This window comes from Euwallacea fornicatus, unplaced genomic scaffold (genome assembly GCF_040115645.1).
Source record: "Euwallacea fornicatus isolate EFF26 unplaced genomic scaffold, ASM4011564v1 scaffold_109, whole genome shotgun sequence".
NCBI classification, from domain to species: Eukaryota; Metazoa; Arthropoda; class Insecta; order Coleoptera; family Curculionidae; genus Euwallacea; species Euwallacea fornicatus.
The window spans coordinates 5,925-78,013 of record NW_027096077.1 but is presented as its reverse complement, the minus strand read 5'-3'; the positions used below and the strand labels follow the sequence as shown (position 1 = coordinate 78,013).

General features: G+C 35.2%; 1 protein-coding gene and 2 long non-coding RNA genes across 4 annotated transcripts; 2 read left to right on the top strand and 1 right to left on the bottom strand.

The window, feature by feature from the left end:
* The first annotated feature begins 17,821 nt into the window (after positions 1-17,821).
* On the top strand, positions 17,822-22,967 carry LOC136350086 (eukaryotic translation initiation factor 5B-like). Its single transcript, XM_066301606.1, has 8 exons — positions 17,822-17,879; positions 18,131-18,251; positions 18,299-18,632; positions 19,878-19,896; positions 20,167-20,626; positions 20,714-20,942; positions 21,462-21,589; positions 21,971-22,967. Exons 1-8 carry the CDS (start codon positions 17,822-17,824, stop codon positions 22,965-22,967), a joined length of 2,346 nt encoding a protein of 781 aa, XP_066157703.1.
* Positions 22,968-24,461: 1,494 nt separating this feature from the next.
* Positions 24,462-62,127, bottom strand: LOC136350084 (uncharacterized). 2 transcript variants are annotated; one of them, XR_010734063.1, is made up of 6 exons: positions 61,870-62,127; positions 61,477-61,647; positions 60,321-60,433; positions 59,909-60,077; positions 45,564-45,619; positions 24,462-36,396 (listed from the first exon to the last, which is right to left on the bottom strand). It is a non-coding gene; the product is annotated as an uncharacterized lncRNA (long non-coding RNA). The 2 variants fall into 2 exon arrangements; XR_010734062.1 differs by lacking the exon at positions 60,321-60,433.
* A 3,716-nt stretch (positions 62,128-65,843) lies between these two features.
* Positions 65,844-69,811, top strand: LOC136350087 (uncharacterized). Its single transcript, XR_010734069.1, has 4 exons — positions 65,844-66,101; positions 66,324-66,494; positions 67,894-68,932; positions 68,997-69,811. It is a non-coding gene; the product is annotated as an uncharacterized lncRNA (long non-coding RNA).
* The last annotated feature ends 2,278 nt before the right edge of the window (positions 69,812-72,089 follow it).

Here is a 72,089-nt window from a genome sequence, read left to right as displayed (position 1 = left end):
CGGTTTCTTGGCTCTAACACTCCTCCGCTTTTCAGTAAACGATAAAGTCCAGACGTCCAATGCTTTAAATCTGAATTTTACTAATTTTCTACCAATCGACGGCACGATTTTGAATACTTTTACCTTTCAAATGGTTATCAAACTCTGTCGTCGCAAATCCCAGCCACATTCTATCTTAACGTTGGACCTCAGGAAAGCATTCGACTCTGCGTCAACGCACAGCGTCCGAAGGGCTTTAGAGAGGTTTTCTATTCACCATCGACTGGTCATTTTGATAATGGATGGATACAACTCAGTGTATACAACAGTCTCCTGTCCTTCAGGTTCGACTCATCCCATAGAAATCAGAAGAGGAGTAAAACAAGGCGATCCTTTGTCACCTCTGCTCTTTAATTTGGTGTTAGACGATCTCCTGGAAGACCTTTATTCGCGACCCCCCGGCATATCTGTGAAGGGGATTAATATTACTGCACTGGCATATGCTAATCATTTGGTGTTGTTTGCAGAGTCCTCACGGGTAGCTCAACACTAGTTCGTCAGGTGGAGAAACTCCTCACTGTTAGATAAATGGAATGAAACTCACATAAATGTACTGTTTTTACATCTAACCTCCTTCCAAATAAAAAAAAGTTATACATAGCTCTCAACTCCAAAATACACACGAATGGCGGTTTTTTAAACAACTAGATGCCGGTGCTCAATTCAAATGTCTCGGCTTTAAATACTCCTTTTGGGTACAGAAATTACCACGAGTGACCGACCTTCAAACCCAACTCACCCGTATTCTGAAATACCCTCTTAAACCAGCGCAAAAAATTACATTAATTAATACCTACCTGCTTCCCCGATACACATACATTCTTCAAGCTCCTAACATCTCCGCAAAGATTTTATACAACTACGACAGATCTATTCGATCTGCTATACGTTCCGCTCTTCATCTACCAGGCTATTGCACTAACGCCTTCAACCACGCCCCCACTAGACACGGGAGTCTTGGGATTACTTCCTTCCAGACAAAAATCCCCAAGATCATTAGCCAGAGATTACCAGCTTTCAATATACAGGGTGTTCGGATACTCCGTGTACAACGCTCTATCCGATATAGTATAACTCATAATAAGTCGATTTAACTAAATTTGCCTTAGTACAAAAGTTGATAATAACGGAGCTACAGGGTGTCAAAGTTGAAAAAGGAAATCAGATTTTCTTTAATATCTTTTAACTTCAAACTAATTTAACGAAATTTTGTATTCAGGGTTTTTTTGGGATGAGAAATTCAAATTTATAAACGATTTTGATGTATCTTCTAGAGGGCACTACAAGCGACCATTAGGACACTTTTAAACCGTCAACACTTTTTTCTGCCACAGTGTATGTCAATTTCGAATAGAAAAATCTTTTACCCTATCTTTTCTGCTTAAAAAAGGTATACTTGTTAAATGTCGCTAAAGCCAAATGTTTAAAAGATATTTGCAATTTTATTAATAGATGCAATTTTTATTTCAAAGCATTTTATTACAAAAATTTCATAGCAAATGCTCAAAATGCGTACCATTTTCTTCAACAGAACATTGTTAAAGATTATTTTTGTTTTGAAAGACGTAAAAACACTGATTGTTTTTATGTGTCAGACATATTCTTCTATACCTAAACAATTAATACGAGATAATGCGAACCCACTTATTATATTTCAACAAGATATAAATTTGAAACATATTTATCAAGTCCATATTAATGTCGATATGACATTAAAACAATTTAAGGACTTGTGTTCGCTCTGTTGGAAAGAACTGTATGGATTTTTGATAGTCGATGAAGATTAAAATTTAAAGTGCGGTAGATATCGAAAGGGATTTGTTATATTCATTTACTTATAAAGGGAACTGTTTTTAAAGTAATTTCACTTCACTAACACCTCCTCCTCCAACATGGATGATGCACATTTAAAGAGAGAGCTTGTTAAATCGAGAAAAGCAGTGAAAGAAAAATATCAAAGTCTAAAAAATGCAGAATTTGAAACGGAAGCTAGACTAGAGCAAACCAACAAACCAATAACGCAACCTTTAGAAAAATGAATTTCTGCCGTTCATGATAAAAGTGAGCCACTAAATATTAAAACTGAAGGAGAAAAAAGAGAAGAAGAAAGGTATTTTTTTAATATCGAAAAGGCGACATCTGCAACTTCAACCCCAAGAAAACAAAAAAAAAGTGAGAACTGAGAAAACTCCAGTTTTACCTTTAGAGGTACCCTCCTTCTTTGATGACAGCTTAACAGCTAAAAGCCAGTTTCCATCTTTTCTACATTCAATGGTGATTGGTGAAACTACATCACGTCAAAAAAAGTCTAGGGAGAAGGCATTAAATTTACCAGATATTTTAGAACAATCAAAGCTATCAATACAACAAATAGTTAGTACTCCTGCTTATATCGAGTGGCTAGAAACCTTCCACGAACTACCAAGAAATTATATTGATACTAATATAAAAGACAACAAACATAGTTTCGATCATCAATTTGGCGTAGTTCACGATATCGAATCAGATAAGTTCTTTTTAGATTTAACTCAAGGACCTGTCGAATTTATTGGTAAAAATGTAAAGGTTGCAGGAATAACATCCTAGTACAGTTAGATTATATAGAACTATTATTTAAAATAAATCCGCTCGGCTACAAAAAGAAGGATTTGGATAATTACATGGATATATAGAAAAGGATTAATGCTTATAGAAGAAATCATGATCCCAATGAACAAGTTTAAGGTGATAAATCATCCAAATATATTACAATAATAGCACCATATTTGCAAGAAAAAGGAATAACGAAAACTAAAAATGTACACTCAACGAGTTTTAGTAAACCTACCCTCCCGCTTAGTAAACTTAAAATGAGAAAGGAATCAGGATTAATTTTAAAGAATTACATACGGATTATGTATATTGGAATGATTTGAATGAGCTCGTCGACAGACTTTGTTTACTTATCGCTTCTACGACAGCAGGACATACAGGCCATAATAATGTAATAATTTCTATTATAGAAAAACTTAGGGAAACAGATGTTATTGTATAAAACAAGTATCTTTTTTATTTGTATTATATTTTCAAAATGACTGTTGATAAGTTTGGTTGACACATTAAAAACAAAAAAAATTGCCGAACATTTGGAAAAATACTTTGTTAAAAGTAACAATTCTAGTTTTAACAAGGATTCTTCTACAATAAAAAAGTTGCAGAAAGAATGTCAACAGCTAGAAGAAAAAGTAACATTGTCCGCAGAACGACATGCAAAAGTAAAAGAGGCGTTGGAAAAATTGTTCACAGAGCGATTTACATAAGAAAAACAGGTGTTGGAACTCAAACAATGGTTTGTAACTGAAATGTTACATTGGACTAAAAGAACTATGGACTTTGAGAATAAAATTACAGATGAAAAATAAAAGGAAAGTTATTAAAAGGAAAACGATAAGTTAATATAACTTAATTATGCCACTCACGTCAAAGGAAACTGTGGCTTATGAGTTACATAGATCTACTAGAAAAAATTATAAAAAGCGAAGAGTAATCATCAAAGAGTTGCACGACTTATGACAAGCAGATCTAGTAGAAATGCAACCGTATGCCAAATTAAATAAGGGATTTCTCTATGTCCTGGTAGTTATGAACGCGTTTTCAAAATACGTTTGGGTAATGCCTTTAAAAATCAAAAAAGTAAAGATGTTACTTTAGCATTTGAAGCAATTTTAAGAAGATCTAAGCATTCCCCGGAAAATTTGCATGCAGATCTTGGTACCGAATTCTACAACAGGGATTTCAGTAAACTTATGGAAAAATATGAAATTAATCATTACAGTACATTTTCTAACTTAAAAGCAAGCATCGTTGAAAGAGTAAATCGTACGTTGAAGAATATTATGTGGCGACAATTCACGATTCTAGGAAATTATAAATGGCTTGACATTTTAGACAAAATTGTAAAAAAATATAATAACACCGTTCATCGAACTACCGGTTACCAGCCTAACAGTGTCGAAGAAATTTTATCAAATTTCTACTCCCATCTAAAAACGGTGGATCCTAAAGAGCGAAAACTGAAAGTGAACGATTTTGTGAGGATTTCCAAACACAGAGAAACTTTCGATAAAGGTTACATTCCGAATTGTTCGAGCAAAATATTCCAAAAACAAAAGATTCAGTTGACTAATCCCACGATGTACTTATTGAAAGATTACAATAATGAAGACGTTCAGGAAGGATTCTATGAAGAGGAATTGCAGAAAGTTAAATATCCTAACGTTTATTTGGTCGAAAAAATTTTAAAACGAAAAGGAGATCAAGTTTATATTAAATGGCTTCGTTTCAGTAACTCACACGAGTTACATGCTACAACGACGGGTAGTATAGGGACATTTAAGCTAGCTCTGCTTTATATTTATATAAATAGTGAGCAGTGCCTTTAGCAGTAGATCAGTTGAAGTTAAGTTGAAAGATATTAATATTCATAAGCTAAGTTGAATGTTTAAGAAGTTCAGTTAAAATATTGTTAATTGATTTATTAACTTGTGAAGTTATATTGAAGTGCACGTAAAAGTAAAGTTAATTGTATCGTGGTAAATAAAATTGCTTAAAAAAAATAAATCTCTAAGCATTGAGATATAACTGGCGCAGTCGTGCGGATTGTTTTCGGGCTTTTGTCGAATCGTCGATAACGAACTAACCAAAACGATTTCGAAATCTACGTGAGTGCTCTCAGAAGAAGAAGGTTTTAAGAAGAAGAGGAATTGGACAAAATAGCCAATCTCTTAAGGAGCAGCATCTTTGGGAAGACAATCGCTGACCGAAGTACCTGTCCTTATAGGATTAAAGCAACAATAATAATTGTACTAAGGAAGTGCAATTGAAGAATTTGCTATCCGAAGTTGACGAATTATCGTGCCAATTAGTAACCCTTAATTTAACTAAACCTTCAACTGACTCCGCTTCGAAATATTCTGAAGTGTTAAATAACGTAAACTTTAATTCTTTTAATAACAATCAAATCACAATGACAGAATTCAGACCTGAATATCTTAAATGAATTCCTGTATTCGATGGTAACCCCAATGATCTAAGTAGGTACTTGAGTGTTTGCCAATCTGTAATTGACTCTTTTTACAAGTGCCAACAGCCAAATCATTTCCAAAACATATATTTGCTGAACTGTATTATCGGTGAATTAGAGGGAAACGCAAAACTAGTTTTAGGAACGCAAAATGTTACGACTTGGGATGAATTAAAAAGAATTCTAAGCCGTCACTTCGCAGATCAACGAGACGAAGCTTGTTTAAATCGCGATCTTGTTATGCTTAGACAAGAGAATAATGAAAATCCTAATCAATTTTACGACAGAATCTTACACCTATTGAATTTGCTATACTCGTACATTAACGTACATGAAGACCCAGATCAGGCAAGAAATCTCAAACGCAATCTTTACAATGAACTAGCACTAAAAACATTTCTATGTGGATTAAAAGAACCACTTGGTACCACCATTAGATGTATGTGTTCAAGAGATCTTCCACAGGCGTTACAATTCGTTACTGAAGAAAGTAATGTCCACTATTTTCAATCCAATACTAGATTAAAACTCCCGATAAAACCATTCACGCAACCATTGCGACAACCCACACATTCATATGCAAACAATCGATTTCAACATTCGAACCCCAATCCATTCTATAATAATTCACCCTTCAACAGATTTGAACAAATTCAAATAACACCTTTTTATAATCAACCACAAAGATTTCCAACAAATACCCAAACTTTTAGGAATAAATTAACGACAAGTGTTTTCAAACCAAATCCAAATAGACCCTTTCCAAAGCCCATCACAATGAGCTTGTCAACAAGGCAAACGACAAGACCATTCAGACCTAATTTCAATAACAATAATTCCCAAATGACAAATCATTATACCGAAATTATAATCAATCACCAAATTTCATTGTTTAAGAATTGTACAATACGAATGTTACTGAACAACAGAGTAATGACCCCAATTACACAGAAAACTATATACCGTATCAGATAAACCTCGATAAGGAAAGCGTTCCCGAATGTCTACCACAGCCGACAGAATACTGGAAACACTACGAGACTGATGAATCAGCAAACACGCAATCCTTTATTGACGATGGAAATTTTATCAGAACGTGCCTACCAGACAATCAGTCGTAACCCCTGAAACAATACTACTTAATAATATTAACACGAGCGAATTGTCCTACATTATTCTTCCTGAATATAAATTAAAATTTTTGATTGATAACGGATCGACCAAATCGTTTATCAACCCAGAATCAGCAAAAGAACTTTTTCCAAATTTAATCAAAAATTACCCATTCATTGTGTCAACTGTATTTCAACAGTCCTCACATCAATACAGCGCAGAAATTCCTGTTTCAAAAGTATTCAAGTTACCTGAACCGCGTTACATGAAAGTATATCTGTTCAAATTCCACAAGTTCGATGCCCTAATAGGTATCGACACTCTGAAACTTTTACAAGCCGAACTGGATTACGATAAAGGATATCTGATTACACCACATGCTGAGATACGCCTACAATTTATCAGAACCTAGACACAAGTAAACAATATTACCATTGAACCACGAAGTGAGCAAGTCATAAAAATCAAGGCGAACATACAACAAGGAGATGTTATGATTCCTTACCAGAAGCTGAATACTTGTGAAATTCCTAACTGTATCGCAAAGGCAAAAAATGGTAATGGAGTAATAACGACATTAAATAATACATGTGAACCAGTACTTCTAGATAAATCCAAACCTTTTAAAGTAGAAATTTACAACGACAACTATGATAACACCTCTCAATTCGAAGTAAACCATTTTAGAACTAACCCAGAATCGTTACGAAAATTTTACCCTTCAAAAATCAGAACCGACCACCTAAAAATGGAAAAAAAATAAAAAATTCTAAATTTGTGCAAGAAGTTCTCAGATATATTCTATCATGAAGGTAAGCCCCTGACCTTCACCAATAATATAAAACATGAGATAAGAATAACCGATGAATCTCCGATCTATGCAAAATCTTACCGATACCCCTTCGTGCATAAGCAAGAGGTAGAAACCCAAATCAAACGCATAATGAATCAAAATATCATTAGACCAAGCAACTCTGCATGGTCAGCCCCTATATGGGTAGTGCCAAAAAAGAAAGACGCCTCCGGAAAGCAAAAGTGGCGAGTTTACGTGGATTTCAGACGGCTAAACGAGAAGACCATTGGAGACAAATACCCGCTTCCGAACATTACCAACCTCCTAGATAAACTAGGGAAGTGTCAGTATTTTCACACAGTAAATCGGTAGCCAACCGCCTCCTGTCTAGATTGATCTGAAGACACTTGAACACATTGACCGTCGGAGCCATTTTCCCGTTTATCCACCACAATCTTACACACACTCACTCACTCACGCTCCTTTGCGAGTCAACCTCCGCTACGCGGAGCTTGCGCGGGATCGCGGTCTCTTTCGCTTGTCATGTTTTGACAAAGTCTCACTCTTTAGCGGCTCGTCGGTGGGGCGCCCCGAGACTATGCTTTCCTCGTGACTCTCCCTCTCTGCCTCTCTTTCAGCTCCCACCCCTTCACCGACCGAACTGGTCGGGGAAGAGGGGCTGTTAAGAATTATACATATATCCCTGAAATTAATAAACAGAGTGATAATCGATCTATTCAAAACATAATTTAGTTAAGGATAATTTAAGAACTCTTGAATGTATTTTAGTTAGCCAGTCGTAGTACAATCAATTTTGTTTAGGTTTAATCTAGGTGATACCCTGAGGTTCTAATTTATTACTCTGGGAATATTTTGAACTTTTTGTTAGTTTTCATTAAGGAACGACTCGGACGGACTTTGAAAGAAGAGCTGTTAGGTTTGAGATGTGAACACGAAGATCACGCATCGCAGCTCAGATGCTAACTCACAATTTATTAATACCTGTCATTATATTGTAATCAATAAAGTTAAGTGCAATAGTGAAGGATACTATCACAAACAGTTTCTCTGAAACTGCAAAATTCAGGGTGGACCGCCCGTATTAATCCAGTCAAATATCAACAAAAGCGGTCAAGAATTTCTACAACTTGTAGGACCAAAACATTTGGTCCTTCGAGCCGGATTTGGACTGTTATTCCTTTGAAATATCCCGATTTACATCTCCTACTTAAAAATAATTATTCATTGTATGAGATTGGCACGATTTAGTTAATTCGTTGGTCTCGATCACTCAAAGTAGAGGTGAAACTGGTTGATATAGCTTTGAAAGTATATAACAGTACCTTTCGTATACTCAAAAATTTGAATTTATTTGTTTAAAGCCACGTTATCGATATTCGCAAGATGCCCTTAAAAAGTAATAAAGGAAAAGCCTAAAAAAAATCCGAGAAGGAGCTTGACTCGATAGAAAGTCCAACAGAAAGTAGTAAATTTCGAGAGCTTTTACATATTCGCAGAGTTTTAATTGCACGGTTGTCTCGTTTTGAGCAGTACCTATTGGAAAATAAAAACAAAAAAGAAACATTTCAAATAGAAATCCGCCTCTAGAGTGTGGAGGAGGATTTTAGCGAATTCGATAAAGTTCAAACACGTTTAGAATTTATAGAATTAAGCGAAGAAGAAAATAGGCTTGAGACCGAATCAGTCTATTATAACCTAACTTCGGAGGCTAAAGAAGTTATTAATTCGATAAATAAAATTCAGAATTGTACCAAAACGCAATTAGAAAAACCAAGTTCCGTAGGAATTTTAGGGAAGTTGCCAGACTTAGGATTGCCTTCGTTTTTTGGCAATTATGAAACATGGTTCAGTTTCAAAAATATCTTTGATTCATAAGTGCACAACAGAACTGAATTGAATGAAACTGAAAAGCTATTATATTTAAAATGATGCTGCAAGGGAGATGCACTAAAACTCATAAGCGCGCTTGATATAACACCCGATAACTATTCAATTGCTCTAAATCTGCTACAAAAACAATATGAAAATAAAGAGGCAGTAGTTAATTTTCACGTAAAAAATTTATTGTTCAATTTACCAAACGCGCCAAAAGAATCAGCTACCAACATTAGAAAACTCATAGACGCAATTAAACAGCACAAAGCAGCTTTAGAGAAATTGAAATTGTTGGTAGATCAATGGGATGTTTTGCTAAACCCTATAATATTAAGTAAACTTGACGATAGCACTAATCGTGAATGGGAACGAAAACAATGTAACACAAAGATACCAACAGTTGAAGAATTGATTGAGTTTTTAACCTACAGATGTTTAGCGTTGAAAGCTGTTTGCAATTTTCCAGCTTCACATTCACGAAAACATTCTACAGTTAGGACAGAAAACAAAGATCACGAGAAAAGAAACGAATTCCATCAGTTTAGAAATTATTACTATTCATTAACCGAAAGGGTTAACAAATGTTATATCTGCGGCGAGAACCATTTCATAAATCAATGCCATCAGTTTATTCAAATGCCCGTATCCGAAGAATATACCGAAATTCGTAATCACAAACTGTGTAGCAATTGTTTGCGTATAGGACATTTCAAGCAAAAGTACAAATCTAATTCTTGCAAAAAATGTAGTCAAAGGCATAATACCATGTTACATATCGAAAGACGTCAATGGGATGAAGGAACCCAAAATTCTAATAACAAGGGTAGCAACATACCTCCCTTATCACAAACCAAACACGAATCGCAAAGTGGTACTTCGTCAATCCCTTTGGTTCATCGCATACCTAATGAAAAGAACGTTGACTCCAAACGGTCTATGACGTTAACACCGAACCCGAGTCATGAAGAGGGTGACGAAAAGTTAAATAGTCCATTGACATTATCCTCGTTTAGTTTGAAAGGAAAACAGGTATTATTGTCTATCGCCACTGTCTTAATTGCAGATACCAAAAGAAATTAGCTTAAATGCAATGCATTGCTTGATAGTGGAAGCCAATCAAATTTGATAACTGAAAACCTCTGTCAAAGGTTAAAATTAGGTCTCCAAAATATTAATCTTCCCCTATCGGGTATCAGTCAAGTCGTAACAAAAATTAAACAACGAACTCACACAAAGATAAGATCGAGATTTAACGAATTTGAGTCAAGTTTATCCGTTTTTAGTTTTACCAAGTCCCACAGAAAATTTACCTTTGTTCAAATTTTCCAAAACGATACTTCCCATTCCAAAGAACATAAATTTAGCTGATGAACGCTTCAACGAACCATAACCAATTGATATTATATTAGGAGTAGACGTATTTTACAATTTAATAGGTACGGATAAAGTGAAATTAGGTAAAGAATTGCCTATATTACAGGAAACCTGTTTGGGTTGGGTAATATCAGGTAACTATACATGCCCTGAGTTAAAGAATCGAAAAACAGTATGTAACTCGTCCACTCACATGTCAAACAAAAATTTAAATGATTCATTGGAAAAATTTTGGAGCATTGAAGAATTTGAAACCTCCAAGTTACTCTCAAAAAAAGAGCAATATTGTGGTGAATATTTCACTCAAACCACAACCCTTGACATCGATAACAGTTTTATTGTGAAATATCCATTTTATAATAAGAAAGGGATCAACCTTGGAAATTCAAAATTTAATGCATTAAAACGTTTCAATTATCTAGAAAAGAAATTAGAAAGGGACGAAGAACTCAAAAAGCATCAATCCAAACAGTTCTTATTTTTTACCTCACAGTGCTATATTAAGAAACTCCATTACTACTAAATGTCGCGTAGTTTTTGATGCAAGTTGAAAAACCAGGACAGAAATTTCCCTAAATGACACGCTTCTAGTAAATCCGGTGGTACAAGACAGCTTGTACTCAATTCTAATACGTTTAAGGCTTCGAAAGGTCGTTTTAAATGCAAACATCAAAATGATGTATCGATGCATAAAGATTAATGAAAGCGAACAAAATTTCCAAAAAATATTGTGGCGATCTAATAAAAAGGAACCCATAAAGGTTTACAAGCTCAACACAGTAACTTATGGTACATCCAGTGCGCCATTTCAAGCCACACGTTGTTTAATTGAATTGGCAGAATTAAACAAAACTAGATACCTTTACACATCACAAATAATTAAACATTCATTTTATATGGATGACTTACTAGTCAGCGTCGATTCTGAAACAGAGGCATTGCGCATTTATGAAGAACTTAATGACATTATAAATCAAGGAAACTTTAAGTTGACGAAGTGGTCATTAAATAGTACCACTGTATTAAATAAAATTCTAGAACAAAATCAAAACGAAAATCATGATAATTTAATTCTCTCTCATAAAGAAAAACAAATAAAAACGCTTGGGATTGCCTGGGATCCTAAGCAGGATACTTTGAGGTACTCGATTAGCTCCAACTGCTATTCAACGCGTATTACTAAAAGAGCAATTCTTTCAACCATATCACAGATTTATGATCCGCTAGGGCTAATCGACCCAGCATTGATTAAGGCCAAATTAATTTTGCAAGCGCTATGGAAATTACAAATTGATTGGGACCAAGAAGTTTCCGGCGATCTTAAAAATCATTGGATAGAATTTTCGAGTCAATTGGATTGGTTCAGCAAATGTGAGGTGAAGAGACTAGTAATTCCTGCGATTACGAATACTGTATGTCTGTATGGGTTTTGTGATAGTTCCGAAAAGGTTTACGGAGCCTGTATTTATGGTATATACTTTTTAAAAACTTATAAAATCACATCGGTGGTCCAACGATCTATTCGTTCCTGTAATCATGAAGTTTATAATGTTGAACAAAATAAAATTGTTTTAAATCCTTGATGATAAACGACAACTTTTATCAAGCAGCTTTGATACATTACCTTACGGGCATTTTAACGTGGATGTCCCCCTTGTCGTCGAGGAATTCCATTAGCCGCCTGCTGTTGTCGTTGGTTCTTCTACAGTGCCATTCTGGGGATTTTGCATTGAAGTCTCCCATCGCAATGTGCTGTTCTCTTTGTTTCTTGAACAGCGCTTTGTCCAGATCATTCTTTAGGGAGTCCGAATTTGAGGGATTGTAGCAGGATATTATTCTCAATCTGCCTTGGATCGGCAGATGTCGACTGCAATCGCATTCATGTTTTCTGTCTGGATTGGTGGCAACTGCATGTGCTGGATGTTTTTCTTAACCAGTATGGCGGATCTTCTCGTTCTGGGATTTTCATTGTCCTTCCTGTGAGTTCGGTATCCTGGAATACCGAAGTGGTCTGTAGCTTGCAATCTGATTTCCTGTATCGCAGCTGCGTCAATGACGAGGTGTTCGAGAAGCTCGTGCAATTCGATTTTACGCCCACTAATACCGTTGATGTTTCACGATATTATTTGCAGTGCACTGTGTTTGGGGTGAGCAGCCATTAACCTAGGATTTTGGGAAGGTTGGAGAAGAATGCACTCATAGCCGAGTACATTGTCTACATTTGCTTCAATGCCTGTTGGAAGTTGTTAAAGAAAAATCCTTCGTAACGTCTTAATTATATGTTTATTAAACTAATGTACGGTATCAAAGCTTAGAGATGACTAATTATATTGAACTAAAAAGAAAAGGAACCAAAACAAAAATCATTAGCTTAATGCTGATGAAGCAAACATACAAATCTATCACATGAATGATGCGTTCAGCACACAAACGATATTGGTCTTAAAACTAACATTAAAGATGCCGAAAGAGATTCAAATTTCAAATATGGTTATTTATTATAATCCTAACACTCCCACTTATTTGAATTTTTTTTCAGTAATTAACAAACAGAGTTTTCGACTAGGTCATATTGCAGGCCTATCATTGCCTAAATCTCCTAATCTTTTCGGTATCTCTGAAATTAAAAATTTTGAAAACCTGCAAATCACAAGGGTTATTTAAAACTATCTTGTAAATTAAAAACACAAGAGAAACCAAATCGCCACTCCTCCAGTCAAAACTGTTGGTATCCGGCCGATTTTCACCTATCGAAGGTGATGGTCGACAGCACTCGGAGTTAGGTTATAAACCTAAAATTACGTACATGCCGCTCCGGAGCTCCGATCGATCCTTCGAAAGGAATAGACGTGCCAAGAGCTTGTCAGCTTCGTGTGAAAAAGCGAAACGTAAAAATTAGGATAACCCTAATTAATACGAACCGCGACAAATCGGACAAAGCAACGCGAGTGCCACCGACCCAACTGCTCAATTAACTGGGTACAATTATATGGCTATTTACGAGTGGTAAAGTAATATGACCATCCCATAAGTCTTATTGTTTTATAGACGTAAACATATAAATCTATAGGCGAACGTTATGTTTAGGAAATCATAATTTGGCTTAGGCTAACATTCAAAATGCCGGAAGAGTCTCAAATCTCATATGTAGTAATTAATTGAAGTCATAACATAACATAAACAACAAATTTCTTAATGATTGTATTTTTTAAGTATAAAGAAGAGATCGAAAGATTATAGTTAGTTCTTAAGTCTGGGAGAGTCGAATTGGTTAGTGTGTTAAGATCGTAACCTGTTAAATAATAAAAATTTTTTTTAATAAATAATTATTTTTTCATTACGATCGCGATCCATCCTTAAAATTGTACCGTGGCGACCCGACCGACCGAGATTTATTGGCCAATTGGGACGAACCGACATTCCAACGGAGTGCCGCAAGTACCGCTACGGCCAACCAATACGATCGAGACGACCGTCGATAGCGTAAAATCGGCCGGAATAAACAGGTCTTCGAGCGACTTCACCTTCGATAGGTGAAAATCGGCCGGAAACCAAACATTCACGACCAAATAAGAGGCTACAGGATTCTCTTGTGTTTATAAACACAAGAGAGTTTGTAAGTATCTAACTTTATTTACAGGAATTAATTAATTTAAATCACAGCTAGCTAAATTAATGATTGGGCCCACAAATGGCCGAATCAAAAATGCAAATAGAAGAGAAAGCCATGATAGCCATGGAAATGAAAACCGATCCTAATGCGTTGTTCATGATGAACCAACATCTATATGAACAGAATGCAGAAAAAGATAAGCGGATTGCGGAGCTCCAGTCCCTTGTCAAGGATCTCCAAAGGACTAATCACGAGCTACTCGAGGCAATGAAAAGACTCGAGGCTAAGATCGATAGAATGGACAAAATCAATGCTCATGGAACCGGAACTGAATTGCCCAAAGAAAAGAAAAAGAGGACCAACGAAAGAATTGAAGGAAATGAGGCCATCGAAATTGAAATTGACCAAACAAACCAATTCGACGAAGAAATGCAGGAGATAAACATTAAGCAAATTCAACAAGAACAAAGGAGCGAGAACAAACGTGCTAAGGAATCAATGGATAATGATGCTCAAGCTGGAAAAGCAGAGCAATCAAAGCCAGAAAGAGAACCGACACAACCAAGCCAAAAAATCCCGCCAATCATTATTAAAAACGCAAATGATTGGACCATCGTTTGCAACAGGATGCGGACTAAGAAGATTGCCTATAATAAGGCAAAAATGACAGAGCAAGGGGTTGCAGTATCGCCCAGCACCCCGGAAGATTACAGAGCTATGGCCAAGCTCCTAAATGAAGACAAACGGGAATACCACACATATAGCCTGCCCGAGGACAAAAAAGTCCGGGTGGTAATAGGACTTCTTCCGGCTAATGTAACGGAAGAGCAAATCCATAAAGACCTTAAGGAACAAAGGATTGAGACCCACTCAATCCAAAGAAATCATAGTAGGGTGGACAAGAGGACCCTACCACTAGTATTAGTCCAGGTCAACAGAAAGGACAAAGAGAACATTTTCGCGATCAACCGATGCTGTGGTCTTAACGTGAGGGTTGAAGCTCATCGACCTCAAACGAGTACAAATCAGTGCCACAGGTGCCAACAATTCGGGCACTCGCAGAGGTTTTGCACCGCAAAACCTAAATGCGTCAAATGTGGAGGCGATCACCACACCGGTGATTGTAAAAAATCTAAAAACACAGCAGCAAAATGCGCTAACTGTAGCGGCCCCACCCCGCAAGCTACAGGGATTACAAAATGCCTCAGCAACAATCAGCTAAACCCCAAAAAAAGGAGGAAACCAAGAAAAAATCGACAATGAAGGAAGCACCCCTTCAAGCCAGGAATGAGCTACGCAGGAGTATCCAAAACCAGCCCGAAGAAAGTCCAAAATAATGAAGAGCCTGTAGATTTCCAACAGGCTCTTAAACAAATGCAGACAATGTACTCAGCAATGAGTGCATTCTTCGCTAATTTGCCTAAACTACAAGGTTAATGGAAGCACATCCGAACCCTTTATCAATGCCGATCATATCATGGAATATAAATGGTACGAAAGGGCGAGAAAACGAATTGCAGGAGACACTGAAACGCCTAAATATTGACATAGTTGCAATTCAAGGAACCAGACTCAAATCCAGGGAAGATATAAAAATCCCAGGCTATAAAATCCACAGAAAGGACAATGAAAAGCCGGGAACTCGAGGATCAGCAATTTTAATTAAAAACGGCATTCAGCAAACTCAATTGCCACCGATACAGACGATCGTTATGGACGCCATTGCAATCGAGCTGAATAATACCAGGGGGCGGTTACGAATTGCATCGTGCTACCACCCTCCGCACCCGAAATTACTACCTGAAGATGTCGAAAAAGAATTGTTCGGTAGGCAAAGCGGTCAATACATCGCAATAGGAGATTTTAATGCCAAATCGCAAAATTGGCATAGCAAAACAACTAATGATAATGGAAGGCAACTAAAAAAGTTTCTGGAAAAAAGGGATGACGTCGTTGTAATGTCATCTGAAGAACCCACACACGTTTCCACCCCAGGCACAGCGACGTGTTGGACATTATGCTAATCAGGGACCTAGCCGTGGAGGCAGAAATTAACGTAATTAACGAAGGATCGTCGGACCACAACCCAATACTAGTGGTTTTAGGAGAAGGACTTCCAGCCGTGAATACAATCATCACTAAAAGGACAAATTGGAAGAAATATAAGAAAAACTTGCAAGAAAACCTATCGAAAATCGGCAAACTCGAATGTGAAGTCGATATAGAAAATGCCGTTTCTACACTTGAAACGGACATAAAAGCAGCACTGGAAACAAGTACAAAAATAAGAAGAAAACCCAAAATAAGAAATTACCTAGCGGAAATTGCAGAGGAAACAAAACAGCTGATACAGCTAAGAAGGCATGCTAAGAAAAAAGCATTTAAAACACACGCTCAGGCGGACAAAAACGCTTTGTATCAGCTAAACAGGAGAGTTAAGACAGCATTACAGGAACACAAGGAGCAACAATGGCAGGAGCACTTGCAATCCCTTAACCCACAAGATAGGAGCATGTGGAAAACGCTCAAAGCTATCAAAACAGAAAGAAAACCAATCCCACCTATACAAGGAGAACATGAAATAGTATATACCTCTGAAGATAAAGCAGAGGTATTCGCGGACAGTCTAGAAAATCAATTCAATGAAAACAGGAACAAGGACCAAGAAGCAGAAAAATGGGAAGAAGTCAATAAACAAATATTTAACCTAGACAAGACACGAGACGAAGAAACCATTAGACACGTCACGCCAAAAGAGATAAAAAACATCCTGAAACAACTTCAAAACAAGAAAGCATCAGGATGCGACTAAATAGGAAACCAGGCACTAAAGGAATTGTCAAATCGAGGGATAGCCGCATTAGTGAGTATCGCGAATGCGGTCCTGAGAAAAAGGCATTTTCCTTCAAACTGGAAAAAAGTTGACGTAATTCTGTTTCCAAAACCGGGGAAAAATCACAAACTACCTCAAAGCTACAGGCCGATTAGTATACTACCACTCATGGGAAAAGTAGTGGAAAAAATAATACTAACCAGATTAAAAGAGAGCGAAGAAGAGCTTAAAATTATCCCCCAGGAACAATTCGGATTTAGGAAATAACATTCGACTGAATTACAAGTTCTAAGAATGGTTGAGTACATCACAGGAACATTCAACAGGAACCAAGCAGCAGGACAATACTGTTGGACATCGAAAAGGCATTCGACAGCGAATGGCATAGAGGATTGTTGGTGAGACTATTGGAATCAGGGCTCCCAGTACCGCTAGTCAAGCTAGTTAAATCCTTCCTCGACAACAGGAATTTCCGAGTTAAACTGAACGACAGCTACTCAACATATAGGACAATAGAAGCGGGAGTATCTCAAGGAGTTGTACTATCCCCGTTCCTGTACAATGTATGTGTGTCAGAACCACCGAGAACCCAAAACACTCAACTGGCACAGTACGCAGATGATACTGCAATTCTTGCAAGATCATGGAACGGGAAACTGCTAATCAGGCAACTTCAAGAGGAGATGACAGCGCTAGAAAAATAGTTTTCAAGATGGAAAATCAAAATCAACGTTGAAAAAACCCAGGCCATTGTATTCAGAAAAAAAGCGAAAAGTCACGTACTTGGTTGTTGACATGGACGAAAAACTTACGTGGGGACCCCACGTAAGTAAAATAAGAAACAAATCAAGATTGGCAAGGGTAAAACTTTATCCTATGATAAATGGAACGTCCAAATTGCTGCTCAAAAATAAAATCACGCTCGTCAAAACCATTATACCACCATAGCTAACATATGCATCGTCAGCATGGGGATATGCAGCCAAACCGTATTTAAAAAAACTTCAGGCAGTAAAAAATATTGTCTTGAGAACAGCTTTAAATACGCCATGGTATAATAGCAACAAAGCTATTAAAATGGATCTAAAATACCAAACAATGACCTTCGTCATATACACTTGTGGACAAAAGTTTGGAAACCCCGATAAAGATGTTGGTAAATGTCAATTATTCATTTAATAACTTGAGAATATTGCCAATAAGCATTTTTCAATTCTTTATTGTTTAATCACCAATACGAAAATATGAGACTCGCATAGACAAATTTGTTTATAGCTAAGAAATAATAAACAATTCAAAAAAATGCATTTTTATCGCAGGACAAAAGTTTGGAAACCTTATCTTAGTTCGGAAATATTTGAATATTTTAAGCAGTTAGTTTTATCAGTATAATATTGAACACTTTAGAAATGGCAAGAACGAACGAAATCCCAATTATCATTAGAGAGCAAATAGTGAAATTAAAAGTGGAAGAAGTTATAGAAAAATATCGAAGATTGTGTAGCTTCCGGAAGGAACAATTTCTAAAGTAATTTCTAAATCTAAAAGATTAGGAACAACTGTGGATCGCCCTAGATGTGGAAGACCAAGATCTACTAATGCTCACGTGGATAGAATTATTAAGAGAATTGCGCAAGCAAACCCACGTAAGACCGCCAATGACATCCATCAAGAACTAATACTGTCTAACATTCATAATGTGTCCATAAAAACTGTCCAACGTCGACTGAGGGAAATGGGACTTTTGGAAGAAGACCTGTTAAAAAACCACTTATATCAAAAAAAAAATAAGAAGGACCGTTTATCGTTCGCTAAAGAATATATTACGTGGTCTATTCAAAAGTGGAATTGTGTATTGTGGAGTGATGAAAGTAAATTCAATTTGTTTGGTAATGATGGGAAAGGATATGTAAGACTTCCTGTTGGAAAAAGGTTCGATAAAAAGTACCAGTTACCAACAGTAAAGCATGGAAGAGGAAACATTATGGTTTGGGGATGTTTTTCTCGCTCTGGTGTTGGCCCATTAGTAAGAATTATGGACAAAATGGACCGCTTCTCTTATGGGAGTATCTTACAGAACCATATGCTTCCTTACGCTGAATGGAACATGCCATTAAGATGGTGGTTCCAACAGGATAATGACCCTAAGCATGCTTCTAAACACATTAAACAATTGTTGGAAGCAAATGATGTCACCCAATTAAAGTGGCCGAGCCAGTCGCCTAATTTAAATCCCATAGAACATCTATGGGATTACTTAAAACGCAAAATTTATGATTGTGCCATATCGAATAAGGAATATTTGTGAAATACATTAAAGTGTGAGTGGGAACGCATTCCAGTTAACGTTTGTGAAAAGTTAGTAGATTCGATTAATTCTAGATGTGCTGCAGTTATTCAGGCAAAAGGATATGCAACAAATTATTAAATTAAAAAAATGGCATTTAAAACAATTCAAAGAGATTTTGTGTAAGGTTTCCAAAATTTTGTCCTGCGATAAAAATGCATTTTTTTGAATTGTTTATTATTTCTTAGCTATAAACAAATTTGTCGATGCGAGTCTCATATTTTCGTATTGGTGATTAAACAATAAAGAATTTAAAAATGCTTATTAGCAATATTCTCAAGTTATTAAATGAATAATTGACATTTACCAACATCTTTATCGGGGTTTCCAAACTTTTGTCCACAAGTGTAGGACCATGCAGCGAAGATACTCAAGGAAATCGAAGACCACTCGAACGAGCTAATTAGAACGGTAACGGACTATAGTATGGAAATTAACATTCCGCACAAACGACCCAAATATCAATTGTTTGACAATGGATAAAGGAATACAATCCAACTGCATCGGATAAACGAGCCAAAAGACAAATTCCAACGGAACAAGCCGACAAACAAAGGAAGCGTACAATAGGACAATAAATACGGCAATAAAACCCTCGTCGGCGGGGCAACAAAAACCAAAATCCTCGGGAATAACACGGAATTCTCGTAAAAGATACGCAAAGGGACTAATTAAGATTACAGAGCAAAGACCGGAGATACCGTTTGACTCTGATAATTAAACGACCCCAAACAAAAGCGACCCAAAAAACGCGATTTAGAATTTTCGATTTCACTCTATATTCTCTGAAATTACGAGGTTTTTTAGTGGGTGGAACCTCACACAGGTTAGTTGTACGGGCACCAGTATCGTCTTCCGGCAAGATTTTGTATCCCTGTGGTCGCTTCCCCCAAACAAAAAAAAAGGAATGCCAAAATCCAAGAAGGATCGAGGAATGGATTTCCTAAAAAAGGAGGGGATCTCAGAGGCAGAAGAGACCATGAGATACGACGAAATAAAGAAGAACCCAGAGGCCTTGCTGTTATTGAACAAACATTTGTTCGATGCCAATAAGGCATTGAGCAAGCGGATGGAGCAGCTAGAAAAATTGCTCCAGGACCAGTCCGAGATGCTAAAAAGAATCAAGGAGTCGGTCCAAAACAACGAGGGCGGAAGGAGAAAAAAGAAAAAAGAAGGACCATCCAAAAGAAAGAAGAATCAGAAGAAGACGAGAATGAGGACATGGAAAAGGAGTTGGATTTCAAGAAAATCCTACAAAAACAAGTGAAGAAGAAACAAAAACAAAACAAGGTAAGCGCTAGTAGAGTGGCTGACGCCATACCAAGCGCGAGGAAGTTAGACGGCATAAGAATCAGACCGAATAGACTGAACGACACCACCCCCAGCCCAAATAAATCGAACGGCACCGAAGCCGGCCCAAGTGGACTAGCTGACACCACCCCAGGACCAAATAGACTGGACAGCATCAGCCAAAACCAAAGCCAGACTAACAAAGCCCAGAGGATCCCGCCAATTGTTATCAACAATGCTAATAATTGGACGACTAGGCGCAATAGGTTGAGGACCAGGAAAATAGGCTACAACAAGGCCAAAATAGCTGGTCAAGGAGTGGCTATAACCACTTATTGAGCCAAAGACTACAGGGCTTTGGCTAGGCTCCTCAAAGAGGAGAAAAAAGAACTTCACACGTTCTCATTACCCGAGGACAAGAAAGTGAGAGCTGTAGTAGGACGTATTTCCGAAAGTTTAACAGAGGAAGAAACCTTAGAAGAGCTAAAAGGACAAGGAATCAACCCCATCTCAGTACAGCGTATGAAGAGCCGAAAGGACAAAAAAGCGCTACCACTTGTACTTGTACAAGTCACCATTCAGGTGATAGATTTGTGTGTTTGCTTAATCACCATTAGGCTAATTATTTTCGTTTTCGTTCTCTTTCATTTTTGTTCAATAAAGTCAGTCATCTCTAAGCTTTGATACCGTACATTAGTTTAATAAACATCTTATTAAAACGTTACGAAGGATTTTTCTTTAATGTAATGCAAGAAACATTCGCTTCTGAACCAAATTGTAATGCAGTCAAACACAAAAACCTAAAAGCACCCATTCAATTATAACACTAATTACACAACACCAATCAAAATATATTTTGTACCACGCGTAACGGTTGAAAGAGAAGGGTTGAGAAAGAGAAATTGTATGAAAAGAAGGGAAAAATGAACTATCACAATCGAACACACACACGCACATGTCCGTGCACAGATGCACATATATACATAGATATATGTGTATTTGTGCGTATGTGCATAGGCACAAAAAAACTCATAGAGGTGTAAGAGTGCAAGACTGCATTGTCACCAGTAAAAAACGACCAGCATCGATTGAACTCTTCAGTTGCGATTGTGCCATGCTAGTGGAAAGACGCGTCACGAGAGCGAAATCGGACACCAGACATCGCAAATGGCGAGAAAAATTCAAACGTTCAAGAAACGAGACGACGACGAAAAACCAAAACTTTCGAGGTGAGGCAACTAGAGTGCCGAAACCTTGAGGAATTGGGGACACTTGTGTTTTCAAAACACAAATAGTCGAAGGAAACAAAGGTCAGACGGTCTAGCATCGAGACGACAGAGCATCCGAAACCTTGGAGGCGAGGCAACTAGAGTGCCAAACCCCAGGAGATTGGGGATTTTCGTGTTTTTCTAAACACAAAAAACTTTAGGGAAAAATAAGATTCCACAAAAGAATCAAGGAAAAAGTCAAACGGTCATACGAGCGAGCGGCGTGCTGAAACCTTGGAGGCGAGCCACCTAGAGTGACAAATACTAGGGTTTTTGGCGATTCGAGTGTTTCTTTTAGTAAAACATCGAATTTCTTTCGGATTTTAATCCTTTTAATTTCAGTTTAGGGGAAATTAGAAGGTTGGAAAAAGAAGAAGGAAAGACAAGTTCCAGTCACAAGATGGCGGAACTTGGAGGAAAAATTAGTGGAAACACTGAAATGGCGCTATCCATAGAGGAATACTGCCATAATCCAGAGATGCTGTTCGAGATGAATCAGCATCTATACCAGAAGAACCTTCCACAGAGCAAGGAAATCAACGAATTTAAAGAGACAAACCAAAGACTATTAACAGCTCTGAAAAAGATGGAAGCCAGGCTCGACAAATTGGAGAACAGCAGCGCGGAGGAAAAAGAAACAAAAAGGAAAAAGAAGACACTTAAAGAGATCGACTCGGAAAGAGAAACCGAGCAATCGGATGAAGAAATGAACACAGTGGATTTGAGACAGATCCAAAACGAGCAAAGGAAAGAAAGGAAAGCTGAAATTGAAAAGAGGGGAAAAGAAGAAAAAGAAAGACAAAAACCAAAAGAAAAAGTAGATCAAATTCTACAAGTAAAAATAAATAAAATACCCCCGATAATAATAAATAAAGCCAGCGACTGGACGACGGTCTGCAATAGACTAAAGACCAAAAAGATAGCCTATAATAAGGCGAAGATGACGGGAAAGGGGGTAGCAATAACCCCAATCTCAGCGGAGGACTACCGAGCGATGACCCGGTTCCTCAAAGAAGAAAACAAGGAATTTCATACGTACAGTTTGCCCGAAGACAAAAAAGTCAGGGCAGTAATCGGACTTCTTCCTGAAAACGTCACAGAAGAAGAAGTCCAAAGAGACCTATCCGGACAAGGGATCGAAACTTTTTCGGTCCAAAGGATGAGAAGCCGAGTGGATAAAAGAACTTTGCCCCTGATGTTGGTTCAAATGGAACCAAAAGACAAGGAAAAGATTTTCAACTTAACGAGATGCTGCGACCTCAGCGTGAGAGTTGAGGCACAAAGGATGCAACCAGGACCAAACCAGTGCCACCGATGTCAAAAATTCGGGCACTCCTAACGTTTTTGCACGGCCCAGCCGAAATGTGTGAAGTGTGGAGAAGGGCACCTCACTGAGAAATGCCAAAAGGCAAAAACAGTCCCGCCAAAATGTGCCAACTGTGGAGGGCCACACCCGGCCAGTTACAGAGGATGCAAAAACGTTCCTCAACTAAGGTAAAACACTCAGTAGCTGACACGTCTCCAATAGTTGACAGTTTTACCAAAATCTTGATAAAATAAGAGTTTGTTTGCAATAAACTTCACTCAAACGTTCCTATAAGATAACTTTCTCCATCTGTTACCCAATGTACAATTGTAGCCTTGACAGTACTTTTCCCGCCAAAATGGTGCCATGTTGTATTAACAGGTGCCTGCCGTTGTGAATTTAAATACTGTTTTTTAGTAAATGTGGTAAGAAACCTTTAGTGAAAAAGTTATGGTAGCCAAGGTATATATCATATTTTTATGATAAGTGAAATTCAGGTTATAGTAGAAAGTGAAAGTGACTGTTTGCTGTATTTGTTTACCTTTAATTTCTTTGAGGTTGGGTTTTCAGGAGGTTGTCAAGTATTGGTTCCAAAATATAATGTGGCTCCAAAAGCTGACAGAGGTGTCAACTTTTGGTGTTTAATATGTCAACTTTTGATCCTTTCAGGTCTTAAAGGTGGGAAAAATGGCTTTTCCAAAGAAAAAAACTCTTAAAAACTACGCAGAAAAAAGTATGCTTTCAGCATTAGAAGATTGTGACAGGGGATTATCGGTAGTTGCATCGGCAAAGAAACATGGTGTACCCAGAATTACTTTACTTTATAAAACAAATGGAAAACATCCCAGAACTTCCAAAATGGGCCCAAAATCCTACCTCAACAAAGAGGAGGAAGGAATTCTTTGTGAATGGATAATTAATACTGCCAAGGCAGGGTTTCCGATTAGCAAAAATCAGCTATTAGACAGCGTGCAACAACTCATCAGAGAACTGAAGCGGCCAACCCCTTTTAAAAACGACCGTCCAGGCAAAAAATGGTGTGCACTTTTTTTAAAAAGAAATCCCCAAATTTCTCTAAGAACGCCACAAAATCTAACAAACTCCAGAGCTTCCGTCACTCAAGAACAGCTTGGTGCTTGGTTTCAAGAGGTTTTTGAATATTTGCAGAATTCCAACCTCGACAATATTCTCAGTTACCCTGCACGAGTTTTTAATTGTGATGAAGCAGCCTTTTTCCTTAATCCCAAGGGGGACAAAGTGTTTACAAAAAAAGGAGAGAAAAATGTATACCAAGTTGTTAATAATGATGAAAAAGAATGCTTAACAGTTCTTGTCACCGGAAATGCTGCCGGAGATATGCCCCCGCCTATGATTTTATTTAGGTATGAACGAATTCCTAAAGACGTTGCCTTCAGTGTCCCAGAATCATGGGGTATTGGAAAATCAGACTCAGGGTGGATGACGGGGGAGACCTTTTACGAGTTCATAGCAAATATATTTTACCCATGGCTTATAGAAAAACAAATCGAGTTGCCAGTAATTTTATTTATAGACGGTCATGCATCGCACCTTACACTTTATACTAGTCGTTTTTGTGAACAAAATGGGATAATTTTAATAGCCCTCTGCCCAAACGCGACGCATTTAATACAGCCTATGGACGTAGCTGTATTCAAAACACTGAAGGGTGGTTGGAGAGAAAACACCAAAAGATTTCGGCTGGGACGAAGTCATAATTCATATATAAAAAAGAGTGATTTTGCAAACCTTTTGAAATTTACTATAAACGAAAGGCTCCATCCTACTATCCTGAAAAATGGTTTCAGGAAATGTGGTCTATATCCATGGAACCCTCAAGAAGTGCAGTTGAAAAAAGATTCCGGTATAAGAGATAATGGAAAAAAAGAAGATATTGTAGAATTTAAAAAATTTGAAGAAGGAATGAGGTTTTTGGAAACCCAAATAGATAAAGAGAAAATTAATAAGTTTAGAAAAATGGAAAGATGGGAAGGTGCAGTAGAGGACAAATCTCTTTTTCAATTTTATAAAAAAATTGAAGAGAAAGTAAAAAACTTGAGGAAAAAAGCATGGGGAACATCTGAGAAATAGTGTATGCGTCGACCAAGATGAAAACGACTCAGAGAATAGAGAAAATGAGAATTCAGTAGCAAAGGACAAATTATTAGAAATTGATACACAAAACGACAAACAATCATCGGCGATAATATATGTAAATAATGAACAACCGTCGACCTCTCAAGAAAAAACACCAATTAAAATAATTAGTAATATCTTAATACAAAGGACCAATGAAGAAATTATACCGTCTCCTTTTAAGAGAGCACTTATATGGCCAGAGTCGAAGTCGGCCAAAAAAAAGAGAACAACAAAAGAAAAAATTCCATCGGTAGTAACTTCCAAAGCATGGCAGGATTATCACGAATCAAAAGAGAGAAAGAAAAAAGAGGAAGAAGAACAAAAGATAAAAAAAAGCTGAAGAACGACAAAAAAAGAGAGAACTGCAGATCAAATTAAAAGAACAGAGAAAAAAAGAGAATAAAACAAAAGCTAAGAAACATTTATCGAAAAAACCAACCTATAGGTATAGTTTTTCATTAGATTCTGAAACGTCTAATTCCTGGAAATCTTCCGGAAGCAGCGATAAAATACAGGATGAAAATATGGATGAGAATAGCGATGAAGAAGAACAATTATTGGTTGATATTCGTAACCAGGGCAAGGTATTCAAGAAAAGCGATTATGTTTTAGTCGAGTTCCCTGGAAAAAAGCGACAGCATAGATATGTCTGTGTTATTCAAAAACTGTTGTCAGAAAACGAAGCAGAAGTTGTCGCAATGAAACAATGTGAAAATACAGAGTTCTTTAAACTAAATGAAGATGACGTGAGTATAATTTGTTTAAAACAAATAATAAAAAAACTTGTAATTCCAGATATGATTATATGTGGACATCGTTTAAAATATAAATTCAAAGAGGAATTATCTGTCGATGGCTAGTTTTTCTATGATCTCAGTGTAATCTTGATCTTACTCGATTCTACTTCTATATTTATAAAAATTATTTTGTGTTATTTGCTGATATACACCTATGTGCTTAATGTAATAATTACTTTCCAAAGTTAGATTAAAAAAGTTGTTTTGTTTCTTCAAATTATCTTAGTTATTTATGTTTTCTTACCAATTGTTGTTTATCAATATTTTACCAAAGAGTTGAGTTTTATTTTGCATATCAGCGGATATTTGTATTGAATGTGCTCTACCAAAGTTTGGTTATTAACTAACTTGCGTTTTTATGGTAATATAAATCATTTATTAGATATTCTAGATTTTCTCTCATATTTTCATCTGAAATAAAAGGTGTCAACCAATGGGTCTAAGATCGTTAGCTAATGGTATTAAAGAGAATCCTTATAAAATTTTGGGTTAAGTGCGTTCTAAAGTTTTTTAAAATTTATTTTACAATGACAAACATTAATAAATATTTGTATTTTACATACAGCTTTAAACTACTTAGTTTAAATTAATAAATAAAATAGTTTTGGCTGAAATGTCAGCTTTTGGTTCAAAATGTTGTCAAGAAATGGGTATAACCAAATTTTCATATGTCAGCTATTGGCTATTTACACTAATTTAAAAAATATATGATATTTTTCTAAGACTAATCAACAAAGGTATTTTTATGATAGTAAGGGATACAAAACACCATGAGACACATCAATATCATATTATTTTTCTTTAAAAAGTTGAATAAACCAATGAAAAATCATATTGTTTCTGAAATTTTCCTTAACTTGTCAGCTACTGGGTTCTTTACCTTACCGAAACCAAAAAAGGAAATGCAAAACAAACCAGCGATGAAGGAAGCTCCAACCCCGCCCCCATTCAAACCGGGAACTAGCTATGCTAGCGTAACAAGAAAGGAACCAAAACAAAAAACGCCGTCAACTACGATGGCGACGACGAAAAAAGAAGAGCCTATTGATTTTCAACAGGCTTTAAAACAGATGCAGATGATGTACTCAGCGATGAGTGCATTCTTCGCCAACCTCCCGAAGATCCAAGGCTGTTAAATATCAGCACAACAAAGAGTATCAGCACTGCAGATAATATCCTGGAATATAAACGGAATCAAAGGAAGAAAAGCAGAACTGCAGGAGCTGATACAACGGAAAAATCCAGATGTCGTAGCTATCCAAGAAACGAGGCTACGACCCACAGAACATTTTAAGATTCCGAGATACGAAACCCACAGGAAGGACAACGAAAACCAAAGAGAAACCGCACACGGAGGAACCGCACTTCTCGTCAGGGATAACATCCAGCACGCACAGCTGCCGCCGATAGAAACAGAGGAAACGGAAGCCATAGCAATCGAGGTAAATACCACCAGGGGTAAATTGAGAATTGCCTCTTGCTATCATCCACCGGCCAGACGACTCCGGCAAAACGACCTGGAACAAGTTCTCTTCGGGAGACAAAGAGGTCAACACGTGGCAATCGGAGATTTCAACGCGAAATCTACCGATTGGCACAGCAGAATCACGAACGGAAACGGCAGGCAGCTGAAATCGTTCCTACGAAGGAGAGAAGACGTGCAAGTACCGCAACAGAAGAGCCCATGCACACTGGAGGTGTGGGAATAAGCGATGTCTTGGATATTATGCTGGCAAGGGACCTAGACATGGAAGTGGAAATCGAGGTCCTACAGGAAGGATTTTCGGATCACGACCCGATCCGAATTCGACTAGAAAACGGACCGCCGACAGAGGACACCATCGAGTTCAGGAGGATTAACTGGGACTGTTCTGAAAATTTTTAGCGAAAGATCTATCTGCCATAAATGGAACAGAAAATACGGATGAAATCGAGGAGGCCATCTCGACCTTCAAAAGAGACATAAAAACGGCCCTAGACGCAAGCTCGAAAATCATCAGGAAACAAAGGATTCGGAATTGCATGGCGCAAATTCCAGAAAAAATCAAACGACTGATCCAACAAAGGAGACAGGCAAAGAAAAGGGCATTTAGGACAAATACATCGGCCGATAAAAATTCCTTAAATAGATTAAACAGGAGGGCAACAGTGGCCCAGCAGAAAATCAGGGAAAAACAGTGGCAGGAGCATTTGGAATCGCTGAACCCAGAAAATAAGAGCATGTGGAAAACGTTCAAAGCAATTAAAAGCAAGAGAAAACCGATTCCTCCCATCCATAGGGAATGAGAAATCGTGTACATCCCCAAAGAAAAAGCCAAGGCCTTTGCCGACAGCTTGGAAAAATAATTTTGGAAAAACGAAATTGACGACGACGATGCAAATTTCTGGAAAAAAGAAATAAACACACGTCTCAGATAGATGGAAAACATGGAGGATAACGAAGTCATCAGGCACGCAACGCCAAAGGAAGTAAACGAGATCACACGGCACCTGAAAACAAGAAAAGCACCAGGATACTATCAGATCAGCAACCAGATTCTCAAGAAATTGCCGGTACGAGGTAGTCGCATTGGTGAACATTGCGAAAGCGGTTCTGAGGCTACGGCACTTCCCGAAGAACTAGAAGAAGGCTGACATCATCCTGCTACCCAAACCAGAAAAGAATCACACGCCTCTATAGAAATGCAGACCGATAAGTCTTCTTCCATACAAGGGAAAAGTCGTGGAAAGAGTCATTTTGAGAAGATTGAGAAAATACGAAGAAGGGCTTAAAACCATCCCGCAAGAACAATTTGGGTTTAGAAAGCAACATTTGACAGAACTTCAGGTACTGACAATGGCGGAAAACATCACGAACAGCTTTAACAGGAAGCAGGCAGCAGGAACGGTACTGTTGGACGTCTCGAAGGCATTTGATAAAGTTTGGCACAAGGGTCTTCTGGTCAAGATGATTGACGCGGGATTCAAAATCTCGCTGATCAAAATCGTCGGATCGTTTCTTAGAAACAGGATACTCAGGACCAAATTGAACGAACAACATTCAACATATAGGGCAATAGAAGCGGGAATACCTCAAGGAGCGGTACTATCCCGGTTCCTGTACAATATCTAAGTATCCGATCTTCCCAAAATCAGACAAACCGAACTGAAACCATACGTCGACGATACGGCGATACTGGGAAGATCCTGGAACGGAACGCTGCTAGTCGGATATCTACAAGAAGAAATCCGATTATTACCTATGGTCCCGGACTATACGCTAAAGGAAAGGAAAGCTGACGCAAGAGGTCTTTTCATATAAATCGGATTCCTGTATATTGGATAATTAGTCTTTAGGTCGATAAATTTTGTGTGATTCTCGCAGTCGATATAATAAATGGATCGTTCGAGTTTCTTCATTTCATTTTCCTTTCTTTAAATAAAGTTTTTTAAAAACATAAGTTCGCGATAAAGGAACATAACTGACTCTTAGAAATTGATTTTCGAAATGGTAGACACCAATAAATGCAGAAAAGACCCAGGACATCGTATTTAGACGAGGAACGAAAATTAGAACCGAAAATCGAATAGTGCTCAAAAACGAACAGATACCGTGGGGCAACAAAGTCACGTACCTAAGCGTGGACATGGAGAAAAGGCTTACGTGAAAACAGTACCTAACGAAGACCAGAAAAAACGCAAAAACAACGAGGGCAATACTCTACCCGAAGATAAGGAAGAAGTCAAAACAGCTCTTGAGAAACAAGATCACGCTCATCAAAACAGTTATCCAACCACAGCTAACGTATGCATCAACGGCATGGGGTTATGCAGCCGGGACGCATCTGAAGAGTCTTCAAACAGTGGAAACATGGCTCTGAGTGCGCCTTGATACGTTAGCAATAAAATGATAAAGAAAGATCTCAATTACACATAAATGACGGACGTCATCAAAGACCATGTAATAAAGACTTTCAAAGCAACGGAAGAACATCCGAATGAGGTGATCAGGAAGGCCACGGACTACAGTCCGGAAAATGCCATACCGCACAAGAGACCAAGACATTAGTTGCTGGACAACGCATGATAAAAGGGAACTACTTACACAAGACCAAGAAGTCAAAAGATTTTTAAAATGAAAGATAAAATCCCAAAAGGCATCTCCTGCAATGATGGAAGAAAAAAGGCCGGATAGCCATTCTGGAACTTCGGACTTATCATTGCGAACCAACAATCAACAAAAAGACAGTCGACGAAGAAAGAAGCATCCAGAAAGGCAGAAGAAGGCGGAAGAACCCCCTGTCGGCGGGGTAATTTAAACCAAAGATTGGGAACTTTTCTGGACTGGAATCGACCGGCAACCGTGGGAAAGAATTTTCATTTGGTTTTTTTAGTGTGTCGCTGAACGGTGTTGAGAACCGAAAGGGAAAATGAACAATAAGAAAATCGTTAGGAAGAGGTTTTAACTTCTTTCATAAAAGCCGTCCCATTTTTTTCTGAGGTTTCTCACACACACGGCTGTTCATACGTGGTCATGTCGAAAAAAAGAGGCGAGTTAATTTTTATATATTTGATTTAGTGCTTCCTTTCGTCTATCTACGCTTGCTTTATTTTGCTTCGTTGACGTAGCGTGTAATGTAGCTTTCGTTAGATAGGGTGTACGTAGACATTTTTCCATTTTCCCGCCTTTCGAGACTTTCTCTAGATTTTTTTCTTGACTTATTTTTATACTATTTTTTCTAATTTTTTTTTACTTTTTTTTAGACTTTCTATTTTTTCTAACTTTTTTCAAGACTATTTTGTTAGAATTTTTTTTTCTATTATAGATTTTCTCGTCCTCAGGCAGAATGTGGGTAGGTTATTCCCTCTTTTCTTCATGGAGGAGTTTTTCCATAGTCCTGTAGTCATCTGCAGTGCTGGGAGTTACTGCAAACCCTTGCCCTATCATTTTTGCCATATTGTAAGCAATTTTCTTGGACTTCAATCTGTTGCAATCCGTGGTCCAGTCATTTGCATTTTTAATGACAATGGGCGGTATTTTCTTCCCAGCCTCGCCATTACCTAGTTGGTTGGTTCTTTGTAGATCCTTTTATGTGGAATGGCATCCTTCGGATTGTAGTCGATGGATGCCGTCGCTTGGAAGGTCTTTAATGCATATTCCTTTATGACGTCTGTCATTGTTTTGTATTTTAGATTTCTCTTTATCGTCTCGTTGCTAACGTACCATAGGACGTTTAGAGCCGTTCTCAGGGCAATATTTTCCACTGCTTGGAGACTCTTTAGATGTATCCTGGCAACATAATCCCATGGTGTTAATGCGTACGTTAGCTGTAGCTGAATGACGGTTTTAATGAGGGTGATCTTGCTCTTGAGAGGCAGTTTGGATTTTCTGTTTATCAATGGGTATAGCTTTACTCTAGCGACTTTGGCTCTCTGTCTTGTCTTTACTGCGTGTTGTTTCCACGTGAGCTTTTTGTCCATGTCTAATCCGAGGTAAGTGACTTTATCGTTCCACTCTATTTGCTTATTTTGGATTACCACTTTGCCTTCAATCTTAATTTTCTTTCTTTGTTTAAATATGATGGCCTGGCTCTTTTCGAGGTTGATGTTTATTTTCCATTTCGAAAATCATTTTTCCAGCGCTGTGATTTCATTCTGTGAGTACCTGATTAACAATTTTCCGTTCTAAGATCTTGTTAATATCGCTGTATCGTCTGCATATAGTACCAGTTCTGTTTGATTTGTTCTCGGTGGATCTGACACGTAGATGTTACACCAAAAAGGCGATAGTACTGCTCATTGAGGTACTCCCGCTTCTATGGTCCTGTAGGTTGAGTAACACTCGTTCGGTTTGATATGGAATTTCCTGTCGGCGAGGAAGGATCGAACCAGCTTGACAAGAGGGAGTCCTGAGTCGAACTGTCTCACCAGCAGTCCTCTGTGTCATACGCGGTCAAATGCCCTCGTAACATCCAACAGTACTGCTCCTATAGTTAGTCTTCAGTAGAAGCTGTCCGTCAAGAGCTCAACCATTCTCAGAACTTGAAGTTCGGTCGAGTGTTGTTCCCTGAAACCAAACTGTTCTGGTGGGATAATTTTGAGGCTTTCTTCCCACTCCTTCAGTCTCGTCAGTATAACCTTTTCCACGACCTTTCCCGTGAGTGTTAGTAGGCTGATCGGTCCATAATTCTTTGGGAAAAGATGGTTTTTCCCCGACTTCGGGAATAAGATTATATCCGCTTTCTTCCAGTTCGGCGGAAAATACCTTAGCCTAAGGACCGCATTTGTGATATTAATTAATGCGGTTATCCCTCGTGCTGGCAGTTCTTTGAGAGTCTGGTTTCCGATCTGGTCGCATCCCGGTGCTTTTCTCACTTTCAGATGTTCAGAATGCTTTTCAGTTCTTCCGGAGTAGTATTCCTAATGACTTCTTGTTCCTAGATTCTCTTTAAACTTAGGACGCGTCTGTCGACTTCTTTTTCCCAGCTTTTTGCGCAGTCATCCTTGGTATCATTTTCCCTGAGCTGTTTTTCCAGGCAATCCTCAAATGCCTGTGTTTTGTCTTGAGATGTATACATTATTCCTCGTTTCCCGTTGATGGGGGGAATCGTTTTTTTTTGCCTTGATTACCTTGAGAGTTTTCCACATGCTCCTATCTTCTGAGTCAAGGGATTCCAGGTGCTCCTGCCACTGTTGTTTCCTGTGTTCTGGCAGTGCCGTCTCGACTCTCCTATTTAGCTGATTCAGGGCGTTTTTATAAGCCGGGTGATTTGTCCTAAATGCCTTTTTCTGAGCTTGGCTTCTTAACTGAATCAGCTGTTTAGTTTCCTCCGGGATTCCTCCTAGGTAGTTTCTTTGTTATTTTCGTATTGGCTTTCATCGCTGTTTTAATGACCGTTTCTAGTGTTGAAACGGCATCGTCTAATACGACGTTACTTTCCAATCTGCCGATGACAGATAGGTTGTTTTGCAACGTTGTCTTGAACAGCTTCCAATTCGTAATTTTAGTGATAACTGTATTTTCAATTGACATTCCGTTTTTTAGAATCATTCGTATTGGATTGTGACCTGAAGATTCCTGGTTAATGACGTCGATTTCTACTTCCATGTTTAGATCTCTGGTAATCATGAAGTCCAGCAGATCGTTTCTTCCCACATTTGAAATGTGAGTGGATTTTTCGGTTGCCATGACATTGCTATCTCTTCTTTTTTCCAGGAGCTTTTTTAGTTACTTGCCATTTACATTGGCTGTTTTGCTATTCTAATCTTAGGATTTTGTATTAAAATCCCCGATTGCTATGTGCTGTCCTCTTTGCCTTTTAAAGAATGCTTTGTTCAGATTATTTTTCAGAGAACCTGATGCTGCTGGTGATTGATAACAAGAATATAAACCTCAATTTGTATCTGTCGGTGTTGATCTATTGCTGCAGCGTCCATGACTTCCGTCTGAATTGGAGGCAACTGAACGTGCAGGATGCTATTTTTAACCAGTAGTGCAGATCCTCGTCTCCCCGACCCCCGGATTGTCGTTACCTTTTTATGAGTTTGATGACCTGGGGTTCCGAAGTTGTCGGGTTAACGGAGCTTAGTTTCTTGTACGGCAGCTATGTCGATGTTCAGGCTTTCTAGTAATGTTCGTAGTTCTGATTTGCGCCCATTAATACCATTGATTTTCCATGATATTATCTACAGTGCTGTAAGTTGCGGGCGTAGAGCCATTCACTTTGTAACTTAGGGAAATTGGTGAAAATGTACTCATGGTAGAGTACATTATTTGCATTTGCTTGAGATCCTGTTGAAAATCAGCAGCCACTTGTTTGACTGCTGGATTCTTTACGCCGAGTTTGGCTACTCCTGCGTAACTTGTTCCAGGTTTGAATGTTGACCGGGGAGGGACGGCTTTCATTGTTTTCTTCGCCTCTTGTTTCTCCGGCTTTTTCAGTTCCTTTGACTTTTATAGAACCTCTTTGCAGCCTTTGTAACTAGCTGGGTAGGGTCTTCCGCAGTTGACGTATTTGGCAGGTACGTTCTTGGCTTTTTTGCAATCGTCACTGTGGTGGTTTTCGCCACACTTTATGCACATTGCAGCCGCGGTGCAGAATATTTGTGAATGCCCGCATTTTTGGCATCTGTGGCACTGAGTAGGTCCTTTTGGCTACCTCCGTGCCTCCACTATCACGCTGAAGTCGCAACAGTGTTTTATTGCGAAAATATTTTCTTTATCTTTTTCGTTTACTTGAATGAGTACTGGGCAAAGATCTGTTTGGCGACCCGACTCCTTTCCTTTACACGGAGAAGGGGACTATTCTTTGTTGCGCGAGGTCCTTTTTGACTTTTTTCTCCGTAACATTGGTCGAAAAAAGTCCTATTACGGCTCTCACCTTTTTGTCTTCTGACAAGATGTATTGTGCGGAACTCCTTTTTCTCGTCCCTCAACAGCTTTGCCATCGTCCTGTAGTCTTCTACTGTGTTGAGCGTGATCGTCATTCCATTTCCCGACATTTTGGCTTTGTTGTGGCCAATATTTTTTGTTCTGAATTTGTTACAGACTACAGTCCAATCTTGTGAGTTATTAATTACAATTGGTGAGACTTTTCGTTGTTCCTGTTGCTCGGTTTTTATTGAGTCAACAACCTTACTTGGTCCTGGGGCATCTCGGTTTATAACTTCCTGCAGTCTTCTTCTCCTTCTTCTGCTCCCTTTAGATCCGTCTCAGATCCACTTCCTCCATTTCCTCGCCTTCGGTATTCAGCTGCTCTTGCGGCGGTCCCTCCTCCCGCTGGTTTTGAGGTGTCCTGTCCTGGTTACCTTTTTCTTCTTCCTCTTGATTTCCTCGCTGTCATTGTTGTCAATGCTAATTTTAATGCTTCTTAGCATCTCGGTTTACTGTTCCATCGTGGCAGATTATTTCTTCAACATGGCCTTTACCTCCTCGACATAGCAGTGCTGAAGTGCTAAAGGTTTTGGGTGTACTAGCATTTAAACCTATAGTTTTGGCAGATTTTGCGAAAAATGCACTCATTGCTGAGTACATCATCTGCATTTGCTCTAGAGCTCGATATAAATAAATAGGCTCTTCTTTCTTCGTCGTCTTGGGTTGGGTTTCAGTTTATGCTGCTCCAGCATAACTGGTTCCTGGTTTGAAAGGGGGCGGAACTGGAACCACTTTCATTTGTTTTTTAGGTGTCGCTTTTTTTGATTTGGGGGGTTGGAAAGCGTTCTTGCATCCCCTGCAGCTTGTTGGGTGTGGTCCACCACAATTTTATATTGTTCTGTTAGATGGGTCTCTCCACATTTCACGTACTTTGATGCGGCCGTGCGATATCGCTGCGACTGCCGAATTTTTTGAAACGGTGGAATTGCGCCGGTCCGGATTGCTACCTTTGGGCTTCTACTCGAACACTCAGATCGGCAGCATCTTTGGACAGCGAAGAATTTGTCTTTGTCTTTGGGGTTTGTTGGATTTCTGGTAAAAATCAAACTTGTCCTAAAATTCAATAGTTTCATGTCCTCTAATATTTTACTTCTTTGAAGAGTCTAGTTTATTAGATTTATGACTCTACCTGCATTGTCCAGAAAGAAGTGTAAAAAGAAACACATGGCCGTGGTGATAAATCAGAGGGTGCCTAAAGTAGAGGTCCCTAATTGTAAAAGAATGGAAACTTAAAAATCCTTTGGATAGTCAGTTCTTGAGGAACTTTGATAGCGACAACACGGGCGTGCCTTCTGACTGCAATAAATAAAAGCAGCATAGAAGTATCTTGTGTGTGATTATTTTCTAAACCCCATATCCAATAGGGTTTATCTGGATCAACATCAATGGTAAAATCCTCGTGTCTACCCTGCTTCTCATTATTTGAACTGAGAAGGTTTGAATTTCCTGTTCAGCCAAGTCGGTTTTGACCTTTTTTTCGATCACGTTACGAGGAATCAGGCCTACTACTGCTCGGATTTTCCTATCCTCAAGCAGGATGTATGTGTGGAACCCCTTTTTGTCTTGTTTCAGGAGTCTTATCATGGCTCGGTAATCTTTCGCTGTGTTAGGAGGTATTGCCACCCCCTGTCCGATCATTTTTACCTTTCTGTAGACAATATTTTTGGACCGTAGCCTGTTGCAGACGGTGGTCCAATCATCGACATTGTTAATAATTATTGGAGAGATTTTCTTCCCGATCAGTTATCTATCTATTTCGTGTTGATACTGCTAATTTTATGCAGTCGCAGATCGATCTCAAATCCAGTTTCTGCATTTCTTCGCCCGTTTCAGCCGATCCAATTTTTCTTCAACTCGCTAAAGAGCCTCAAACAATCTACGGTTGCTTTTCGTCAGTTCTTTCACTATGTTTCGCAGCTCTTCAATTTTCCTATCTTTTGCTGCGTTATCGTCGTACAGATGCTGGTTCAACACCATTCGTGCGGCGGGGTTCCGTCGGCATTCTTAAGCTGTCTTAGTAACATCTTCCATGGCTCATTTGCTCTGAAATTCCGTCATCTTTTTTAGTCCTTTTCTTTTGCTTCTTTTTTTCCTTCTGAAATAAAAAATATTATTTTGTAAAAGAAAGAATATCTTTACACGATTCTGTATTTAAAAACACACGAATTTCCCGCTGTTTTGTTAATCTCAGGAGTTCAACCTCTAAATCGGCACAGCCCTTGACAAGGTCAAACTTGTACCAGCACAGACCTTGATGTCTGACGGACTGGTCGTGAATTACCGAAAATTTTATATTTTTTGTGCGTTTCGGAAGCTCCGCCCCCACTGAGTCAATTTACATCAATGGCGTCACAAAGCGTTTCAACAAAACTAGGACGACAAATTGAGCGCGACATTATTTACGTTTCGACCAGCCACCGTTTCCGTGTATCGTCGTTGTTGTTGTTGTTAATTAGTCGCGTTTATTATAGTTTGTAGTTTGCTTGTATAGGTATTTGTGCGCGTGTATGGGTATGTGTTTTGTGAAAATGTAATTTCTTGTTGTTGTTCTATCATTCTTACGGGAACAGAGAGAGACAGGTATATATTTGAATATCTGTTAGTATTAGTTCTATTTGAATAGTGTCTAGGAATTTATTCTTACCCGGCAATTAAGTTTGAGTTTCGAACAAACTTATTAAAAGAATATATATATATATACATTTATTATTACGATTTATACTCATTTTGAGCAACATCAATACTAGACTAAGGTAAAATTCGGAACCCCTTCTTTCTTTGTTTCAACTAATTTATATAAAAAAATATGCTTGTTATGCATGAGGGTTCTAGAATCTATGATTTCCTATATTACGTCGCAGTAAAGAGTAGTATTTTGTCTGATTGTAAGTTCTAGACAATAGTAAACACTACGCAGTTAAACTCTTTTTCATGTTTCGTAATATGGAAATAGTTATCATATAAATGGCATGGTTGACTCGTATTGTGTACGCAAGTTACGGAGGCGTATTGTAGACAATGATGTTTCTAGATTTCCTTTTCACACCAACTTTCAGTATTATTAGAAAAACTCTCTTTAAATATTAGAAACATCATGTGGCTTCAATTGAATGGAGCTCCATCTCATTATCATCGTGAAGTTCGGCAATTTTTAAATGTCAACTTGAAAAAAAGGTGTATTGGGAGAAATTGATTTCAAAATTTGCCCCCCTACCCCCGAACTTAACTCCTCTAGATTTGTTTATGTGGGGATACATAAAATGAATTGTCTACAATACGCCTCCGACAACTCCGCATGACATAAAAATACGTTTAAGAGACGCGTTTGACCCCGTAAATGTTGTCCAGAATTAGTAGTGGTTTTGAAAAAAGAATTGTAAGTGTCTGGAAAAATGGACGGTCGACATTTTGAACATTTGTTATAATTAGTTTGTTTTTGTTTTATGTTATAGTTGATACGTAATTTAGAACTTTGAACAGAAACAAACCAACTGGTGCAAAGAACAATTATATACTGTATTCTGTAAAAACGCGAAGACTTAGCTGTAAACGTCCTAGTACCATTCGATAAGCAACTAAACAGACATATTCTGGTAAGTTAAAAAATGTGGCATTGCGTTTAAACTAATGTAGTTATGACCACTTAAAATTTTTACTAGATTAATTTTCATTTTTGCACACCCTGTATAAGATAGCAAATTTATCATGATTGGGATACAAAATATTATCTATTGTTACACTACACTGCAAATTGCACTTACATAACTTAAATACTTCTTTTAAGTGTTTAAAACATGAAAATTATGTAAAATTTTGATAACATTTTAATTATTTAAAAAACCTTAAGTGTTAGGTACTGTAAATCTTATTAAAATACACACTTATTTTGAACGAAGAACTCAAAAATGTAATAATATACAAGGGGTTTCATTAAAAAAAACACAACTTTGATACTTTTAGGGCTTTAGGGACACCCTGTATAATATGAAAATAATTTTAAAAAGTAGTCATAATAGACCCTCATATAGTCCAAAGATAAAACTTTTTGAAAGCCTCGTGTTTTGGTCACAATATTCCATGCCGTATAGCATGAATACCCTTGTATAGTTCGATTAAGTGTACATTTCTTATGATTTAAATTTTTTTTTAATGTAAAAAGAATCGGAAAAATAGTGGGTCGTGTATACGTTTTCGTTCCAACTTTTTTTGGCGCTCGCCAATGGTACATTTGTTGTTTAACTATTGAAATTAGTTGTTCCTTTATTCGGATTTTTTCATTCTTGTAAAATTTAGATTTATAGCTTACTTCACAAAAAATATTTCAACTTATTGCCCCGCCATACACGGCTTCCATTTGCTATTTATGTCGAGACCGTAGTTCCAAAACACACATACGATTGTCATTTTAGCATTTGGTGTATGTTGAACTTACTATTCTCTCGATTTTCCATTTGAAAAGCAATCATTCTCGTGCCAATATCCAGATTGTTATGGACAATTTGTGAAATTTCTTCTTCGTGGTACATGTTCGACGTAAATAAAAACCGGAAATCACGTATTAGGGGCAATAAGCCAAAACATCTTCCAACGTACGGTGTAAATCAAAATTTTGCAAGAACGAAGAAATCCAAATAACGACACAGCTAATTCAAATAACTAAACAAACGAATCGTTGACGTGGGCAAAAAACAGTTGGGGGCGAAAAGTACATGCGACCCCCCATTTTACTATCGTTTCTGTAAATTTTTTTATCCAAACCATAGAAAATGTGCATCTAATCGAACTATACGCCACTGCAAAATTTAATTAAAATATTAAAATATCTTAAAAAACACCCAAGTTATTAACAATTTTTTAAACTAACTTCAACTGTATGATAAATATAAAAAACACTAAAGAAAAAGTGCCACAAGAAAAGTCTGATTATTTTCGTTAAGGAATCTTCGGTTATTGAATTAGCTTACTAATACGAGACACCCTGTATCTATAATGTATATACAGGGTGTCCCATTGAAAGCTGTGATTGAAGATTATTCAAAAGCGGTACATTGTATGAAGAAAAAAGTTGAAAAAAAGTTGTCTGGTAAAAAGTGGGGCGTGTCATGAAGATAGTGACTTTTAGTCAAAACGTCATTTTAAGGTAATTTCAAGTGCAACTATTTTTTTTTCAAATGGCAACCCCATATTTTTTTTTACTGATTCTTCTAAACTTTCAAAAAATGAATATCTTTTATTCGAACAATGTTTTTATTAGATATTTCGCTGCAGAGTTATCCTCGATTTTTGTCCAATTTTTGAAATACTACGTAAAGTAATGAATAGTCAAAATGTTTGCATTTTTGTTCTTAAAAAGTTTTGCAATACATATTCTGTTTAAAACTCATAACAATCCTTCTATCCAACAATAAAAAAAATGTATTTGGCAAATTAATTTAAAATCCCGATTTGAAAAACTTATGAAAGAAAATGTTCAAAAGAATGTTTTTCCTGCTCCAAACACGTATCAACTCTTATTCGAAAAAAATTGTTTGCAGTGCGCAAAATCTCCCCGTTCATCAATTCTTTTTTTTATGTCGTCTGCAGTTGTTGGTACTTCTGCATAAACTTTGTCATTAAAAAAAAAACCATAGGAAAAAATGTAATGAGGTCAAATCAGATGACCTAGGAGGCCAATTCACTAGGTCGCTCTATCAAATCTATTGATTTAGAAACAGTTCATAAAAAAACTCACGACACATTCTAAAAAAATAAGATGGATAGCCGTCATACTGATACCACATCACCCGTCTAATCGCAAGTGGAATGTTATCTAACAATTTCGGAAGTTTATTACGCAAGAAATTGCGGTACATTTCTCCATTCGAGTTTCCTTCAATGAAAAAAAATCCAAATATATATTTCCCGACAATATCGCACCATACATTTATTGATCATGGTCTTTAACGTTCAACTTCTTTAAGCCAGTGTAAATTTACAACACTCCAAAAATGCAATTATTGCGATTCACTGCAACATGGTTTGTGAATGAGGATCCGTCCGAAAACAAAACGTTACAGAAGAAATTGCGATTTTGATTTAATTAGTGCCTTGGCCACTTAAAAAAATTGATTCGATTTTCAAAATCAGTTCCATGAAGTTCCTGATGAAAAGAAATGTGGTAAGGATTAGTATTTATTCACCTTTACTCATATTTATTCATATTAATTGTTTGGATCCTTATCTATGATACTCCCGATTCTGTAGCAATTTGACGACAACTTACATAGAGATCGAAAGCAACAGCTGCAAAAACTGCCATTTGAGTGCCTTCATGTGTTGCACTTCGGGAGCAATTGTGTTTTCTGTTTTCAACGTCTTCGTTTCTTTGAAATTTTTAATGACACTGTTAAATTCGTCCAATAGAGAACTCTTTCATTTGGAAATCTTTCAGCATAAAGTTCTACTGCACCACTAACATTTCTTCCAGCCTCTCCATAAATAAAAGCCCTTTCTAATTTTTGATCCAAACTGTAGCAATCCATTCCAATTATTGAATTTTGAATAATTTCACACAAGACAATTAATTTGTCGAAAAAAAGAATATAGATTTCCTGTAGACCTTGTTATAAGGTAGATTCTAACAAGAGGAAATTTAAGATTTTTTTTTCGTAGATATATATATTTTTTATTGATTCGATAGAAGGATTTTTATCAGTTTTAAACGGAATATGAATTGCAAAACTTTATTTTAAAAAAGGCAATAATTTCGACTATCTCAAAAATTGGACAAAAATTAAGGATAACTCTGCAACAAAATGTCTAATAAAAAAATTGTTCAAATAAAAGATGTTTATTGTTTGAAAGTCTGCGAGGATCTGTTAAAAAATACAGGGTTGCCATTTGGAAAAAAAGTTGCCCTTGAAATGACCTTAAAATGACGTTTTGGCTAAAAGTCACCGTCTTCATGACATGTCTCCCTCTTTATCGGACAACTTTTATTTGAATTTTTTTTTCGTACAACGTATCGTTTTTCAGAAATTTTAAATCACAGCTTTAAATAGGGAATCCTGTATATATAGAGTATAGGCAAGTAGAAAATAAAGTACACCTGCATCTTCTTCATCAGATGGCGGAGGAAATTTATTCATACTTTCCATTGCCTCTGTTGAGAAATACAAGGAAAGAGCACTGCGAGTGAAAAGGATCGAAGAAAAGTTTTTTTAAGATTTTCCTCGACCAAGAAAGAAATCTACCCTCTGTCCGACGCATAAGACTAATGTGATAATTTTGTCTTACGTTCGGACCGTTTCTAACTAAAATTTGAAAGACACATGTAAAATACAAATTAAGAGCACGCGGAAATACACTACGGGTACGTGGAAAATCATTATGTAAAGGTACTCGAAATATAAACTACGTACACACAGAAAAACACAAAGTACGGTCACGTGACAAGAAGATACCGGTACCAGCCTGCCTACCCACTATAGGACGGACACACAGTTAATATATTAGCTTTTCTCTCTAATCGTATTCTATTCAATTTAAATTTGAAAATTCAACGCATTCAACATACAGGACGATCAAAAATCTATCCCTCGATATGGCACCTTTTTCATTTCAAGAGATGGAAAATCAGTTAAATGGACAAAATTTTCGATTTTAAATTGAAAACAATTCGAATACAAGGAAAAACTATTACGTTAATTGTGTGCGTTATATAGTGGACAGTCCGGCCTACAACAGTGTATCACTTCACACATATTTTTTCGTCGTATACACACAATATAATAATTTCGTTAAGCTAATTACGTTTTTACTAACTTGAAATATTAAACAAAATTATTTATTAATTAAATTACTACAAATATCTTAACAACGATAACTAACAACTGACTTCGATAATAATAATAGCAATAATGGCCCACATACATCCTTACCTCTCTATTTATAATAATATTAACATAGACTCAGCATTTATTCTGGATTCCGTGGATTCTCGCGTGATTGCTAACTACTCCGACATCAACATCGACTTGCGCCTAGAGTTCAGGATCGATTGACTCGTGTACAACGGCTGTTTACGTGAAACCGTTTCCACGTCAGTCTTCCACGGCCTCACTGAAGTATTTGCAACTACTATCAAAATCTGCAAAAACGGCAGCTCCAGACAGCCTCGCGACCAGCCCTTTTGCGCTCACCACCGCGACCCTCCTACTCGTCAAAACTTCATGACGATGCAGAGACTGAGTTGTCGCACGTGCCGCTGATGGTCGGGTATAAGCACGACGCTTATATATAAGATGTCCCAGAAATAATGGAACCAAGAGCAACAGCACGTTTCTGTCATCAAAATATTACGATCCAACGCAATTGTTGCATTCCGAAAGTTGATATTAAAAAATATACAGTATTAAAGTTAAAATTTTATTTTTGATTTTATTTCATATCTTCGGAGTCTTTTGACTTATGGTAATGAAATTTAGTATACGAGGGTTTTCGGACGTGATAAACAATCTAATGCTGTTGGTTTTATTGTAACTAATAGAGGGCGCCCTTGAAACTGCCTTGGTAAGTTAAAAACGCTTTAACTTTTTTTCTATGCAGCTCCAGTAGCCATGTTAATTAAAAATATTATTCTGTTTAATATTTGAAACAAAAAAGGTGTACCTATTAGTAGCCTCAAAATTTACATCACATTTATATCATTTACAATAGGAATTACGTACAGGCATCCTCTTTCCTTTTGCATGTCAAAATAATATTGTTTCGTGTTTTGATTGAACGGAAGCAAAGGGGAAACATTGTAATATAAGGTAATGTATGAGACTATATATTACAACTAAAAACCAATAGAAAAACAACACTCACAACCTAGACATACTAAACCCTCTTTGCTAAGCAAGACAAACAAAACAATCCCGCTTCCTTTTTCCTGCATCCAAACTGTTAGAACATTTCTAAACCTAAAATAATCCTACTCCTATTTTCATTAGAATTCATAAATTTAATTTCCAATGTAATATTTTTTTCTTTTTTTTTCTTTCGTAATTCATAATTTAACTTATAAGAATCCATAATTTAATTTATGTTAATGTTGTTCAAATATGAGTAAGTTTGAAAAAACTCTATGAAAAGTTGAAAATATTCTAAACGAGGGCAGAAAGACCTAACGGTCGTTAGCCTATTTCCTAGGAAGTAAAGATTATTATTAATATTATTATTATTAGACAGAATAATATTTTTAATTAATATGGTTACTGGAGCGGCATAGAAAAAAGTTAAAATCCTTTTAACTAACTAAAGCAGTTTCAAGGGAGCCCTTTATTAACGACAATAAAACCGACAGCATTAGATTGTTTATCGCGTCCAAAAACCCCCGTATACCAAATTTCATTGTCATATATCAAAAAATTCCGAAGATATGAAATAAAATCAAAAATAAAATTTTAACTTTAACACTCTATATATTTTTTAATATCAACTTTCGGAATGCAACAATTGCGTTGGATCGTAATATTCTGATGACAGAAACCTGCTGTTGCTTTTTGTTCCATTACTTCCGAGACGCCCTGTATAAATACATATGCAGTATCAGGTTTTAATTCGGATGTAGATATAAGGTGGTGTTTATATCTATCAAAGAAATCACATGTTACGAAGAAAGATTGTAAGTATTAGTTTATTAATGTGAAATGACAATATAGCGAAAGACAAAGCGCAGGCACAGTTTCTGAGTCGCTAGAGATCAACGGTAAGAAAAAGCTCCTATACATATTTTTCAACTCCCTTAAATATAAAAAAGCCTATGGTCATAAACCATGGGCGTACCCTGGCTAGGATGCCGCTAAGGCAATCTAAAATTGGTCATTTACCGCTAATTTCGCCAAACGGAATTGGAACTGCAATTCTAAGTCCGACCAAAATTTATTGTGGAGAAGTCCAATGTCGACAAAGTCTATTGGGAAGAATTTCAATATCGACGAGGAAAATGGTTGAGAATTCTTGTCTACCTACCACGGGCGTACTCTTAAGAGGATATCTATGAGTGCCCCTTCATTAATACAACTTAAAATTATTAACTATAATCTATAGCTATTTACAACCCTACACCTATATACAGAGTGAGTCTTAAGTAATAGGATACAGAGCAACGATGGATTTATGACATAAAAATAATGCAACATAGCTAAATTTATGTTATACCAAAAGTTGATAATAACTGAGATACAGGGTGTCAAAGTTGAAATATGAAATCAAATTTTCTTTAATATCTCTGGAACAGTTCGGGCTAATTTCACAAAATTTCTTATATAGAGGTTTTTGGAGATGATCAATTCAAATTTATCGACGATTTCGGTGTATCTTCTAGAGGGTGCCACAATCGACAATTAGGAGTCATTTAAACCATATAAACATTTTTTGTGCCACGGTGTATGTCATTTTGGACTCATAAAATTTGTTCCCCTACCTTTTCTAGTTAAAAAAGTTATACCTTATTGGTGACGCTAGAAGCGACGGTTTTCGAGAAATTCAATTAAATAACTTGAGTTCCCATTTTTTTTACTTGTTGGCATGTAACAACATAATTTTTTTTGTATTCGACAAATCCATCGCCGATGACCACCATTTCTAGTACCTTTTGTGTAAAAAAGTTTGGTATAGAAACTAAGTGTAAAAAGCCTCACAAAAAATTAAACATTTGCGCAGCCACTGGCCACAAAATCTATAAAACATATTGAACTGTATTGGCGTTCGAAAATACCTAATGTTAATGATAATTTGTGTACAAGAGCTCAGTTTTGTATCTCAAACCAGAACAATCTATTTTTCAAAAATGTTGTGTCTGTCCAAGAAATATTCTCTGCTCGAGGAGATGTTATGAAAAAAATGTGTATTTGTACTTTTATCTTTTGATCGAAAACAAAAAATAATCCAGAATTAATTGCTCTTCAAAATAAAAATTGACCAATTCGCGAGTGCAAAAGATTCATTTTCAATAAGAGAGAATGACAAACGCCCCAACACAGCCGCAGCCAACTAGAGGGGATACTTATGTGTAATCAGTTTTATAATTAAATGGTATATTTAGAGATAACTTCTAATTAAATCGTGAAAATAATTCTACATCGATACATGTTTGCACTTTTACTATTTTGCATTTTTAAGGGATCGTCAGTTGGATTATTGCGATAACGGTTGCAATCACAGATCCATGAACAATGTTAATTACCTTATAAATTGTATATTGAATTCATGTTACAAAGTTTTGACTGAACTCACCTGCCTTGTCTTGACGATTTCCCAACTTTTCCGTTTAGATACCTGGCTTGCCATTTCTATTGGAATTGGAAATTATTAATTATTATATACTATTTGATTTAAATTTGATTTACTTGGTAATGAAAGTTATTATTACGTATTTTTTACTACCTAATTCAAATACCTATACTATAATAGTAATAATGATTTCATTGATTTTAAGTAAAGTATCGATTAAATATCAATCATTTTCGTCAAAGGTATAACTAAGCGAAAAATAAACAGTCACTCTAAGTGGAGTCTAGCCAAGTTACATGGTAACTATTGCCATATTGACGAAAGATGAGAAAGGGTTTAATTGCGTAGTGTTTACTATTGTCTAGAACTTGCAATTAGAGAAAATACTACTCTTTACTGCGACGTAATATAGGAAATCATAGATTCTAGAACCCTTATGTATAATACGTATATTTTTTATATAAATTAGTTAAAACGAAGAAAAAAGGGATTCCGATTTTTTCCTTCGTCTAGTGTTGATGTTGCTCAAAATAAGTGTAAATTGTAATAACAAATTTATATATATATATATTTTTTTTTTAAATAAGTTTGTTCGAACCTCAAACTTAACTGGCGCAGTCGGTAGGATTGCGCAGTAATGTTGGAAAATCGAATCGTGCGGTTAAGAAGACACTACCAGTGGTTTCAACCCTGATTTGCACAATCTGTAAAAAGCATCAAACTCGACCACAACGGAACCCGAGAAGGCAATCAAGTTCTCAAGAACCAGCAATTATCCTCTGTTAAAGGATTTGGATAGGGATAATTAAGAATTGCGAATTTTATTAAATAGTAATAATTTGAAAAACAATCGTTAATGTCCGATAGTGAAGTTGACGAATCGATCGATTAATTATCATATCGACTGATTAGCGTTTAAATTAAAGGAAATAATACATCTACTAGTGAAAGCCTAAAAATGACTTCTAGTAGCGGTTCAACAGGTGCATGTGTAGTACCGCCTAAATTAAATTGGGATTTGTTTCAATCCAGATTAAATTCGACTAAACCCTATTATGATAGCAAAACACTTAATAGGTTTATAGGTCGTTGTGAGAGTGTAATTTCTAGTTATTTCTCATTAAAAGACGAAAAGCTAAACACACATATTTTCGAATCAATCCAAAATTTGTTAGTAGGTAGAGCTGAAAGACTCAAGAAGAGTACAATTAATTTTAAGTAATATTATCCAACGTATTGGAAATGATAATATACTTTGTGCAGTACAAAAACAATGGGATATTAGACACCATGAGAAAACTGCATTGAATACCTTTATCGCCGGATGTACAGGAATTTTGAAAAATAATATGCAGTTAAAACGACCTGAGAGTTTAGAAGATGAGATGGCTTACGCAAATGAATTTAATAATTTCCAATCTTTATTTGGTAAATGAGGCGATAGACCAATGAAATCAAATTTTTATCAACAAAGACCTAATCGAGATTTTAATAGTCAAATGCGACGATTCGAAAATTACCAAACTAATTATAATATTAACTTGCCACCACAAGGATTTAATTCAGATTTTAACCCACAACAATCAAATACGTTTTACCAAAATCAAAGACCTATGAATGTATTTAGACCGGGTCAAATAAAACCAGATCAATTACGAAAACCGATTCCAATGTCAACTACTTCAAAAAGCCCTACAATTCGAACTAACTATTCAAATTTTGGAAATAATACAGGAAATTATAGGAATTACAATAATTTTCAGAGAAACAATGCTAATGACATAATTAGTGCACAATTATTTGCTCAAGACTAATTGGAACCAGAAACTAAATGGGATAGTTACAATCAAGAAACCGAGTACTTTCCTGAAAGTGTGGAAGAAACCGAAATTGCTTCAAATGAATCTGAAGGGAAAAGAAATGGAAATTTTCGTAACATTTTTTGAATCAAAGAAACTCAGATAGTAGAAACAAATATTTCACTTAAAGGCGCTCTGTCATATATCGAAATTAAAGCATTAAATATAAAACTTTTAATAGATACCGGTAGTAGTCGTTCAGTAATCAAACCAACTTTTGTCAAAAAATATTTTCCAAATAATATTTATGAATCAAAAAATATTGTTAAAACAGTCTTAGGCAGTCAAACTACCAATTTTTGTGCAATCATCCCAATTTTAAAATAATTTAACATTAACCACGGTATAGAATTTATATTATTTGATTTTCACAATTATTTCGATGGAATCTTAGGTTTGACAGATTTATTGAATTTGGATTTGAATATAGATTTAATAAATAAAATTTTAGTGAATTCCAAAATTAAAATTCCTTTTAAAATTCAAGAAAAATTGGATGAATGTTATCATTTCTCAATAAATCCACATGAAAAAATTGTTAAGAAACTTCCAATAAAAATATTTGAAAACGATATCATAATAGATCGAGTTGACCTAGATGGAATGATGATCTTGCAAGGTCTAAGTACTTCCAAGAACGGATACGCACTTAGAGAAATTCAAAACCATACAAATGAAACTGTTGATATTACAATGAAAGAACGCCTTCCAGTCCGACTGTTCAATGGGAAAACTTATATTTGCACTTTAGATAATATGAAAAATAATATATTATCTTTGTATAATGTTAATTATGAGGACGGAAATGATATACAAAATTTAATCAGAATAGATCATATAGGCTCAGAAGAGAAAAGTGCAATCATGAAACTATGTAAAGTGTAATGGAACTTCGCGAAACAAAACTCGGAAGCACTTTTGGTAGATCTTTATTGTACTGGTTGTGATACGCACACCTTAATCGTTCACAAATTTAAATAATGAATGATTTTTAACATCAAAGTAGCTATTCGAAAGAGGATACTGAGAGATTATTTTAATCCTGCATTGACACTATATATCTCCTCTATGTCTCTCTGTGTCTAACTCTTTCTTTTTACCTTCAGAGTATCTTCAGTACCAGTATGTGGGGGTCGGTATTCATAGACGTACCCCGGGTTTTGGCAATTCACAGGATAATCCATAGTTGGTAACTTTCTAAGTCTTTAAACCGTGACGTTTTAAAAGAATAGCAAAATGAGAATTTAAGGAGAATTGCAGCTGTACTGATTTTTTTTAGCCAATGAATACGTATTTAGACTTTTGTCTTGATAAGGGTAAAGGAGTGAAAGGTTCTTTATGTAAGGGAACCCTAATAGGAAAATAATGGGTTCCCAACATATGGTCATCCCAGGGCAATCTACTAAGATAGCGTATTGCATAGGCGTAGCCTAAGGGTACATTACAAAAGAATACTCCGATATGTTTTTAAAACCTGATGATAAGTTAACATTTACCTCAAAAACTAAACATGAAATGAAAACGGTGGATGAAATTCCGGTACATACTAAATCATATAGATATCCATTTATTCACAAACAAAAGGTTCAGCATCAAATCAACGAAATGCTAAAAAATGAATTATTCGACCATCTTCTAGTCCTTGGAGCTCACCAATATGGATTGTTCCAAAGAAATTAGATACAACAAATAAACAAAAATGGAGGATTGTAGCAGATTATCGGAAAATTAACGAAAAAACGGTAAATTCACGATGGCCTATTCTAAATATTAATAACATATTAGATAAATTAGGACGTGCTCAGTATTTTTCTACTTTAGATCTTGCCAGTGGGTTTCATCAAATAGAGATGGCCCAAAATTCAATCGAAAAAAACCGCTTTTACTGTAGAAAATGGTCATTATGAGTATCTAAGAATGTCTTTCTGACTTAAAAATGCACCTAGTACATTTCAAAGAGTTACGGATGAAGTTTTAAAAGAATTACAAGATAAAGTGTGTATGGTTTATATGGATGATATTATTTTCACTACTGGATTGCAAGAACATATTCAAAATTTAAAATTAGTATTTTCAAAATTACGCCAAGCATGTTTTAAGGTACAATAAGAAAAAAAAAATTATTCCTTCGTAAAGACGTAGAATTCTTGGGACACGTAAGAACACCATTAGAAATAAAGCCAAATCCGAAGAAAATTGAAACAATTCAAAAATTCCCTCTACCAAAAACAGTTCAAGAAATAAAGTCATTTTTCGGATTAGTAGGCTATTATCGAAAATTTATTAAAGATTTAGCCAAAATTACAAAATCAATGACACAATACCTAAAGAAAAATTAAAAAAATTAGTACTATAAGGAATTTCTCGATTGTTTTCAAATTTGTAAAAACGTCTTAACCTCTGAACCAGTATTAGCGCATCCGAACTTTTCCAAACCATTTGAACTCAATACGGTTGCATTAAACTTCGCTATAAGCTCTATTTTGTACCAAAATGGACATCCGATTGGTTATACTTCTAGAACCTTAAACTCAGCCGAGATAAATTATTCTACGATAGAAAAATAGTTACTTGCAGTAACACGGGGATGTAAATACTTTCGCCTATATTCGTTTGGAACAAAATTCACAATTTTAACAGATCACAAACCACTTCAATAGGTTTATTTCCTAAAGGAACCAAAAAATCGGTTAATAAGGTGAAGACTTAAATTAGAAAAGTTCGATTACACAATTAAATATAAGAAATGAAAATTTAATACTGCTGCAGATGCATTACCTAGAAACCCAAGTAAAGATCTAAATGCTTTAGAAACACTTTCAATAACGAATAATCCAGGTGATTGTGATGAGGCAATTTTAGAATTTTGTAAAAATAGAGAAAAGTATCCACAATTAAACGAACAAACGGTTAAGGAAATATTAGGAAATATAGAACCACCAAAAATTAATGTTATATCTGATGTGCAAAACAAATCACCTAATAATAAATACGGAAACAACGAAATATTGAATTTAAAGAAATTTCCACAAGAAATCATCGAGAATTCTGACGATGATTTAGAAACAGTGTAAACCTCATTAGAAAATCCAATTTTTAATTTACCAATTACGGAAAGAATATTTAACGGGTATAAAAATCAAGTCCTTGTAATAAGAGGCGATATTCAAAAGGTAGAATGTAAAAAGAAAAAGATTTTCGAAAATACAAAATTTTATGTTATACTTCCAAAAAATGATCTAGTTAATGGAATTATTCAATTTATAAAAGAATATGTTAATCCTAAACGTCTTTACGCATATTTGTTCCGAGACTCGCGATTGGGAATAATTTTTACGGTAACAATGCAAAATATTTTTATAAACTCTTCATTTAGATTCGTACAATCTCCAAAGATGCGAGAAGATATTTTAACTGACGAAGATCAAATTAAAAAATTAGATTTGCATCACAATACAAAAACTCGCCATAGGGAAATAACAGAAATGAAGATTGCTTTAACAAAGAAATATTATTGGCCAAATATGGATGTGTATATTGAAAAATATGTTAATGAATGCAAAATATGTCAAAGAAACAAATATGACTGAAATTCTCCAATTATTAAATTCAATTTAACATCAACAACTACCAAATCTTTTACATTACATACATACAGAATAGAAAACAAATATTTTTTAACAATAGTTGATGCATTTTCTAGGTATGGTCAAGCTTATTTGTTAAATAGTTTAATAGGTGTGTCTATTGTCGAAAATTTGATAAGTTTCATCACTCATCATGAACTTCCTTTAAAAATTACTAGTGATTAAGGGTCAGAATTTAAAAAAATCGATTTAGAAATTTTTTGCAAAATTTATAAAATAAACTGCATTACACCACCTCTAAGAATAGTAACTCTAACTCTCCCGTTAAAAGGTTTCATTTGACAATAATCGAACATTACCGATGGCTGAAAGAAACCAATAAACATTGGAATTCAGAAAAAATTATGAAAAGAGCTGTATTGGGATATAATAACTCAATTCATAGCATTACCAAATTCACACCTTTTGAAGTTAATAAGGGACGCATAAACAATTTAGACCCACTCGGTATGAATGATCGCGGAATTGTATCGAACTATGTTCAGGAACATAAAGAAAATTGTCAAGAACTGTAACAAAAAATAGCCCAAAAGAATCAACTTTTAAAAGAACAAATAATTTTAAAAAGGAATGAAAAACGTGAAGATCCCGTATCTTAACCGTTAAACAAACCAATCTATGTAAAAATAAAAAATCGTAACAAAACCTTACCAAAATTTAAAAATTATAACTTAAAAGATCGATCAATGATAAAAGTAAAAACAACCAATGCAGAATATCATAAAAATTCAATTAAAAGACCTACAAGTAAAACAATTGAAATTTTTCAGGATGAACCCAAAAATCGTGACAATAGTGCCGATGATCAGCCTTCAATGAAGAAACCAAATTTATTTCCATCAAAAATCCCTTACTACTAATTAGATTAGGATCAGCGCGGATAATTTATACGAAACATACGGTTTTATATTATGTAGATGTGGAATCATTAATTAACCAATTAACTAATATAAAGGAATCATATGCTTCAATTAGAAACGATATCGTTAAAGAGAACGCAACAAATCTAATATTTAATCATTGATTTATAGAAAATTTACTTTCTAGAACAGAATTTCTCATAAATACAACTGAACAAAAATTAGTAGATATTTATCCTAATTCCAATCTTTGGACAAGAGAAGAGATTTAGTAAACGTAATCGATCATTGTAAAAAAAGGATATTTGAAAATTTAGACTATGAAGATGGCAAATATTATTATAAAACTATTAAAAAATTGCAAACAAATCAAATAAACTTAGTAAAACATATAAATGGACAAATGACACTATCCAGGAATATTATAAATCTTTTGAATAACACAATGATAATAATTTCAAAAAATCAAGAAAAACTAAAAAAGAGTATAGAATTGATCCAAGGTACTGTAAATAAATTAATTCGAAATCAAGACCAATATTTAAGTATTCAAAACATTTTAACTCAAATTAATCTGGATTGTCAAAGTTTAATTACATTTTTAGATAACTTAAAAGATGCTATTATTTTTGCAAATTTAAATTCAATCCATAACACTATAATATCTATCTCTCAAATTAATGAATTGCTTTTAGAACTCTATAAAATTTACGAAAATGATAAAATACCTAAATTAAATAACCCTGTAGAATATTATCAATTATTAGGAACCCAAGTCTTTTTTGTTAAAAGTAAAATAATTTTTGCAATACATATCCCAATCCTAAAAACCGAAAATTGTAACTTTTATCGCATACATTCAGTTATCCAAAGTAAATCCATACTTCTCTTAAAATTTCCCTTTGTGGTACAAAACAATGGAAAGTTACAATTCGAAAAACATATCTGTCCAGAAATTGGAGAAATCTTCTTCTGCAAAGAAAATGAAGAACCTGTCGATGAATGTGTCGTTAATCTATTTACAAACTGTCCACTAGAAAGGTGCCAAAAGACATTTCTATCATCACAGAAAACGCTAACAGAACAAGTTACAAACAATAAACTATTAGTGATTCCTTCAGAAACTATACAAATGTTGTCAAGGTGCCCATCAGACCATTATACGAAAACTAGCGCGCCTACTTTGATTGAATTTTCAATTGATTGTGAACTTATCATAGAAGAAAAGATACTTGTTAACAAATTTCAATTAAGTAGAGAAATTGCATTTATTCTACCGAAAGTTCAAATGGACTACATCCAAAATATGTGATCATCTCTAACAATCAACTTGATTGGGTCTACAAGAATACAATTACTTGAAGAACATTATCGAGTACCTACCACCAGCATTGGAAAATAGCCAGTATGAAACATTACTTTGGTCAAATGCAACCTTGTGGATATTTATAATAATCATAATAATTAGTATTTTATTAATAAGATGCAGAGGACTTTCAAAAAGAAAAAGAAAAGTTAAAAAAGAGGAAAATAGTGAATTAAAATTAAAAGATGTTAACAGTCAAACCCATTCCATTAAGTTTGCCTCTTAAAGATGGAGGAGTTATATGGTAACTATTGCCATATTTACGAAAGATGAGAAAGGGTTTGACTGCGTAGTGTTTACTATTGTCTAGAACTTGCAATTAGAGGAAATATTACTCTTTACTGCGACGTTACATAGGAAATCGTAGATTTTAGAACCCTTATGCATAACAAGCATATTTTTTATACAGGGTGCGCCAACTAAAACGAAACAGAGCTGTTTTCTCGGTTAATAAAAAAGTTATGCAAAAATGCTCGGACACGTCAACTTTAGTGTGGAGGGGGAAGATCTTTTATTAGATATTTACGGTGGTTGCCTTCACCCCCTGGGCAGGGGATGAACCACCTCTGAAATTTTAAATGGGAAGGGGGGTCGAGTTATACATCAAATTAAAGGTTTTTTGACGGGCTTTATGGTGATATCAAAATTTCTTACTTTCGAACAACCACTGATGAGTAAAACGATTATTTCTTTATGAATACTACAAATACATAACGCATAAAATCACTTAAATCAATTGTTTAAAATGCTGTCCGTTAACTTCCTGACAGTGAAATAAATTTTCTTCGAATCTCTGTCGTACCTTCTGGAGTATTTCGGGGGTTATTTAGCGGCATTCATTAACAATACGTTCTCGCAAAATTTCCAAAGTCCCTGGAGGAGTGGAGTACACTTTCGACTTGAGATGACCCCAAAAGAAGAAATCTAATGGAGTCAAATCTGGAGACCTTGCAGGCCATTCAATTGGATCCCTTCTACCAATCCAATGACTAGGAAAATTTTCATTTAGAAATTGCCGAACGGCTAAAGCATAGTGCGGTGGTGCACCATCTTGTTGGAATGTCAATAAATTTTCTGAATAATCCGGATTATTTTCCACAAGATCTACTAATTGGGGATAAGCGAAGTCTTCCAGCAACTGAAGATAAGTCTCGTCAGTCAGATTTCCGGGAATAAAATATGGTCCGATAATGTGATCCCCAAAAATACCCGCCCAAACGTTTAGTTTTTGAGGATGTTGTGTATGCGCTTCGTGGAAGATATGTGGGTTAATATCTGACCAATATCTACAATTATGACGATTAACAATGCCATTTAAAGAAAAACTTGCTTCATCCGAAAAGCAAATATTGAAAATAAAATTATGATTTTCAGTGGCTCGTTGGCTTATGAGTTCGCAAAAATGTAGTCGGCGGTCAAAATCGTCTTCGTTTAATTCTTGGACAAGTTTAATTTTGTAAGGGTGAAATTTGTGTGATTTTAAAATTCTACAAATGCTGGTTGCGCTTATTCCAGTGGAAGTCGCCAACTGTCTTGTACTGGTTATTGGTTCTAAAACCATATGTCCTAAAACTCCTACCTCCACCGCCTCATTTCTGACCGGGTGTCTACAATTCGTTTTTACGTTAAGAATTGAACCAGTTTCTCTAAACTTCGCTACTAAATTCAACACATACTTTCGGCTTACATGCTTGTCCCCATAACGTTGGTTGAAAACATTAACTGCTTGGTTCGCACATTTTCCATTTACAAAAAATAATTCAATAATCTCAACTCTCTCTGCAGTTGAATAAACCATTTTTAACGATTAACACAGACGATGAATTACCAGGTCACCTGAGAGTCACAAACCAAATGGGTTTAATTTTCGATGTTTTCGATACTTCCAGGCAAAAACTTGTTGATAAGGATTTTATTTTTAGTATAGCAAAAAACATTAAACTTTGTTCATTTTGAATTATTTATCAAAAATGACTAAATGGCATCTAACTTTAATAGAGAAAAAGAAAAAATGTTAATTTGATTATATTTAATTTTTTTTTAATTCATAAAACCCATTATTATTACCTAACAAAATCCATGATTTTAGCTTTAAGTGTGGTTCATAAAGAAATAATCGTTTTACTCATCAGTGGTTGTTCGAAAGTAAGAAATTTTGATATCACCATAAAGCCCGTCAAAAAACCTTTAATTTGATGTATAACTCGACCCCCCTTCCCATTTAAAATTTCAGAGGTGGTTCATCCCCTGCCCAGGGGATGAAGGCAACCACCGTAAATATCTAATAAAAGATCTTCCCCCTCCACACTAAAGTTGACGTGTCCGAGCATTTTTGCATAACTTTTTTATTAACCGAGAAAACAGCTCTGTTTCGTTTTAGTTGGCGCACCCTGTATAAATTAGTTGAAACAAAGAAAAAAGGGATTCCGATTTTTACCTTAGTCTAGTAATGATGTTGCTCAAAATGAGTGTAAACTGTAATAATAAATGTATATACAGGGTGAGTCTTAAGTAATGGGACACAGAGCAACGATGGATTTATGACATAAAAACAATGCAATATAGCTAAATTTATGTTATACCAAAAGTTGATAATAACTAAGATACAGGGTGCCAAAGTTGAAAAATGAAATCAAATTTTCTTTAATATCTCTGGAACAGTTCGTGCTAATTTTACGAAATTTCTTATATAGGGGTTTTTGGAGATGATCAATTCAAATTTATCGACGATTTCGGTGTATCTTCTAGAGGGTGCCACAATCGACAATTAGGAGTCATTTAAACCATTTAAACTTTTTTGTGCCACGGCGTATGTCATTTTGTCCTCATAAAATTTGTTCCCCTATTTTTTCTAGTTAAAAAAGTTATACCTTATTGGTGTCGCTAGGAGCAACGGTTTTCGAGAAATTCAATTAAATAACTTAAATTCCCATTTTTTCTACTTGTTGACATGTAACAACATAATTTTTTTGTATTGTTAAAAAAGCACAAAGATTATATGACAACAATTTAATACCGTAGTTGGTCTTCTATTGATATATTTATTTAAGCTCCAAACGAATATTTTAACAATAACTAAAAAAATTAAAAATTAAACATATCTCCCTGTGACAATAAATGTTCGACGTGTCCACCATTTACTTGGATACATTTTGCAATTCTTTTACAGAACGACCTCTTTATTTTAAATAGCAATTGTTCATTTCGAAATAATGTAGCTGCATTTTGAATTTTGTTTCATAATTTTTCAGGTGTATTTATTGTATTTTGGTAAACGGAAGATTTCATGTAACCCCATACACAAAAGTCCATAGGATTGAAGTCGGGACTCCGTGGGGGCCAGGGTATTTCAAATCCACGTCCTATACAACGATTGGCAAAACGTGTACTTAAGAAATCCTTCACTGGACAGGAAAAATGTGCGGGTGCGCCATCTTGCAAAAAAACATTACTTGCCTTAAATTCAGAGGCACATCATCAAGAAGGTTCCCTAGTTAATTTTGGAGGAACTCTAAGTACAGAGTTCTGTAAAAGAATTGCAAAATGTATCCAAGTAAATGGTGGACACGTCGAACATTTATTGTCACAGGGAGATATGTTTAATTTTTAATTTTTTTAGTTATTGTTAAAATATTCGTTTGGAGCTTAAATAAATATATCAATAGAAGACCAACTACGGTATTAAATTGTTGTCATATAATCTTTGTGCTTTTTTAACAATACAAAAAAATTATGTTGTTACATGTCAACAAGTAGAAAAAATGGGAATTTAAGTTATTTAATTGAATTTCTCGAAAACCGTTGCTCCTAGCGACACCAATAAAGTATAACTTTTTTAACTAGAAAAAATAGGGGAACAAATTTTATGAGGACAAAATGACATACGCCGTGGCACAAAAAAGTTTAAATGGTTTAAATGACTCCTAATTGTCGATTGTGGCACCCTCTAGAAGATACACCGAAATCGTCGATAAATTTGAATTGATCATCTCCAAAAACCCCTATATAAGAAATTTCGTAAAATTAGCACGAACTGTTCCAGAGATATTAAAGAAAATTTGATTTCATTTTTCAACTTTGGCACCCTGTATCTTAGTTATTATCAACTTTTGGTATAACATAAATTTAGCTATATTGCATTGTTTTTATGTCATAAATCCATCGTTGCTCTGTGTCCCATTACTTAAGACTCACCCTGTATATACAGTGAAATCCCTCTTAAGCGGACACTGACGGTGCCAGAAATTTTGTCCGCTCAAGAGAAGTGTCCGTTCAAAGGGAAAAAAGTTCAGGCATAACGGATTTTTTTTATCATATAAAATGATCAAGAAAATATGCACATATGTATTGAAATGAAGGATTTTTTTACTTAAAGAAAAATCAAACATATATACACATTAAAAAAAAATTAAGATAAAAATTCATCTAACGTAGTTTGACGGATTTTTCTTTTCAAAAAGGCTTCTTGATAGTGTATTTCTAAATTTGACAACATTTTTAAGGCTTTGGTGTCTCCTTGGTGTAAAGAAAAGACTCTCAGTGCCTTTACCGATTTAATTGCTTCATTGTAGGTGTTAATACTGCATTCTATTTCTGCTGCACTTTCTTGGTCATCATCGGACTCATCTGACTCACTTTTTTCAACATCCATGTTTTTTAAAATTGAATCTGAAACAAATTCCTCTTGCATTTCTTCCACAAATAAATTTTGATCCATGATAAAAAATTCTTCAAAGCTCTCTTGCGTTACTCCTAAAGGCACCTTTTTCTTATAAATCTCCGCTAGCAGGGATAGAGGGAGTTTTTCTTCCGGATCGTACTGTTCTTCTAACTTTGGGTTTTCAATGTGAAATGCGTTTTTAAAACAATTTTTTATAGTAACGCTAGTTACTTCACTCCATGCTCTATTTGCATAGAATATTGCATCCAATAAAGTTATTATTTTTACTAAATCCTGTGCAGAATTTGCATCATCGATGTTTACCAAAAAGTGTTTCAATAATAAAGTCCTGTAATTAAATTTGAAATTCTTGATAATTCCTTGGTCCAGCGGTTGGCACACGCTTGTGCAATTTGGGGGAAGAAAACATAGTTTTATATTTTTGAGATTGATTTCTTTGGGATGCGAACAAGCGTTGTCCAAAAATAATAGTATTTGTCGTTTTTGAGCACCCATTTGTCAGTCAAAGTCTCTTAGCCATTCAGTCATTATGTCAACGGTCATCCAAGCCTTTTTGTTAAATTTCCACATCACTGGAAGTTTGTTTAAGTCAATATTTTTAAATGCTCTCGGCCTAGCAGCTTTTCCAATTATCAAGAGTGGTTCTTTTTCACCATTCATATTGGCACAATGTAAAATAGTAATTCTATCTTTGGACAATTTTCCACCAAACCATCTTTCTTTTTTTAGAGCTAAGGTTTTATTTGGCAAAGCTCTAAAGAAAAGCCCTGTTTCGTCGACATTGTAGATGTTTCTTGGTGGGTACTTCTCTATTAAAGAGGGTAATTTTTCTAAAAAAGTTTTCACATCCTCAGGATTCACTGAAGCAGACTCCCCTGAGATTGTTTTAAAAGCTATATTGTGACGAGTTCTAAATCTATTAAGCCAACCGGTAGAAGCACTAAAATTTTTGTTTCCTAGCGTTTCTGAAATTTCCTTTGCTTTTGCTTGTACCAATGGACCTTAGTAGAAATAATAACGATTAAGGAAATTAACGAATTGAAAGAATTTGGAATTTGTACATACCTGTTAATGGGATTCCTTTATTCCGAGACTCTACAAACCACTTGTAACATAACTGATCAATTTTTAGACCCTGCGACTTTAAAAAACTTCTTTTTTCGTCGACGTTAGTATTGGAATACCATTTCTTCATAAGATTTTCTCTATTTTTTATAATTTCTGCTACCTGTATTTTGCCTATTTTAAAACGTACTACTAATTGCCGAACACTTAACTTTTCTTGTTCGCGTACTTCAAGAACTTTAATTTTTTGTTGTAGTGATAAAAATTGCTTTTGTACTTTTGGCCCCATATTTAGAAATATGAAACGATGAACAACTCTTGAAATGAACTACATATTAGACTGCTCTATTAGACGCCTTATTGTACATTTTGTATTAAATCAAGGGTTGCTAAATTCTCATTAACGTTTCAAATCATAAATCAGTGCCTTTTGAATAGACGCCGACACTGATGCCGACAATACATCAAAGGTACCGCCAAAGGGCCGAACCGTTATATAAATGAAATTTACCGACATTTTTTTAAGAAATTTACCTATCTTTAAATGCCGGTTTAATTTTTATTCGTCCGGTCAAGAGAGATTTTTTTTCTCGAAGTTCTAAAAACGACTGTCCGTGTCCGGACAAGAGAGTGTCCGCTCAAGAGGGAATCGCAGCAATGCTTTTCTAATGGAAAGTATTTGGGACCAGGACAAAGTGTCCGTTCAAGAGGGGTGTCCGCTTAAGAGAGGTGTCCGTTATGAGAGATTTCACTGTATATATATATTTTTTTAATAAGTTTGTTCGAATCTTAAACTTAACTGACGGGTAAGAATCAATTCCCAGACACTATTCAAATATAAATGATATTAGCAGATATTCAAATATATACCTGTTTCTCTCTGTTCCCATAAGAAAACATGCCATTGGCAAGCGACTTCTTCCACTATCGAGCCATGGAATCTTTTTCAGTTCCTTCAAGTTGAAACCATAGTTTCCCATCATTCGACCGTTTTACGTGACTTTTGCGATAAAATGATAGAGTTTTGATCATATTGTTCCTAAAAAAATATAGTATTAGATTTCATTAACTATCCACGGTGATGTTGAGATACATATGAGACTGATCTTCTAACTATCCAGACAACAAATAATTTCAAATTGCAAGTGAATCCAACTTTCAAGATGAAATTGATGTAGTCGTTTGTGAAAAGGCTGCTTCATAATGGTGCCCCAGATAAATTTTGATTGTGTAAAAAAAAAGAAACATTTTTTACTAATTCTTATACTCTGTGAACACGTACTAGAGAGTAGGTAGTAGAAGTGGAGCATTGTTGAAAATTCCTTTTTAACGATGAGTTTCTTTTCGTTCTTACTGCCTGAATCGTCCAAATTCCGTAGACGTTCTCTCTATCCACTGGAATAATTTCTTTCTTATTATTTTCTGCTCGATTTAAAATGGCTTAATATTTTTAATTCAACCGTAAATTATTATGTAACTTTCCAGTTTCAATTAATGAAAACAAAGGAAGAACTCTCATGTTTCTGATTACTGACCACGACTGTCATCGAACTATTTTATGAAATCTCTAACAATATATCTTTCAAATAATATCTATATACTCCAAAGAAGACTTTTAACCAGTCAGCTTTCGAATAAATCTCATGAAATCTCAAACAATCTTCAAAATCTCAACGAAACCTTTTCTAAATTGTCAACTTTTGAATGAATGTTATAAAATTTGAATCACACAACAAACAATATATCTTCCAAACCATATAAATCCCAAAGAAAACTCTTCTAAACAGTCAACTTTCAAATTAATCTTATGAAATCTCAAACAAAACATCTTCCAAACTATATGTATTAACATATAATTGGTTTTATAATTAAATTGAATATTTAGAGGAAATTTCTAATTAAATCTGGAAAACAATCCTATGTCGACACATGTATGAACCTTTAGAATTTTGTATTATTACAGGATCCTCAAGTGAATTATTATAATGAAGATTACAATTACAAATCCAAAAAAAATATTAACTATTTTATAAATTGAAGAAATATCAAATGTTCAATAATTCATATTACAAAGTGTTAACTAAACTCACTTGCCCTGTGTTGACGATTACCCAACTTTTCCATTTACATACCTAGGTTGCTGTTTCCCCAGGAATTAAAAATTATTAATTATTATATACTATTTGATTTAAATGATATTTACTTGGAAATGAAAGTTATTATTACTTATTTTTTACTTCCTAATTCAAATACCTATGCTATAATAGTAATAATGATTCTATTAATTTTAAGTAAATGATTCATTAGATACCAGTTTTTTTAGTCAAATGCATAACTAAACAAAAAACAATAATTCCAAGTGAAGTCTAGCTGGGTGAGAATTAATTCCCAGAAATTATTCAAATGTAATTTACACTAACAAATATTCAAATATATACCTGTCCTCTATCAGTTCCCATTAGAAAACCTTCCTCCAGCAGGCAGCTTCTTGCACTATCGAGTGATGGAATCTTTTCCATCTTATTCAAATTGGAACCACAATTTCCCGTTTTTCAGAAGTATGATGTGATTTTTGTGCAAAAACGAGAGTCAGCTTTGATCATACTTTTCTTTAAAAAAATGTGGTATTAGATTTCATTAATTAAACACCGGGATATTGAGATATGTGTATGAGACCAATCTTCAAAGTATCCACACAACGAACAATTTCAAGTTGGAAGTGAATCCCACCTCCAAGATGAAATTGAAGTGGTGGTTTATGAAAAAGCTGCTTAGCAAATGGTACTCGAGATCAATTCTGATTGTGGTAAAAATAAAGAAAAATGTATTACTAGTTCCTGTACTCTGTGAGTACCTACTAAAGTAGATACTAAAAGTGGAGAGTTGTTGGCAACTCCTTTTCAGCGATGGGTTTCTTATCTCTTGGGTTGTGTTAGTTCCGTAAACGTTTTCTCCATCGACTGGAATAACTTCTTTCTTAACTGTTGCTGTTCAATTTGAAATGACATAATATTTTTATTTCAAACGTAAACTATTTAGCAAATTTTCAGTTTAAATTAACAAAAACCAAGGAAAAACCCTCATGGCTATGATTGATAACCTCGAATGTCATTGTTGTCATCCACGATGCACAGGCGGGAAGAAGAAGAAATCTACAGACACTTGCGACGCTGGTGCACAGATGACGCCACGCATAAAAAAATAATAAGTCGGAAGTATTCGTTGTTTCTTTCAATGACAAAACATATACACGAATTAATTCCCAATTTTACTGAAATTTCACGATAAATCGAAGCCTCGCTTAAGCCACTCAAAGTAAAAGTCTCTCAAAACTGCTACTCCATTGATGGATGAATTATATGCACCGACGCTCGTCACTGAGCTATCGTTAGCATAAAACTTTTTTGTACTCATACTAATTATCAATAAAGAGAACGAATTTCGACACACCGAAGAAACGCTTTCTAAACAGTGATAGTTCAACCTAATTTCCACTTCCAATCTTCCAAAAGGTATAAATCCCAAAGAAAACACTTCAAAACAGTCAACTTTCTAAAAATCTTATGAAATCTTAAACAATACACGTTCCAAAATATATACAGTGGATCGCAAAAATATTCGGACACCTACTAGAATTCATTTATTATAGGATTTAATAGACTGTGTACTGAACGGGGAAGAAAAATTTAATTGCCAATAAATAGATTCAATCTTACATACTAATATTTAATAAATTCATAAACAAAAAAACATATACAATAAGAGAAATAATAACAAATCTGTTTAAATAACATTTTTATCAGATCACAAAAATATTCGGACGCCGATTTAAACATGACAAAAAACGGTAATAGTTGCAATTATTCTAAAAATTAATATTTCGTATGACCTCCTTTTTGGTTCCGAACACAGCAATCGGCGTGGCATGGAAAAAATTAATTTTTTTATAAATTGTGTATAAATTTAAGCCATTCTCCAGTTAATACTCTTTTTAATGTTTCTTTATTTGTAATCTGATGTTGTCGAATTTGAACGTCTAATTATTGATGCCACGCATTCTCAATAGGGTTGAGATCCGGGGATTGCGGTTGTGTTTTTATCACATTTGGACAATTATACAACAACCATTCTTTCACTATTCGAGCACTGTGCTTAGGATCATTATCTTGATAAAATTTAAACCGATTCAGTAATCCCATTTTTTCAGCACTTTTTTTAAGATTTTGCTTTAATAAGTTAAGGTAACATATCTTATCCATTATTCCCTCAATAAAAACTAATTCGCCCACACCTTGCGATCATATACATCCCCAAACCATTACAGAACCTCCTCCGTGTTTAATCGTGGGACATAAATTGTTGTTATTTAGCTCAGTATTTGCTTTTCTCCAGACCATTTGCCTAACATCCGATCCAAAAATATTAAATTTAGATTCATCGTAAAAAATAACGTTGTTTCAGAAGTCCTCATCCTTAGAAATGTCTTCAGTGGCAAATTCAAATCGAACTTTTTGATTTTTCTTACTTAACCAGGGCTTTTTCCTGGTTAAGGCTACACGACCATGGAAACCATGATCACGAATACATCTTCAAATGGTCTCCGCTGACACTTTTTTTTCATGAAATTTTTCCATTTCCATTTGCAACTTAGGGGCACTAATTTTAGGATTTTCTCTCACTTTGCGCATAATAAGTCGGTAATCTTGTTCGTTAAGAATTCGTGGACGGCCTGATTGCTTCAATGGCATAATTCGATCTTCATTTTTAAACTTCGATATTATGTCTCCTACCGAGCTTTTACTTAAATTTACCATAGCACCTATTTTTTGGTATGAATAACCTTTTTCATAATTGAAAATCACTAACTGTCTAATTTCGAAACTAATGTTCTTCTTATTTGCGATACGACCCATTTTTCAGATGATAATAAATTGCACTTCGATAGCATACTATATGGATGTGTACGAAAGTAATTCATGATATAAAAATGTGTTAGATAATAGTAAAAAAACTGTTGCCTTGCAAGCAGGTAAACAGCGTCCGAATATTTTTGTGAGATTAAAAATATGCGATAATTTTCTTTCGATTTCGATGGCTTTATTTGAAAATTAAGATCACTTTGTGGTAAGAAAAATTTCTTAGAAATTCATTATTGAATATTTTTTGTCTAAGTCTTTCAAATATCCATTTAAAACGGTAAGTATAATTAATTAGATTTGCTGTCCAAATATTTTTGTGATCCACTGTATAGTGCATGACATGAAAAAGAGAATACCCCGTAAAAATAGTTTTTTAAAAATAATTTTTGTTATGCATGTTTGTATATGAGAACACAAAAAACAACCAATTTTTGGTATGGACGTTTCTAACGCTAAAACAAATACTTCATTAAAAAAAACAGAACAAATTTAATTGTTAAAAAAAAAACGAGTCACGAGATGAGGTTGCAGGACTTCTTGGATGTATCGTTGGGTTGTCATACTGCTTTAAATGAAAAGTAAAAGTGATCTTATGCAATATCACTCCAAACCATTACCACAACAGTCTGATGGACATGCCTCTATATTGTAAACTGAGGATTCGGTCTTTCACTCCGTCTTCTTACTCTTGCCCCACCATCATGTATACCCAAACAGAATCTGAATTCGTTACCAAACATGATATTATCCCATTCCCGATTTTAATGTATCCGTTTTCTCCCCACTACATTCGATTTTAACGATGATTTAAGGTCAGAGGTAACACAAGATGGGAACGGTAGGAAATTAATTCAAAACTTCTGATCCTGTGATAAATAGTTCGAATCTCAATGGACCTTTCATACTCAGTAAATTACTGATTCGCCAGCGTCCTCGAGGAGATGAACCTATCTCTTAGGGCCATAATTCGAAGACTGCGATCTTGGAATTTTCTAGTATTTCCGGATCGCCCAGTACCCCTCCTTCTGCCTGTTTACTCTTGTTGAAATCATGCCTGGCAATATCTTACAATAGTGTGTACAATACGATACAATCTTATGGCGATTTTCCTAAATGACCGACCAGTCTCACGTAGACCCACAATTCGACTTCTCTCAAATTCGCTCAATTGATGAAAATTTCGCTGTATTCTGCGTCTAGGCATATTTGATTAATTTAAAAGCACTTTCTAAGCACTATATACACCAATAAATGATATTGTCGATATTGGCTGAATTTTGATTGTTTTTTGTGTTCTCATATACAAACATGCATAACAAAAAATATTTAAAAAAAACTATTTTTACGGGGTATTCTCTTTTTCATGTCATGCACTGTATATATTTTGGAACGTGTATTGTTTAAGATTTCATAAGATTTTTAGAAAGTTGACTGTTTTGAAGTGTTTTCTTTGGGATTTATACCTTTTGGAAGATTGGAAGTGGAAATTAGGTTGAACTATCACTGTTTAGAAAGCGTTTCTTCGGTGTGTCGAAATTCGTTCTCTTTATTGATAATTAGTATGAGTACAAAAAAGTTTTATGCTAACGATAGCTCAGTGACGAGCGTCGGTGCATATAATTCATCCATCAATGGAGTAGCAGTTTTGAGAGACTTTTACTTTGAGTGGCTTAAGCGAGGCTTCGATTTATCGTGAAATTTCAGTAAAATTGGGAATTAATTCGTGTATATGTTTTGTCATTGAAAGAAACAACGAATACTTCCGACTTATTATTTTTTTATGCGTGGCGTCATCTGTGCACCAGCGTCGCAAGTGTCTGTAGATTTCTTCTTCTTCCCGCCTGTGCATCGTGGATGACAACAATGACATTCGAGGTTATCAATCATAGCCATGAGGGTTTTTCCTTGGTTTTTGTTAATTTAAACTGAAAATTTGCTAAATAGTTTACGTTTGAAATAAAAATATTATGTCATTTCAAATTGAACAGCAACAGTTAAGAAAGAAGTTATTCCAGTCGATGGAGAAAACGTTTACGGAACTAACACAACCCAAGAGATAAGAAACCCATCGCTGAAAAGGAGTTGCCAACAACTCTCCACTTTTAGTATCTACTTTAGTAGGTACTCACAGAGTACAGGAACTAGTAATACATTTTTCTTTATTTTTACCACAATCAGAATTGATCTCGAGTACCATTTGCTAAGCAGCTTTTTCATAAACCACCACTTCAATTTCATCTTGGAGGTGGGATTCACTTCCAACTTGAAATTGTTCGTTGTGTGGATACTTTGAAGATTGGTCTCATACACATATCTCAATATCCCGGTGTTTAATTAATGAAATCTAATACCACATTTTTTTAAAGAAAAGTATGATCAAAGCTGACTCTCGTTTTTGCACAAAAATCACATCATACTTCTGAAAAACGGGAAATTGTGGTTCCAATTTGAATAAGATGGAAAAGATTCCATCACTCGATAGTGCAAGAAGCTGCCTGCTGGAGGAAGGTTTTCTAATGGGAACTGATAGAGGACAGGTATATATTTGAATATTTGTTAGTGTAAATTACATTTGAATAATTTCTGGGAATTAATTCTCACCCAGCTAGACTTCACTTGGAATTATTGTTTTTTGTTTAGTTATGCATTTGACTAAAAAAACTGGTATCTAATGAATCATTTACTTAAAATTAATAGAATCATTATTACTATTATAGCATAGGTATTTGAATTAGGAAGTAAAAAATAAGTAATAATAACTTTCATTTCCAAGTAAATATCATTTAAATCAAATAGTATATAATAATTAATAATTTTTAATTCCTGGGGAAACAGCAACCTAGGTATGTAAATGGAAAAGTTGGGTAATCGTCAACACAGGGCAAGTGAGTTTAGTTAACACTTTGTAATATGAATTATTGAACATTTGATATTTCTTCAATTTATAAAATAGTTAATATTTTTTTTGGATTTGTAATTGTAATCTTCATTATAATAATTCACTTGAGGATCCTGTAATAATACAAAATTCTAAAGGTTCATACATGTGTCGACATAGGATTGTTTTCCAGATTTAATTAGAAATTTCCTCTAAATATTCAATTTAATTATAAAACCAATTATATGTTAATACATATAGTTTGGAAGATGTTTTGTTTGAGATTTCATAAGATTAATTTGAAAGTTGACTGTTTAGAAGAGTTTTCTTTGGGATTTATATGGTTTGGAAGATATATTGTTTGTTGTGTGATTCAAATTTTATAACATTCATTCAAAAGTTGACAATTTAGAAAAGGTTTCGTTGAGATTTTGAAGATTGTTTGAGATTTCATGAGATTTATTCGAAAGCTGACTGGTTAAAAGTCTTCTTTGGAGTATATAGATATTATTTGAAAGATATATTGTTAGAGATTTCATAAAATAGTTCGATGACAGTCGTGGTCAGTAATCAGAAACATGAGAGTTCTTCCTTTGTTTTCATTAATTGAAACTGGAAAGTTACATAATAATTTACGGTTGAATTAAAAATATTAAGCCATTTTAAATCGAGCAGAAAATAATAAGAAAGAAATTATTCCAGTGGATAGAGAGAACGTCTACGGAATTTGGACGATTCAGGCAGTAAGAACGAAAAGAAACTCATCGTTAAAAAGGAATTTTCAACAATGCTCCACTTCTACTACCTACTCTCTAGTACGTGTTCACAGAGTATAAGAATTAGTAAAAAATGTTTCTTTTTTTTTACACAATCAAAATTTATCTGGGGCACCATTATGAAGCAGCCTTTTCACAAACGACTACATCAATTTCATCTTGAAAGTTGGATTCACTTGCAATTTGAAATTATTTGTTGTCTGGATAGTTAGAAGATCAGTCTCATATGTATCTCAACATCACCGTGGATAGTTAATGAAATCTAATACTATATTTTTTTAGGAACAATATGATCAAAACTCTATCATTTTATCGCAAAAGTCACGTAAAACGGTCGAATGATGGGAAACTATGGTTTCAACTTGAAGGAACTGAAAAAGATTCCATGGCTCGATAGTGGAAGAAGTCGCTTGCCAATGGCATGTTTTCTTATGGGAACAGAGAGAAACAGGTATATATTTGAATATCTGCTAATATCATTTATATTTGAATAGTGTCTGGGAATTGATTCTTACCCGTCAGTTAAGTTTAAGATTCGAACAAACTTATTAAAAAAATATATATATACAGTGAAATCTCTCATAACGGACACCTCTCTTAAGCGGACACCCCTCTTGAACGGACACTTTGTCCTGGTCCCAAATACTTTCCATTAGAAAAGCATTGCTGCGATTCCCTCTTGAGCGGACACTCTCTTGTCCGGACACGGACAGTCGTTTTTAGAACTTCGAGAAAAAAAATCTCTCTTGACCGGACGAATAAAAATTAAACCGGCATTTAAAGATAGGTAAATTTCTTAAAAAAATGTCGGTAAATTTCATTTATATAACGGTTCGGCCCTTTGGCGGTACCTTTGATGTATTGTCGGCATCAGTGTCGGCGTCTATTCAAAAGGCACTGATTTATGATTTGAAACGTTAATGAGAATTTAGCAACCCTTGATTTAATACAAAATGTACAATAAGGCGTCTAATAGAGCAGTCTAATATGTAGTTCATTTCAAGAGTTGTTCATCGTTTCATATTTCTAAATATGGGGCCAAAAGTACAAAAGCAATTTTTATCACTACAACAAAAAATTAAAGTTCTTGAAGTACGCGAACAAGAAAAGTTAAGTGTTCGGCAATTAGTAGTACGTTTTAAAATAGGCAAAATACAGGTAGCAGAAATTATAAAAAATAGAGAAAATCTTATGAAGAAATGGTATTCCAATACTAACGTCGACGAAAAAAGAAGTTTTTTAAAGTCGCAGGGTCTAAAAATTGATCAGTTATGTTACAAGTGGTTTGTAGAGTCTCGGAATAAAGGAATCCCATTAACAGGTATGTACAAATTCCAAATTCTTTCAATTCGTTAATTTCCTTAATCGTTATTATTTCTACTAAGGTCCATTGGTACAAGCAAAAGCAAAGGAAATTTCAGAAACGCTAGGAAACAAAAATTTTAGTGCTTCTACCGGTTGGCTTAATAGATTTAGAACTCGTCACAATATAGCTTTTAAAACAATCTCAGGGGAGTCTGCTTCAGTGAATCCTGAGGATGTGAAAACTTTTTTAGAAAAATTACCCTCTTTAATAGAGAAGTACCCACCAAGAAACATCTACAATGTCGACGAAACAGGGCTTTTCTTTAGAGCTTTGCCAAATAAAACCTTAGCTCTAAAAAAAGAAAGATGGTTTGGTGGAAAATTGTCCAAAGATAGAATTACTATTTTACATTGTGCCAATATGAATGGTGAAAAAGAACCACTCTTGATAATTGGAAAAGCTGCTAGGCCGAGAGCATTTAAAAATATTGACTTAAACAAACTTCCAGTGATGTGGAAATTTAACAAAAAGGCTTGGATGACCGTTGACATAATGACTGAATGGCTAAGAGACTTTGACTGACAAATGGGTGCTCAAAAACGACAAATACTATTATTTTTGGACAACGCTTGTTCGCATCCCAAAGAAATCAATCTCAAAAATATAAAACTATGTTTTCTTCCCCCAAATTGCACAAGCGTGTGCCAACCGCTGGACCAAGGAATTATCAAGAATTTCAAATTTAATTACAGGACTTTATTATTGAAACACTTTTTGGTAAACATCGATGATGCAAATTCTGCACAGGATTTAGTAAAAATAATAACTTTATTGGATGCAATATTCTATGCAAATAGAGCATGGAGTGAAGTAACTAGCGTTACTATAAAAAATTGTTTTAAAAACGCATTTCACATTGAAAACCCAAAGTTAGAAGAACAGTACGATCCGGAAGAAAAACTCCCTCTATCCCTGCTAGCGGAGATTTATAAGAAAAAGGTGCCTTTAGGAGTAACGCAAGAGAGCTTTGAAGAATTTTTTATCATGGATCAAAATTTATTTGTGGAAGAAATGCAAGAGGAATTTGTTTCAGATTCAATTTTAAAAAACATGGATGTTGAAAAAAGTGAGTCAGATGAGTCCGATGATGACCAAGAAAGTGCAGCAGAAATAGAATGCAGTATTAACACCTACAATGAAGCAATTAAATCGGTAAAGGCACTGAGAGTCTTTTCTTTACACCAAGGAGACACCAAAGCCTTAAAAATGTTGTCAAATTTAGAAATACACTATCAAGAAGCCTTTTTGAAAAGAAAAATCCGTCAAACTACGTTAGATGAATTTTTATCTTAATTTTTTTTTAATGTGTATATATGTTTGATTTTTCTTTAAGTAAAAAAATCCTTCATTTCAATACATATGTGCATATTTTCTTGATCATTTTATATGATAAAAAAAATCCGTTATGCCTGAACTTTTTTCCCTTTGAACGGACACTTCTCTTGAGCGGACAAAATTTCTGGCACCGTCAGTGTCCGCTTAAGAGGGATTTCACTGTATATACAGGGTGAGTCTTAAGTAATGGGACACAGAGCAACGATGGATTTATGACATAAAAACAATGCAATATAGCTAAATTTATGTTATACCAAAAGTTGATAATAACTAAGATACAGGGTGCCAAAGTTGAAAAATGAAATCAAATTTTCTTTAATATCTCTGGAACAGTTCGTGCTAATTTTACGAAATTTCTTATATAGGGGTTTTTGGAGATGATCAATTCAAATTTATCGACGATTTCGGTGTATCTTCTAGAGGGTGCCACAATCGACAATTAGGAGTCATTTAAACCATTTAAACTTTTTTGTGCCACGGCGTATGTCATTTTGTCCTCATAAAATTTGTTCCCCTATTTTTTCTAGTTAAAAAAGTTATACTTTATTGGTGTCGCTAGGAGCAACGGTTTTCGAGAAATTCAATTAAATAACTTAAATTCCCATTTTTTCTACTTGTTGACATGTAACAACATAATTTTTTTGTATTGTTAAAAAAGCACAAAGATTATATGACAACAATTTAATACCGTAGTTGGTCTTCTATTGATATATTTATTTAAGCTCCAAACGAATATTTTAACAATAACTAAAAAAATTAAAAATTAAACATATCTCCCTGTGACAATAAATGTTCGACGTGTCCACCATTTACTTGGATACATTTTGCAATTCTTTTACAGAACTCTGTACTTAGAGTTCCTCCAAAATTAACTAGGGAACCTTCTTGATGATGTGCCTCTGAATTTAAGGCAAGTAATGTTTTTTTGCAAGATGGCGCACCCGCACATTTTTCCTGTCCAGTGAAGGATTTCTTAAGTACACGTTTTGCCAATCGTTGTATAGGACGTGGATTTGAAATACCCTGGCCCCCACGGAGTCCCGACTTCAATCCTATGGACTTTTGTGTATGGGGTTACATGAAATCTTCCGTTTACCAAAATACAATAAATACACCTGAAAAATTATGAAACAAAATTCAAAATGCAGCTACATTATTTCGAAATGAACAATTGCTATTTAAAATAAAGAGGTCGTTCTGTAAAAGAATTGCAAAATGTATCCAAGTAAATGGTGGACACGTCGAACATTTATTGTCACAGGGAGATATGTTTAATTTTTAATTTTTTTAGTTATTGTTAAAATATTCGTTTGGAGCTTAAATAAATATATCAATAGAAGACCAACTACGGTATTAAATTGTTGTCATATAATCTTTGTGCTTTTTTAACAATACAAAAAAATTATGTTGTTACATGTCAACAAGTAGAAAAAATGGGAATTTAAGTTATTTAATTGAATTTCTCGAAAACCGTTGCTCCTAGCGACACCAATAAGGTATAACTTTTTTAACTAGAAAAAATAGGGGAACAAATTTTATGAGGACAAAATGACATACGCCGTGGCACAAAAAAGTTTAAATGGTTTAAATGACTCCTAATTGTCGATTGTGGCACCCTCTAGAAGATACACCGAAATCGTCGATAAATTTGAATTGATCATCTCCAAAAACCCCTATATAAGAAATTTCGTAAAATTAGCACGAACTGTTCCAGAGATATTAAAGAAAATTTGATTTCATTTTTCAACTTTGGCACCCTGTATCTTAGTTATTATCA

Coding starts and splice junctions, on each gene's coding strand:
- LOC136350086 (XM_066301606.1), top strand. CDS start 17,822: ATGACCTTCGTCATATACACTTGTGGACAAAAGTTTGGAAACCCCGAT. Junction 20,627..20,713: donor TGGACGACTAGGCGCAATAG/GTTGAGGACCAG, acceptor CAAAGACTACAG/GGCTTTGGCTAGGCTCCTCA. Junction 21,590..21,970: donor GAAAAACCAAAACTTTCGAG/GTGAGGCAACTA, acceptor TTTTAATTTCAG/TTTAGGGGAAATTAGAAGGT.